We start from the raw sequence: 53710 nt of genomic DNA on the forward strand, positions 1-53710 counted from the left end.
TGAAGGGGGTGTCACTCGCGCCGCGCGCTCCCGGGCAGCCCACGCGCGCTCCCGGGCAGCCCACGCGCGCTCCCGGGCAGCCCACGCGCTCTCCCGCTCCGCGTTCCCGCTGACGCGATGCCGCGCGCCTCCGGACTCTCTCCCCCCTCGCGGGGCTGATCCGGCTTCTTCCCCCCCGCGGGCGGAGCTGGGCCGGGCCGGGCCGGGCCGGGCCCTGGGCGATGGGTGAAGCTGCCGCCGAGGAGGAGGAGCGGGGGGCGGCGGTCGGGCCGCCAGGCGAGGCCGGGGACTGGGCCTGGTCCGGGGCCGAGTACCGGCTGCTGGTGTGGACGGCGGCGGCGGTGCTGCTGCCGGTGTTGCTGACCTGTTGGTGCAGCGTGAGGCGGGCCCGGCGGGAGGAGGCCCTGAGGCGAGGCCCAGGCCTCGGGCCGGGGTTAGGCCCAGGCCCGGGGGGCAGCGCTCACACCTGGCGCTACACCGACCTCTTCACCCGGCCCACTTACTGCAGCGTGTGCGGCCAGGCCTCTCTCCGCGGCTCCTACTGCCCGTGCTGCGGCCGCTGTGTCCATGACTCGTGCCTGGCCCGGGCCGAGCGCCGCCTCCGCTGCAAGGAGCCGCTCCAGGCCCCAGGCCCCGGCTCAAGCCCCGGGCTCGGGTCACCGCCCCGGCCGCAGCCCCATCACTGGGTCCGGGGGAACCTGCCGATCTGTAACTCGTGCTGGGTGTGCGGCCTGCAGTGCGGGTCCCGGCCCCGGCTCTGCGATTACCGCTGTGTCTGGTGCCAGCGGGTGGCCCACGACTCCTGCCTCCCCCGGGTCCCCGCCGCCTGTGACCTGGGCCCCCTCCGCCGGGCCATCATCCCCCCGCAGTATCTCTACCTGGTCACCCGGCGGCGCCAGGAGGGCGTGGCCTCCTTCAGCCAGGTACAGGGGACAGACCGGGACCGGGACCAACACACATCACCCACCCCCCCCATTCCACCCCCCCCCCCATTTCCCCACCCCTCCCATTCTACCCCCACCCCCCCATTCTACCCCCACCCCCCCATTCTACCCCCACCCCCCCATTCTACCCCCACCCCCCCATTCTACCCCCACCCCCCCATTCTACCCCCACCCCCCCTCCCATTCTACCCCCACCCCCCCATTCTACCCCCACCCCCCCATTCTACCCCCACCCCCCCATTCTACCCCCACCCCCCCATTCTACCCCCACCCCCCCTCCCATTCTACCCCCACCCCCCCATTCTACCCCCACCCCCCCATTCTACCCCCACCCCCCCATTCTACCCCCACCCCCCCATTCTACCCCCACCCCCCCATTCTACCCCCACCCCCCATTCTACCCCCACCCCCCCCATTCTACCCCCACCCCCCCATTCTACCCCCACCCCCCCATTCTACCCCCACCCCCCCATTCTACCCCCACAACCCCCCCGTCTCCCAAACCCCCCCAACCCCCGTCTCCCAAACCCCCCCAACCCCCGTCTCCCAAACCCCCCAACCCCCGTCTCCCAAACCCCCCCAACCCCCGTCTCCCAAACCCCCCCAACCCCCGTCTCCCAAACCCCCCCAACCCCCGTCTCCCAAACCCCCCAACCCCCGTCTCCCAAACCCCCCCAACCCCCGTCTCCCAAACCCCCCCAACCCCCGTCTCCCAAACCCCCCCAACCCCCGTCTCCCAAACCCCCCCAACCCCCGTCTCCCAAACCCCCCCCCCCCCCAGGTCTCCCAAACCCCCCCCCCCCCCCCCCGTCTCCCAAACCCCCCCCCCCCCCCGTCTCCCAAACCCCCCCCCCCCCCCGTCTCCCAAACCCCCCCCCCCCGTCTCCCAAACCCCCCCCCCCCCCGTCTCCCAAACCCCCCCCCCCGTCTCCCAAACCCCCCCCCCCGTCTCCCAAACCCCCCCCCCCGTCTCCCAAACTCCCCCCCCCGTCTCCCAAACTCCCCCCCCCGTCTCCCAAACTCCCCCCCCCCCGTCTCCCAAACTCCCCCCCCCCGTCTCCCAAACCCCCCCCGTCTCCCAAACCCCCCCCCCGTCTCCCAAACCCCCCCCCCCCGTCTCCCAAACCCCCCCCCCGTCTCCCAAACCCCCCCCCCGTCTCCCAAACCCCCCCCCCGTCTCCCAAACCCCCCCCCCCCGTCTCCCAAACCCCCCCCCCGTCTCCCAAACCCCCCCCCCGTCTCCCAAACCCCCCCCCCGTCTCCCAAACCCCCCCCCGTCTCCCAACCCCCCCCCCCCCCGTCTCCCAAACCCCCCCCCGTCTCCCAAACCCCCCCCCCGTCTCCCAAACCCCCCCCCCGTCTCCCAAACCCCCCCCCGTCTCCCAAACCCCCCCCCCGTCTCCCAAACACCCCCCCCCGTCTCCCAAACCCCCCCCGTCTCCCAAACCCCCCCCCGTCTCCCAAACCCCCCCCCGTCTCCCAAACCCCCCCGCCGTCTCCCAAACCCCCCCCCGCCTCCAACCCCCACCCCGTCTCCCAAACCCCCCCCCCGTCTCCCAAACCCCCCCCCCGTCTCCCAAACTCCCCCCCCCCCCCGTCTCCCAAACTCCCCCCCCCGTCTCCCAAACTCCCCCCCCCGTCTCCCAAACTCCCCCATGTCTCCCAAACCCCCCCCCATGTCTCCCAAACCTCCCCCCAAATCACCCAAACCCCCCCCCAAATCACCCAAACCCCCCCCCAATCTCCCAAATCCCCCCCCAATCTCCCAAATCCCCCCCCCAATCTCCCAAATCCCCCCCCCAATCTCCCAAATCCCCCCCCCAATCTCCCAAATCCTCCCCCCAATCTCCCAAATCCCCCCCCCAATCTCCCAAATCCCCCCCCCAATCTCCCAAATCCCCCCCCCAATCTCCCAAATCCCCCCCCCAATCTCCCAAATCCCCCCCCCAATCTCCCAAATCCCCTCCCAAATCCCCCCCCCAATCTCCCAAATCCCCCCCCAATCTCCCCAACCCCCCCAATCTCCCCAAACCCCAACCCCCCCCAATCTCCCCAAACCCCACCCCCCCATCTCCCCAAACCCCACCCCCCCCAATCTCCCCAAACCCCACCCCCCCCCAATCTCCCCAAACCCCACCCCCCCCAAATCTCCCCAAACCCCACCCCCCCCAAATCTCCCCAAACCCCACCCCCCCCAAATCTCCCCAAACCCCACCCCCCCCAAACCCCACCCCCCCCAAATCTCCCCAAACCACCCCCCCAAATCTCCCCAAACCACCCCCCCAAATCTCCCCAAACCACCCCCCCAAATCTCCCCAAACCCCCCCCCCAATCTCCCCAAACCCCCCCCCAATCTCCCAAACCCCCCCCCCCAATCTCCCAAACCCCCCCCCCCCCAATCTCCCAAACCCCCCCCCCAATCTCCCAAACCCCCCCCCCCCCAATCTCCCAAACCCCCCCCCCCAATCTCCCAACACCCCGTTCGTGCATTGCGCGTCCTGCACTTGGTTGGCGGGTTTGTGTGTTGCGCGTCCTGCACTGGTTGGCGGTTTGTGTGTTGCGCGTCCTGCACTGGTTGGCGGGTTCGTGTGTTGCGCGTCCTGCACTGGTTGGCGGGTTCGTGTGTTGCGCGTCCTGCACTGGTTGGCGGGTTCGTGTATTGCGTGTTCACTGGTTGGTGGGTTTGTGTATTGTGTGCGCTGCACTGGGTGGTGGGTTTGTGTATGGTGTGCTCTGCACTGGTTGGTGGGTTTGTGGTTTGTGTATGGTATGCTCTGCACTGGTTGGTGGGTTTGTGTATGGTGTGCTCTGCACTGGTTGGTGGGTTTGTGGTTTGTGTATGGTGTGCTCTGCACTGGTTGGTGGGTTTGTGGTTTGTGTATGGTATGCTCTGCACTGGTTGGTGGGTTTGTGTATGGTGTGCTGTGCACTGGTTGGTGGGTTTGTGTATGGTGTGCTGTGCACTGGTTGGTGGGTTTGTGTATGGTGTGCTCTGCACTGGTTGGTGGGTTTGTGTATGGTGTGCTCTGCACTGGTTGGTGGGTTTGTGTATGGTGTGCTCTGCACTGGTTGGTGGTTATACATGTTACAAGCTCTGTGCTGGCTGCAGTTTGGTGTACTGTGATCTCTGTGCTGGCCCTGCCTGTAACTTCTTCCTTTTTGCAGTTTTCCTACATGTGGCCGGAAAACTGGACCCCAATTCTGGTCCTGGCAAATGCTCGGAGCGGGAATAACATGGCCCAGCATCTGATGGGAGAATTCCGAACCATCCTTAATCCCATTCAGGTAACATTCCGGACACATGTGAGTTTCTTCATCAATAAGTTCATGAAAGGAAAGTCTATGTTCACACAGCACCTGGTCTGACCTCTGAACTTCACACATGATCAAGTTTGAAGTTTTGAATCACAGCAATGAAGGTGTAACTACAACAAAACAAAAACAGAATTACCTGGAAAAACTCAGCAGGTCTGGCAGCATCGGCAGAGAAGAAAAGAGTTGACGTTTCGAGTCCTCATGAGTAAATCATAGAGAAAGCTCCCCTGCTGCTCTTCCAATAGTAGCCCTGGGATTTATCGCTATCCTTTTAAGATACTCCTTAAACCTGAATCTTGGATCAAACCTTTGATCATCTGATCTAATATCTCCTTATGTGGTTTGGTGTTATTCTTGTTGCTGTTCAGGTAATGAGGAGGATTGATGAGGCTACCTGGATTTTAGCAATGCTTTTGACCAGGTCTCACATGGCAGACTGGTCAGAAAATTAAAATCTCATGGGATCCAAGGGAGAGTGGAAAGTCGGATCCATAAATTGTTTCAGTGACAGGAAACAGAGGGTAATGGTTGATGGGTGTTTTTGTGACTGGAAGGCTGTTTCCGTTTGGGTGTCAGGGAGCTCAGTACTGGGTCTCTTGCTGTTTGTGGTATATCAATGATTTAGACTTAAATGTTGGGGCATGATTAAGAAGTTTGCAGATGATACAATAATTGGTCATGTGTTTAATAATGAGGAAGAAAGCTGTAGACTGCAGGAAGACATCATGGACTGGTCAGGTGAGCAGATAAGAGACAAATAGAATTCAATCCAGAGAAGTGTGAGGTGATCGATTGGGGAGGATAAATAAGGCAAGGGAATGCACAATAAATGGAAGGATACTTGAAAGTGTTGAGGAAGAGAGAAACCTTTGAGTGCATGTCTACAGATACCTAAGGATACAGAAGGTACATAAGGTGGTTAAGCTGCATTACAGTCATTTCCTTTATTAGGTAAGGTGTAGAATATAAGAGCAGGGAGGTTATGTTGCAACTGTATAAAACACTAACTAGATCACAGCTTGTGTGTCGTGTACAGTTCTGGTCACTGAATTACAGGAAGGAGATGATTGCACTAGAGAGGATACAGAGGATGTTGCCAGGAAAGGAGAATTTTACCTATGAGGAAAGATTGACGCATAGACATTTACAGCACAGAAGGCGGCCATTCAGCCCATCGTGTCTGAACCAGACTATCCCTGATTAATCCGCGTTTCTCCAAGTGCAGATGTATTCTGTCCCTCAGAATTCTTTCTAGTAACTTCCGCACCGCCAAGGTTAGACTGACTGGCCTGTGATTTCCTGGTCTATCCTTTCCTCCCTTTTTTAATAATGGGACAATGTGAGCAGTCCTCTCGCACCTCACCTGTGGCCAGAGAGGATTTGAAAATTACTACCAGGGCCCCTGATATCTCTTCCCTTGCCTCCCTCAACAGCCTGGGATACATCTCATCCGGGCCTGAGGATTTATCCACTTTTAAGGCCGCTAAACCTTCAGCTAATACCTCCTCTCTCTCTCTCTGTTAATTTCCTCTAATATTTCACAGTCCTCCACCCTGATGTCTATACCTGCATTGTCCTTTTCCATTGTGAAGGCCGACCCAAAGTATTCATTGAGGACTGTACCCACATCTTCCGGGTCTTCACACAGATTACCCCTATGGTCCCTAATTGGCCCTTCTCTTTCCCTAGTTATTCTCTTGCTCTTTATATATTTTTTAAAAACCCTTTAGGTTTTCCTTTATTCTACCCACCAATGCTTTCTCATGCACTCTCTTAGCTTTCCTAGTTACCTTTTTAAGTTCCCCCCTGCGCTTTTTATACTCCTCTAGGGACTCTGCCATATTGAGCCCTCGGTATCTGCCATAAGCTTCTCTTTTTTTCTTAATCCTAACCTTTATGTCCCTTGACATCCAGGGTTCTCCAGACTTGGTTCCCCCCTCCGCCCTCTATGTCTTTACGGGAACATATTTGCCCTGTACTCTCGCTGTTTCCTCCTTGAATGCCTCCCACTGCTCTGACACAGTTTTATCTGCAAGTAGCTGCTCCCAGTCAATTTGGGCCAAATCGTATCTCATCTTCGTAAAATTAGCCTTTCCCTAGTTTAGAACTTTTATTCCCGGCCCAACCTTATCCTTTTCCATAGCTATCCTAAATCTAACTGAGTTATGGTCACTATCTCCAAAATGCTCCCCTACTGATACCACCTGCCTGGGCTCATTTTGAATATTAGGCACAGAACTTCCCCCTCCCTTGTTGGGCTTTCTATGTACTGGCTAAAAAAGTTCTCCTGGATGCAAATTAAAAATTTTGCTCCCTCCCTACCTTGCACACTAAAATTATCCCAGTTAATATTTGGGTAGTTAAAATCCCCTATTGTTACTGCCTCATCATTCTTACACTTCTCTGAAATTTGATTCCATATATGATCCTCTATCTCTCCCACCTAACAGTGTGGTTGCCCCTTTTGTGTTTTTTTACTTCTACCCATATGGCCTCATTTGATGATCCTTCCAGGATATCATCCCGCCTCACTGCTTTAATTGATCCCTTGATCAATATTGCAACCCCCCCACCATCCTCTTCTATTCCACTCACTGTCTCATCTGAATACCCTATAAGCAGGAATATTGAATGTCCCAGGGTCCTCCTCTCACACTCTCCTCTAGGTGCTGCTGACTGCCTGTCCCAGAGTCCTCCTCTCAAACTCTCCTCTAGGTGCTGCTGACCGCCTGTCCCAGGGCCCTCCTCTCACACTCTCCTCTAGGTGCTGCTGACCGCCTGTCCCAGGGCCCTCCTCTCACACTCTCCTCTAGATGCTGCTGACTGCCTGTCCCAGGGTCCTCCTCTCACACTCTCCTCTAGGTGCTGCTGCCGCCTGTCCCAGGGTCCTCCTCTCGCACTCTCCTCTAGGTGCTGCTGACTGCCTGTCCCAGTTGCCCCCAGTTGGCCTTGTCTGTGATGCCCACATCCCATGAAAGGATTAAAAAAAAAGTAGAAGATCCCAAGGTGTTTGAGGAGTGTTATCAAAAAGAAAACTCCGAATCAAATGAGATATTAGGGCAGCTGACCAAATATTTGGATAGACTGGGGTTGTTTTCTTTGGAACAGAAGAGGCAGAGTGAAGATTTGATTGAGGTGTATAAAATTAAGAGGGTTAGAGATAGGATAGGAAGGACCTAATACCCTTAGTAGAGAGGTGATAACTGGGGGCAGATATTTAAGGTAATTGGTAGAAAGATTAAGGGGGAGTTGAGGTGAATTTTTTTCACCCAGAGGGTGGTGAGATCTGGAATTCACTACCTGGAAGGTTGGTAGATGCAGAAACCCTCAGCAAACTTAAAAAACTACTTGAATATGCACTAGAGGTGCCGTCAACTACAGAGCTATGGATCAGGAGCTGGGAAGTGGGATTAGTAAGAGTCGCAGGTTCTTGTCTTGCACAGAGAAAATGGGCTGAAAGGCCACCTTCCAAGCAGCAAACTTACTACTTTTTTAACTGAGAGGGTTGATGGGCCCCAGTTTAATACCTCATCTGAAAGACTGCTCCCCCAAGAGTGCCCCACCTCCTCAGTACTGCACCTCAGACCACGCCACCTCCCCTCGGGCTAGGCCTGCCCCACACACACCCCCATCCCCCCAACCTCAGTTCTGACCCTCGGGTTGGACTGTGCCGTGCCTCCCACCCTCGGTTCTGACCCTAGGGCCGCGCTGCACCCCCTCGGTACTACACTGTGCGACTCAGCCTGGTTTGTAGGCTTGAGGGCCTGGAGTGTAACCTGAACACAACCTTGCGAGAGTGTTACCACTGAGCCACAGCTAACCCCTGCACAAACACCTACATTAGCAGCAGTGTCAGCACTGGCAACTGGAGCTGTGACAGCTGTGCAAGGCTGTGTGTACGTGAGAGATTGCAGAAAGGTCTGTAGCCTCAGTCCTGAACGATTATTGTTTCTCTTGGCAGGTTGTTGATCTTGACTCCTCGACTCCATACAAAGCTCTGCAGCTGTGCACACTTCTGCCAAACCACGCAGCCAGAGTGCTGGTGTGTGGTGGTGATGGGACAGTGGGCTGGGTGCTGGATGCCATTGATGAAATGAAATATAAGGTACTACAGAGTAAAGCTCCCACTACACTGTCCCCATCAAACACTCCCAGGACAGGTACAGCACGGGGATAGATACAGAGTAAAGCTCCCTCTACACTGTCCCCATCAAACATCCCAGGACAGGTACAGCACGGGGTTAGATACAGAGTAAAGCTCCCTCTACACTGTCCCCATCAAACACTCCCAGGGCAGGTACAGCACGGGGTTAGATACAGAGTAAAGCTCCCTCTAGGCTGTCCCCATCAAACACTCCCAGGACAGGTACAGCACGGGGTTAGATACAGAGTAAAGCTCCCACTACACCGTCCCCATCAAACACTCCCAGGACAGGTACAGCACGGGGTTAGATACAGAGTAAAGCTCCCTCTACACCGTCCCCATCAAACACTCCCAGGACAGGTACAGCACGGGGTTAGATACAGAGTAAAGCTCCCTCTACACTGTCCCCATCAAACACTCCTAGGACAAGTACAGCACGGGGTTAGATACAGAGTAAAGCTCCCGCTACACTGTCCCCATCAGACACTCCCAGGACAGGTACAGCACGGGGTTAGATACAGAGTAAAGCTCCCTCTACACTGTCCCCATCAAATACTCCCAGGACAGGTACAGCACGGGGTTAGATACAGAGTAAAGCTCCCTCTACACTGTCTCCATCAAACACTCCCAGGACAGGTACAGCACGGGGTTAGGTGCAGAGTAAAGCTCCATCTACATAGTCCCCATCAAACACTCCCAGGACAGGTACAGCATGGGGTTAGATACAGAGTAAAGCTCCCTCTACACTGTCTCCATCAAACACTCCCAGGACAGGTACAGCACGGGGTTAGGTGCAGAGTAAAGCTCCATCTACACAGTCCCCATCAAACACTCCCTGGACAGGTACAGCACGGGGTTAGATACAGAGTAAAGCTCCCGCTACACTGTCCCCATCAAACACTCCCAGGACAGGTACAGCACAGGGTTAGATATAGAGTAAAGCTCCCTCTACACTGTCCCCATCAAACACTCCCAGGACAGGTACAGCACGGGGTTAGATACAGAGTAAAGCTCCCTCTACACTGTCCCCATCAAACACTCCCAGGACAGGTACAACACGGGGTTAGATACAGAGTAAAGCTCCCTCTACACTGTCCCCATCAAACGCTCCCAGGACAGGTACAGCACGGGGTTAGATACAGAGTAAAGCTCCCTCAACACTGTCCCCATCAAACACTCCCAGGACAGGTACAGCACGGGGTTAGATACAGAGTAAAGCTCCCTCTACACCGTCCCCATCAAACACTCCCAGGACAGGTACAGCACGGGGTTAGATACAGAGTAAAGCTCCCTCTACACTGTCCCCATCAAACACTCCCAGGACAGGTACAGCACGGGGTTAGATACAGAGTAAAGCTCCCTCTACACCGTCCCCATCAAACACTCCCAGGACAGGTACAGCACGGGGTTAGATACAGAGTAAAGCTCCCTCTACACCGTCCCCATCAAACACTCCCAGGACAGGTACAGCACGGGGTTACATACAGATTAAAGTTCCCTCTACACTGTCCCCATCAAACACTCCCAGGACAGGTACAGCACAGGGCTACAAATTCAGTCTTGGCTAAATTAGTGATTAGTTTGCCACAGGCCATTGCTGAAACTCTGATTGGTGTCTTGTTATTGGCAACACCTGTTTCAGTCTATCACTAGCGGTTAAAGCTGATGTTCTCTTTGTTCAGGGACAGGACCAGTACATTCCACATGTGGCTATTCTCCCCCTTGGAACTGGGAATGACTTGTCCAACACTCTGGGCTGGGGAGCTGGATACGCTGGCGATGTTGCAGCAGAAGTGATTTTACAGAACGTTCTAGACGGTGACCCGATGCAGTTAGATCGGTGAGTTATGGTGAAGTATTGTGGTTAGATTGGCGAGTCAGAGCAGCAATGAGCATTTCTATTAAACCTTTAAATAAAGAGACCCCAAAATGCTTCTTTGGTCTAACCAGACAAAAGTGAACACTGCCAAGGGAAGGCATCTGGGGAGCAGTCACCAGCACTTTAGTCTCAGTTGGTCTTAAAGAGGGTCTGAAATGAACAGGTACGATGGAGGGATTTCGGAAGGGGCCTGAGTGAATTAAGAGATGGCTGCCAATCGATGGGTGAAGGAATGGGATGCACCAGAGGTCAGTGTTGGAGGAATAGAGTGTTCAGTAGGGTAAGTGGGCGTTGTGGGGAGGGGGGCAGGGTGGTCGGATGGGCAGTTTTGTAGGAATACAGCTGATTACAGAGGTGGGAGGGAGCAAGGCCAGGGAGGGATTTCAACCATGGGAGTGAGAAGCTGGGAGATCGACAGCAACAAAGTGGGGATGGGTGAAAGGGACTTAGTGCAAGATTGTGTTCGGGCAACAGAGTTTTGGATGAACTGAAACTTCTGAGGAATGAGAGATTGGCTTTGGGAGCAGCTAGTTTAATAGTAGATGAGAGGCAGAAGTGGAGATGGACAAGTAAATGAATTGGGGTGTAGGAGAGAGACAGCGCTCTTGATACTTCACATGCGTAGGGCACTGTGTGCAAGCCTGTGCTGTTCATCTACAATGGGGTGAGTGTTTCTCAGGCGTAATGCAGCTGTGTTTTCAGAACTGTCACCCTGTATATGTATCTGCTCGTGAATGAACTCTCTGAACACTGGAATCATTTCAGCTCCCATGTCCACTCCTCACACAATGCTCCTTGAACACATCTCATAGTGACTTGTGTTTGGGATCAGCCTTTTGTTCTATTGAGACCACAGGCCAGCATGTGCATCTGGGTTGAAAGGAACGGGACAAAAAGGTGGATTAAATCAGGAAAGTTGAGTTTTAAAAGTTGAGGAGGGATGGAAGACAAAGAAACGAGGAGTTCATTGGCTTTGAGTTCTTGGGCAAGATGGAACTGGAGTATGTGTGAGGTGAAACTCTATGTAGGATTGGGGAGAGTGTGCTATTAGGAGGTAGGAGAGAGAATCAGAGGGACCCATGTCTAGTAGTGTGAGGCTGGGTATTACATACCAATCAGGCTAGTGACACCCACGTCCCAAGAGTGAATATTAAAAAAGGAAAGAAGGTTATTTACCCCAATCAGACAGTTTTTCTAGTAATAGGGCAATGCTGGAAATATTCAGCCAGTTAGGCAAGATCTGAGAGAGAGAGAGTTAACATTTCAGCTCGATGGCTTTTATCAGTATTTATGGTCACTCTGTGGGTGCAGGTTGCAAGGACTGAGATGTGATTTCAACCTGTGACCTCGAAGTTGAAAGTCAAGTTCCTCAGCCTCTGGGGAGCACCCGGTAGCTCTGGGATCTATGAATAAGGTCACAGTGAAATTCACAGCTTTGAGAAGGTGCAAATTCACAGAGTTAAAATCCAAGGGTGAGGAAATATTGCGGGATAAAGACTGAGTGTATTTACAATATGGATTGAATTTTCCCAATATCCCCACAGGTGGAGAGTGCGAGTGACAAAAGGATTTTACAGTTTCCACAGGCCCAAGGTAATGTTTGTCAACCCCAAGCTCACTGTCACACACAGTGCCCACCCACCCTGCACCTCTCCAACTTCAACCCCTGACCCCATATCCACCCCCCAGCTTCAACCCACCCCCTTGCTCCCATCCTCCCCTGATGGTGCTGACTGTCCCTTCCCCTCCACACACTGAGTGCCTCTGAGCTGCAGCACTGGCTTGGCATGCGGTGCAGAATGGGCTGTGGCTGCCTCTTGGTGTAAATGCTGTATTGCGCTGTCTATGATTATGTTCATGTTCTGTGTTCCCAATCTGGTCTTTTTCTTCCTTCCCAGATTTTCTCAATGAACAATTATTTCTCGGTTGGCCCAGATGCTCTTATGGCTTTAAACTTCCACGAATGCAGGCAGCATAGTCCATTTCTCTTCTCCAATCGGATTATTAATAAGGTGAGTGTGAACATTCAGTTGTCTGAATCAGGAGCCTGACGATGAGACTGAATCACAGTGTGAGCCTCTTCACTGTTTGGTAAGAGTTACCAGCAATGTGCCAGTGCCTGTGCCTTCTCAAAGCCGACTGTGGCTATAGAAACCCTTGGAGAGGGCTGTTCAGTGTAGAGGGAGCATTACTCTGTATCTAACCTCGTGCTGTACCTGTCCTGGGAGTGTTTGATGGGGACAGTGTAGCGGGAGCTTTACTCTGTATCTAACCCCGTGCTGTACCTGTCCTGAGAGGGTTTGATTGGGACAGTGTAGAGGGAGCTTTACTCTGTATCTAACCCCGTGCTGTACCTGTCCTGGGAGTATTTGATGGTGACAGTGTAGAGGGAGATTTACTCTGTATCTAACCCTGTGCTGTACCTGTCCTGAGAGGGTTTGATGGGGACAGTGTAGAGGGAGCTTTACTCTGTATCTAACCCCGTGCTGTACCTGTCCTGGGAGTGTTTGATGGGGACAGTGTAGAGCGAGGTTTACTCTGTATCTAACCCCGTGCTGTACCTGTCCTGGGAGTGTTTGATGGGGACAGTGTCGAGGGAGCTTTACTCTATATCTAACCCTGTGCTGTACCTGTCCTGGGAGTGTTTGATGGGGACAGTGTAGAGGGAGCTTTACTCTGTATCTAATCCTGTGCTGTACCTGTCCTGGGAGTGTTTGATGGAGACAGTGTAGAGGGAGCTTTACTCTGTATCTAACCCCGTGCTGTACCTGCCCTGGGAGTGTTTGATGGGGACAGTGTAGAGGCAGCTTTGCTCTGTATCTAACCCCGTGCTGTACCTGTCCTGGGAGTGTTTGATGGGGACAGTGTCGAGGGAGCTTTACTCTGTATCTAACCCCGTGCTGTACCTGCCCTGGGAGTGTTTGATGGGTCAGTGTAGAGGGAGCTTTACTCTGTATCTAACCCCGTGCTGTACCTGTCCTGGGAGTGTTTGATGGGCACGGTGTAGAGGGAGCTTTACTCTGTATCTAATCCCGTGCTGTACCTGTCCTGGGAGTGTTTGATGGGGACAGTGTAGAGGGAGCTTTACTCTGTATCCAACTCCGTGCTGTACCTGCCCTGGGAGTGTTTGATGGGGACGGTGTAGAGGGAGCTTTACTCTATATCTAACCCCGTGCTGTACCTGTCCTGGGAGTGTTTGATGGGGACAGTGTAGATGGAGCTTTACTCTGTATCTAACCCCGTGCTGTACCTGTCCTGGGAGTGTTTGATGGGGACAGTGTAGAGGGAGCTTTACTCTGTATCTAACCCTGTGCTGTACCTGTCCTGGGAGTGTTTGATGGGGACAGTGTAGAGGGAGATTTACTCTGTATCTAACCCTGTGCTGTACCTGTCCTGAGAGGGTTTGATGGGGGTAGTGTAGAGGGAGCTTTACTCTGTATCTAACCCCGTGCTGTACCTGTCCTGGGAGTGTTTGATGGGGACAGTGTAGAGGGAGCTTTACTCTGTATCTAACCCCGTGCTGTACCTGCCCTGGGAGTGTTTGATGGGGACAGTGTAGAGGGAGCTTTACTCTATATCTAACCCCGTGCTGTACCTGCCCTGGGAGTGTTTGATGGGGACAGTGTAGAGGGAGCTTTACTCTGTATCTAACCCCGTGCTGTACCTGTCCTGGGAGTGTTTGATGGGGACAGTGTAAAGGGAGCTTTACTCTGTATCTAACCCTGTGCTGTACCTGTCCTGTGAGTGTTTGATGGGGACAGTGTAGAGGGAGCTTTACTCTGTATCTAACCCCGTGCTGTACCTGTCCTGGGAGTGTTTAATGGGGACGGTGTAGAGGGAGCTTTACTCTGTATCTAACCCCGTGCTGTACCTGTCCTGGGAGTGTTTGATGAGGACAATGTAGAGGGAGCTTTACTCTGTATCTAACCCCGTGCTGTACCTGTCCTGGGAGTGTTTGATGGGGACGGTGTAGAGGGTGCTTTACTCTGTATCTAACCCCGTGCTGTACCTGTCCTGGGAGTGTTTGATGGGGACAGTGTAGAGGGAGCTTTACTCTATATCTAACCCTGTGCTGTTCCTGTCTTGAGAACAACTGTCTAGCAGCAATGTCAGGACGGAATATTGGAAGAGGACTGTGGTAAAGGTGATGTTATGTGCTGCAAGCTGTGTGATCTGATCAGTGTCTGTGTAACATGTGAACTGCTCATTAAAACACTCCATGAACACCCTGTATTTTAGCAGCAGAGCAGAGAGGGAATGTGTTACTCCGGACTCCACAGTTCTCGGAAGGCTGGAGGCTGATTGACATATATTTCTGCACTGATCCCAAACCTGGGAGTCTCCTATAAAAACAGAAAATGCTGGAAAAACTCAGCGGGTCTAGCAGCAGCAGTGGCGAGAGAAACAGAGTTAGCGTTTTGATTCCATATGTCTCCTCTTGAGAAGAAGAAAAGTCTGAAGAAGAGCCATATGGAATCAAAACGTCAACTCTGTTTCTCTCTCCACAGATGTTGCCAGGCCTGAGTTTTTCCAGCATTTTCTATTTTCATTTCCGATTTGCAGCATCTGCAGGATTTTGCTTTTACCTGGGGGTCTCATGTTGCTTTTCTCTGTTTTGAAAAGGCTGTTTATTTCTTCTATGGGACCAGAGACTGTTTAGTTCAAGCCTGCAAGGACCTGGATCAGAAGATTGAGGTGAGTCCCGCTGCCTGGCTCCATCTGCACTGTGATTTCACCAGGCTCTCATTGCCCAACGGACCCTTATCGCAAAGCTTGTATTAACCAAAAGGGTAGATTTGGTCACGATGGGGTGGGGGCAGGTTCAGTGATGTTCTTGGGAGGGCTGGTTCAGTGTTGACGGGTGCAAAGCGAGGGTATTTTGGGCATTAAATTGAGGCCTATTGAATGTGAAAGGTTCCATGTCCATATTGGAAGAAATGCCAGGGAATTCCACCCAGCCTCCTGGCCAATCTTTATCGAACCAACATCACTAAAACAGATGATCTGCTCTCTATCACAGTGCTGTTTCTGGGAGCTTGTTTGTAAATTGGCTGCTGCTGTTCCTGCAACAATGACCACACTGAAATAAACACTTCATTGGCTGGTAAGAGCTCTTGGACATCCTAAGAGTGCAAGTCGATTTCTAGAAATGTGAATTGATTTGTTTTATCGAAGAGACGAGGCAGAGGGTCCCTGAATCTTTTCAGTTAGTGCGCTCACTCCATGGCTACCCCACCCCACCCCCCCAGTAATTCCTCCTTCCTGTCACTGTCACTGTGTGGTTAACATTACCTCTGTCTCTCTCGATCCTTCATTCTTTGCTCTTCCCCCCACACAGTTGGAGCTGGATGGGGAACAGATCTCTCTGCCGAAGCTGGAGGGGATTATCGTTCTGAACATTGCTTACTGGGGAGGGGGCTGTCGGCTTTGGGAAGGCACAGGGGACAAACCTTACCCCCTCGCCAGGTAAGATCCACTTTAACCAGCTTAAGCAGATACTGTGAAGAGCACATAGATCAAAAATTCCCCAGATCAGGAGCTGGGATCCTGCTGTTTGGGGGTGTGGAAGGAAACCCTGAGTACACATGTAAAGATAACTTCAAGAGTCAGCACCTTCAGGGGAGGGGAAGGGAGAGAGTCAGTGCCTTCAGGGGAGGGGGAGGGAGAGAGTCAGCACCTTCAGGGGAGGGGGGAGAGAGAGAGTCAGCACCTTCAGGGGAGGGGGAGGGAGAGTCAGCACCTTCAGGGGAGGGGGAGGGAGAGAGTCAGCACCTTCAGGGGAGGGGGAGGGAGAGAGTCAGCACCTTCAGGGGAGGGGGAGGGAGAGAGTCAGCACCTTCAGGGGAGGGGGAGAGAAGAGAATCAGCACCTTCAGGGGAGGGGGGAGGGAGAGAGTCAGCACCTTCAGGGGAGGGGGAGAGAGAGAGTCAGCACCTTCAGGGGAGGGGGAGAGAGAGTCAGCACCTTCAGGGGAGGGGGAGAGAAGAGAATCAGCACCTTCAGGGGAGGGGGGAGGGAGAGAGTCAGCACCTTCAGGGGAGGGGGAGAGAGAGAGTCAGCACCTTCAGGGGAGGGAGAGAGAGAGTCAGCACCTTCAGGGGAGGGGGGAGGGAGAGAGTCAGCACCTTCAGGGGAGGGGGAGAGAGAGAGTCAGCACCTTCAGGGGAGGGAGAGAGAGAGTCAGCACCTTCAGGGGAGGGGGAGGGAGAGAGTCAGCACCTTCAGGGGAGGGGGAGAGAGAGTCAGCACCTTTAGGGGAGGGGGAGGGAGAGAGTCAGCACCTTCAGGGGTGGGGGAGGGAGAGAGTCAGCACCTTCAGGGGAGGGGGAGGGAGAGAGTCAGCACCTTCAGGGGTGGGGGAGGGAGAGAGTCAGCACCTTTAGGGGAGTGGGGGGAGAGAGTCAGCACCTTTAGGGGAGTGGGGGGAGAGAGTCAGCACCTTCAGGGGAGGGGGAGAGAGAGAGTCACCCTGAGTCAGTTCCTGGAATATGGGGTGAATCGGTATTGAGGGAACGGAGTCAGGGTTGCGGTTAGAGGTGATGGATTCTGTCTTGTTTGATCAAAGTTGCTGGCTGCTCAGGATTGGGCATTGGGCAAATAACTGGTCGCAAAGAGCAAATCTGGGCATTAAATTTGTATGTTTAATATCTCTAAGAAAAGCTGTGCTACAAATGGTGCAGCATTGAAATGGGAGAGAGAACTGGATCGAGCAGGGCACTGAGTCGGAATAACAAAATGATGCTACTTGGAGACTAATTCCCCCCAGTCATTGATTAGGACAGGCAAAGAATAAACAGATGAAGGGAATTGGATTGTGTAAACTATGTACAGAACTCTGGAATTAATCAGCATGTTAATCGACCACAAGGGGAGAGGTAAATACATTGAAAAGTTTTGTTGCAGCACAATGGATCAAGTAGAGAAATTAAATATGGTTAAGGATGTCGGGAATAGTGACCATAATATGATGAGATTCAAGATCTAATTAAAAGCAGCAAAATGTTTGTGCAAAAACGTACACGGATTGGAAATAGACTTTTCAAAAGTTAAAGATTGAGTTAAATACCAGGAAATGGAAAGAGGATCTATCAATGTGATTTTAAAAGGTTCTAAAGGTGCAGAATATCCACTTTATTTTAAAAAACTTCAATTTCAGTAATGTGTGGGTAAATGAAGGGGTTAGGAATAAATTAAAATCACAGGTGCAGCAATAGGAATGATATAAATATGAGTGAGAGAAATAAACAGCATGGTTAGAAATACAATAAAGACAGCATGAAGGGAATATGAAGAGAGAATCATTGTTAGCTGTATTCTACAGTAAAAAGGAGAATTTGTAATGTGATATGGGAGCTGGGGGAGTGGGTTAGCAGCAGAGTCAGTTGAAATAAATTGTGAGAATTCATTAAGCTGAAATCTGGCTGACAATGTCATTGGAGTTCAGCAGAGGGTACCTCTGGATAGCGTGATACCCTTCCATGTTCCGGGGTTTTGAGGTCAGAGTCTGGGTCACATTAATCGCAGGTCTTTAATTCAGTTGCAAAATGTTGGTTTAATGACATCTCGACAATGAATTTCTTCACTCTGGGAAAAACCCAGCAGCATTATGGTATAGTTAAAGCTGATCCAGCGGCTAACGTTACCCCTTACCTGGACTCTCTTAACCCTATCAATTCTGCTAATGTATTTACTCCCTGGTGGTTCCTAATTTCTGGCCCCGAGCAGGGGAGGGGTTGAGTGACCGTTCCCCCGAAGTGGGAGGGGCTGAGTGACCAGCCCCGGAAGCGGGTGGGGTTGAGTGACTGGCCCTGAAGTGGGAAGGGCTGAATGACCAGCCCCTGAAGGGGGTGGGGTTGAGTGACCGGCCCCCGAAGAGGGAGGGGCTGAATGATCAGCCCCTGAAGGGGGTGGGGTTGAGTGACCGGCCCCCGAAGAGGGAGGGGCTGAATGACCAGCCCCTGAAGGGGGTGGGGTTGAGTGACCGGCCCCCGAAGAGGGAGGGGCTGAGTGACCAGCCCCGGAAGGGGGTGGGGTTGAGTGACTGGCCCTGAAGTGGGAGGGGCTGAGTGACCAGCCCCGAAGGGGGTGGGGTTGAGTGACTGGCCCTGAAGTGGGAGGGGCTGAGTGACCAGCCCCGAAGGGGGTGGGGTTGAGTGACCGGCCCTTGAAGTGGGAGGGGCTGAGTGACCAGCCCCGGAAGGGGGTGGGGTTGAGTGACTGGCCCTGGGATGGGTGGGAGAATGACGGTGGGGATTGTATGATCCTAGACCAGACCCCTAAGTTTTTGTTAAGATCCGGTTAGGGACCGTCAATGTTTTGTTTTAAGTGGACAGCGTTTGAGATTCCAGACACTCGCTCAGTGAATAAAGCCGCAAGATTCCACGGGTTTTGAACAAATAAAAATAATCTTTACTTTGCAAGTTCAGAAAGATAAAACAATTCACAATATCTATCTTATACTCTAACATTCAGGGTTAATATAAGGTACATGTGAATTCACAGGCAAACTGTGGCCAAACACACCACATTACACAATAAAAAACATGCCACCAAGAAAGTTTCCATGGATTTCTCAACAACCCACCCAGATGTAAGTAACACTGTGAGTCAACCAATCTCACAAACTCTGTCTCTCTCACGGGAGATTCCAGTCTTTACCTTTGAAGATCTCGCCTTGGAATTCTCTCCAAAAGTCACTCCAGCTCGGGCAACCCAAGTGACTGTCCACCTCGCAGGGTTTCAATCTCGTCTCCCACCACTCCATTCCTGTGGATTTCCAAATCTGTACTCGGCACCAACTCACAAGCACAATGTCATCTCTTCGGCCACACCAAGTGGAATGCACCTGCTTCAAAGGGTTACCTTTGGCCCAGTGGCCTGCAGCATGAAATCACCAACTTTCTGCTGTCTCCTTCGATTGCCAGGGCTTCTCCTGAGCCCTCACCGCTTAGCCTGCCAACTGCAGCCCATTTTTTGCCTGGAGCCACTTTCTCTGCTCCTCCCTCCTCTTAACTGGGACATTTCCCTGCCCTTACTTGGACTCTTTCTGATTATGGCACTCTGCTCCTGGGTCACATGACTGGGGTTTTTTTGCTATCTCTTTTTCTCCGCTTCACACAGGTTCCCTGAGAATTCAAACGCTGTGCTGTGTATGCGCAGCTCCCTCCTGGAGCAGGCACCTTGATCAAACGCTGTGTAGTGTATGTGCCTCCCACTCCGGGTCTGTGCAGGTGCCCTGATCAAACGCACTGCTGCATACGCGCAGCCCGCTCCCGGTCTGTGGAGGTGTGGAAACTTGCTAGGAGTTGTAGTTCCCAATCTTCTGATGCCGACGTAAAATCTGGATCTCACAACAGGGTTCAGGTGAGGCGCTGATTTTCAGTCAATTTCATAAACCTGCTGCCAAATCGGACAAGGGACTGGGAGCAGGAAAGGAAAGAATTGAAAATGGGGTCCTGGCTCTCCCTGGAGCAGCTGTATTGGGGAGTACTGTGTTCAGTCCTGGACACATACCTCAGGAGGGATAAGAACATAAGTAGAAGCAGGAGTAGGCCATTCGGCCCCTTGAGCCTGCTCTGCCATTCTGTACATTTCCTTGATGTGAACTGCACTTTCCCACTTGATCTTCATATTCCTTATTTTGGTCTTGGAGAGGGTGCAGCACAGATTCATCATAGTGATACTGGGGCCAAAGGGATTAAACTCTTAACAACATTACATAGACAGCACTTGTCTGCCAGATTATAGAAGATTAAGGGGTAATCTAATTGAGGCGTTTAAGCTGATTAAAGGATTTGATAAGGTTGATAGGAACTAATTGCTCTGGGTTTTGGGTGGTGAGTTGGGTAGTCTAGAACAAGGGGGTAGAACCTTCAAATTCAAGTCAGGCCGTTCAGGGGTGATCTCAGGAAGCACTTCCTCACACAAAGGGGAGGAGAAATCATTAAAAGGTGGTTGAGACTGGAAGGGGTCAATTGAAAATTTCAGAAGTGACATTGAAGAAGTTTTGTGAAAGTTAAAATAGTGGGACAGCAATCACATTGTGACACGAAGGATGAGATTTCAACTCATTCAAAACCCACCCACCCATACAGTTCAGTTCAGCCCTAAGCATCGTCCAGTGATGCGGATTCGTGTACATCAGGCCTTGGACTCCACTGGGACCTCACCAGATAGTGATGAGGAAGTGTATGGACCGTAGTGGTATCTGCAGTCCAGGCAATTCAGAGGCTCGGTGTGGTGAGGCTTTGCCTCTTTTTATATATATTCATTTATGGGATGTGGGCTTTGCTGGCTGGGACAGCATTTATTGCCCATCCCTAGTTGCCCTTGAGAAGGTGGTGGTGAGCTGCCTTCTTGAGCCGCTGCAGTCCATGTGGTGTAGGTACACCCACAGTGCTGTTAGGGAGGGAGTTCCAGGATTTTGACCCAGCGACGGTGAAGGAACGGCCGATATATTTCCAAGTCAGAATGGTGAGTGACTTGGAGGGGAACTTCCAGGTGGTGGTGTTCCCATGTGCCTGCTGCCCTTGTCCTTCTAGATGGGTTTGGAAGGTGCTGTCTAAGGAGCCTTGGTGAATTCCTGCAGTGCATCTTGTAGATGGTACACACGCTGCTGCTACTGTGTGTCGGTGGTGGAGGGAGTGAATGTTTGTGCATAGGGTGCCAATCAAGCGGGCTGCTTTGTCCTGGATGGTGTCAAGCTTCTTGAATGTTGTGGGAACTGCACTCATCAGGGAAGTGGGGAGTATTCCATCACATTCCTGACTTGTGCCTTGTAGATGGTGGACAGGCTTTGGGGAGTCAGGAAGTGAGTTACTCATCGTGCTACATGGCTAGTCCAGTTCACTTTCTGGTCAATGGTAATCCCCAGGATGTTGATAGTGGGGGATTCAGTGATGGTAATGCCATTGAACATCAAGGGGCGATGGTTAAATTCTCTCTTGTTGGAGATGGTCATTGCCTGGCACTTGTGTGGCGTAAATGTTATTTACCACTTCTCAGCCCAAGCCTGGATATTGTCCAGGTCTTGCTGCATTTGGACATGGACTGCTTCAGTATCTGAGGAGTCACAAATGGTGAACATCCCCACTTCTGACCTTATGATGGAAGGAAGGTCATTGATGAAGCAGCTGAAGGTGGTTGGGCTGAGGACACTACCCTGAGGAACTCCTGCAGTGATGTCCTGGAACTGAGGTGACTGACCTCCAACAACCACAACCATCTTCCTTTGTGCTGGGTATGACTCCAACCAGCAGAGAGTTTTCCCCCTGATTCCCATTGACTCCAGTTTTGCTGGGGCTCCTTGATGCCACACTCGGTCAAATGCTGCCTTGATGTCAAGGGCAGTCACTCTCACCTCACCTCGCGAGTTCAGCTCTTTTGTCCATGTTTGAACCAGAACAGGAAATTAGGATTTGGAAGAATGACTCTCTTTCTTTCTATTTCTCTCTTTGCTTCTCTATCCCTTTTTTTCTCTCTCTTTTTCTCCCTCTCTCCTACCCACCCTCTCCCTTTTGCTCTCGCTCTTCCTTTACCTCTTTCACTCGTTCTCTCCCACTCTCTTTTTCACTCGTTCTCTCCCTCTCTTTCTTCGTTCTCTCCCTCTCTTTCTTCGTTCTCTCCCTCTCTCTTTCGCTTGTTCTCTCCCTCTCTCTCTTACGCTCGTTCTCTCCCTCTCTCTCTTTCGCTCGTTCTCTCCCTCTCTCTCTTTCGCTCGTTCTCTCCCTCTCTCTCTTTCGCTCGTTCTCTCCCTCTCTCTCTTTCGCTCGTTCTCTCCCTCTCTCTCTTTCGCTCGTTCTCTCCCTCTCTCTCTTTCGCTCGTTCTCTCCCTCTCTCTCTTTCGCTCGTTCTCTCCCTCTCTCTCTTTCGCTCGTTCTCTCCCTCTCTCTCTTTCGCTCGTTCTCTCCCTCTCTCTCTTTCGCTCGTTCTCTCTCTTTTGTCCATTCTCAACAAGTAGTTGAAATCTCATTTTCTTGCCTTGTTTGCTGACTCTTCAACCCTTTTCCTTTATCCACCTCTCCAATCTAATCTTCAACATTGCTGTTGATTGGCTAGCTTAGTATGATCTTGGACGATGTTAGAACAGAAACAATTTATTTTCTAAAGTGCCATGAGAGTGAGCCGATGATGGGAAATGCTGATTGCACAAGGGTTACTGATGACTTTCAGTGGTCACATAGTGACAGACGAGGACACACGTCAAGAGACTATCTCAGATGTGTCGTCATCCTTGATTTCCACACTCACCAGTCAAAACAGGTTATGAGGAGACTGACTGCTGACACTTTTAGAGCAACAACACAGCAGCGAGGTCAGGATAGCATGGAATATTCCAGAATGAGGAAGACCCCCAGATTTAATAAAGGACGGACTGGACAGGAAGAATCATTGGGACCGCCAGGGGTTTTTATGTCTTTTATATTCCAGTCCTTTGCATTCAGAATCAGAACAAGCACAGGTTTAGGCCAAGGGTGGGTTTAATTGGACCAGCCATTCATCAGCCTCCATCATCATTACAAAAGCAAAATACAGCAAATGCTGGAAATGCTCATCAGGTGAGGCAGCACCTGTGGAGAGAAACACCGATTTGCGGACCTTTCATTGGAACAGGCCTGCATTCTGTCCTTTAATGCTCATTTTGATCAAACTATTTATAATTAAACAGCAACAACTTAGGGTACTTTTGGGAAGCAGGTTTTTAGTGGTTCACAGTTGGGAGTTTTCCAGCTGCTGGAGACAGTGTCAGTGCCCCGGGTGACAGATTTCCATCAGAATTAGAATGGCTGCTACTGAGATTTCAAAATCAAAAAGTTGACACAAGTCTATGGACAGTTCACAAATACTTCCCTTGAACTCTGAAATGTTAATGTTAGGAGGATATCCTCTTATTTAGTGGTACCTGTATTTTTGACTGCTTCAATGTATTCAGGTCAGTTTATTCTCTGCCCCTTAAACTGAATCTATTTCCCTTGCAGTCACAGTGATGGTCTGTTGGAAGTGGTTGGTGTTTATGGCTCATTCCATTGTGCACAAATCCATGTGAAACTGGCTAACCCGGTGCGTCTGGGCCAGGCACACACAGTCAGAGTAAGTGCACCACCCTCAGATGGGAAAAAACATCATCCAAAGTTCCTTCTCCTGATAACTGACTCCTTACTGGAAGTGGCTTGTGGTGGGGAGGGGGTGTTCCTGGTGTGTCTCTGGGGGGGTTACAGGGTGAGGCAGTTTTTTGGGGGGGGGGTACGGGTAGGGGCAGTTTTTTGGGGGGTAATGGGGTGGGGCAGTTTTTTGGGGGTAATGGGGTGGGGCTGTTTTTTGGGGGTAATGGGGTGGGGCAGTTTATTGGGGGTAGGGCAGTGTTTTGAGGGGTAATGGGGTGGGGCAGTGTTTTTTGGGGGTGGGTACAGGGTGGGGCAGTTTTTGGGAGGTAATGGGGTGGGGCGGTGTTTTTTGGGGGTGGGTACAGGGTGGAGCAGTTTTTGGGGGGTAATGGGGCGGGGCAGTTTATTGGGGGTAATGGGGTGGGGCGGTGTTTTTTGGGGGTGGGTACAGGGTGGGGCAGTTTTTGGGGGGTAATGGTGCTGGCGTGTTGTTTGCCCGAGGGGTCATCACTGTTTGCCCTCTTTCTCCCAGCTGATCCTGAAGAACTCAGCCATGCCTATGCAGGTGGATGGTGAGCCCTGGGTTCAGGGGCCCTGTACAGTTGTGATCACTCACAAAACCCACGCACTGATGATTTCACCACCAAGCGAGCAACTGGAGGATGATGTCCCGAGAGTGACTGAGCCAGAGCAGGACCGAGAGGAAAATTAACGATCCGGATATTGGGATCTGAGATCCGGATATTGGGATCTGAGGATACCATGCAGGCTGCTTTGCTGGTGGGGCCTCTCTCAGAACTGAGGAAGATTCTCTTCACCAGGGTGACTTGCTCATCTCGGCTTGACGGCTGATTGTCGTGAAGAGACTACAGCTGGGAGCTATCAGACTCTTCAATCCTGGGGAGGAACCCACTCCCTGTGACATGATGGAGCGACATTGGAGACTCCGATTGGGTGCACTGCTGAAGTCATCTGCTCAGCTCTTTCTGTAGCTGCTCAATGGTTCAATTCAGCACATTCCCCCAGCCTCCAGTGCATTTCCCTGTGACAGATGCCATACTCCCTTTCACCCTTTCAAATGACTGAGAAGAGGAACAAACAGGCTGAGAATCCAGAACAGACTGGCTCATACATGGGTCATTATTGAGAATCTGGGCTCTGGGCGGGTCCGTACTGATAGGGGGAAATCACCATTTGCTGCTCCAACAGTCCAAAATCAATCTCAGCCCAATTCTTCATCAGCATCTGCTGCAGATATAACCAGCACCCTCCCAGTGTCCCCAATTACATCACTAACCACACACCGGCAGATATAACCAGCACCCTCCCAGTGTCCCCAATTACATCACTAACCACACACCGGCAGATATAACCAGCACCCTCCCAGTGTCCCCAATTACATCACTAACCACACACCGGCAGATATAACCAGCACCCTCCCAGTGTCCCCAATTACCTCACTAACCACACACCGGCAGATATAACCAGCACCCTCCCAGTGTCCCCAATCACCTCACTAACCACACACTGGCAGATATAACCAGCACCCCCTCAGTTTCCCCGATTACCTCACTAACCACACACTGGCAGGTATAACCAGCACCCTCCCAGTGTCCCCAATTACCTCACTAACCACACACTGGCAGATATAACCAGCACCCTCCCACGTGCTGTACCTGTCCTGGGAGTGTTTGATGGGGACAGTGTAGAGGGAGCTTTACTCTGTATCTAACCCCGTGCTGTACCTGTCCTGGGAGTGTTTGATGGGGACAGTGTAGAGGGAGCTTTACTCTGTATCTAACCCCGTGCTGTACCTGCCCTGGGAGTGTTTGATGGGGACAGTGTAGAGAGAGCTTTACTCTGTATCTAACCCCGTGCTGTACCTGTCCTGGGAGTGTTTGATGGGGACGGTGTAGAGGGAGCTTTACTCTGTATCTAACCCCGTGCTGTACCTGCCCTGGGAGTGTTTGATGGGGACAGTGTAGAGGGAGCTTTACTCTGTATCCAACCCCGTGCTGTACCTGTCCTGGGAGTGTTTGATGGGGACAGTGTAGAGAGAGCTTTACTCTGTATCTAACCCCGTGCTGTACCTGTCCTGGGAGTGTTTGATGGGGACAGTGTAGAGGGAGCTTTACTCTGTATCTAACCCCGTGCTGTACCTGTCCTGGGAGTGTTTGATGGGGACAGTGTAGAGGGAGCTTTACTCTGTATCTAACCCCGTGCTGTACCTGTCCTGGGAGTGTTTGATGGGGACAGTGTAGAGGGAGCTTTACTCTGTATCTAACCCCGTGCTGTACCTGTCCTGGGAGTGTTTGATGGGGACAGTGTAGAGGGAGCTTTACTCTGTATCTAACCCCGTGCTGTACCTGTCCTGGGAGTGTTTGATGGGGACAGTGTAGAGGGAGCTTTACTCTGTATCTAACCCCGTGCTGTACCTGTCCTGGGAGTGTTTGATGGGGACAGTGTAGAGGGAGCTTTACTCTGTATCTAACCCCGTGCTGTACCTGTCCTGGGAGTGTTTGATGGGGACAGTGTAGAAGGAGCTTTACTCTGTATCTAACCCCGTGCTGTACCTGTCCTGGGAGTGTTTGATGGGGACAGTGTAGAAGGAGCTTTACTCTGTATCTAACCCCGTGCTGTACCTGTCCTGGGAGTGTTTGATGGGGACAGTGTAGAAGGAGCTTTACTCTGTATCTAACCCCGTGCTGTACCTGCCCTGGGAGTGTTTGATGGGGACAGTGTAGAGGGAGCTTTACTCTGTATCTAACCCCGTGCTGTACCTGCCCTGGGAGTGTTTTTATTGGGTATTGCTGCTGTCACTATTGAGGTATATTATCTCGGCGTATGGAATTTACCATAAGCAGAGTGAAGTTCCCATCCCCTCTCCCCTACTGTCCAGCTTAGTTGATCTAGTTGATGGGTTCCTCCTGCTTCCCTCACATTGGTTATTCTCCAGCTGAGCAGAGGCTGCCTTGATTTTAAGTTGCCTCTTCCCCTGACTCCCATTCTGGTTTTGAAGTTATTGTTTTGTGGTTTATTGTTTATTTCTGCTCTTGCTGTATTTGCACTGGTTTTGGACCTTGTCGAGTCTTTGCACTGTGGCTGTTTACTGTGACCCTTGTTACTGGTTAATCCAGTGTCTTTTATTTAAGGAATCTGTATTGCACTGGTGATCGGGAGTGTCAGAGTTGCAGGTCAACACTGACTGGCTGGCTGAAGGGGAGCAACAATTTGCTTTTATATAGCGCCTTTAACCTAGTAAAATGTCCCAAGCCGCTTTACATGAGCGTTTGTCAAACAATATTTGATCCTGATCACGTGAGGAGATAGGGGTACAGGTGAACTGAAGCTTGGCCAAAGCAACGTGTCTTTGGAATCTGAAGCTGAGCTTTCAGTTTGTGCCTTTTGTGGAAAAGCAGAACTGAGAGTTGGGGCCTCGTTTATATCCTGTACCATCCCAGGAGGGAGAGAGGGAGCAGGGCTACGCCCCAATCCCTGATGCACTGAGCTTACTTCTCCCTGAGGGGGGAGATGGTGTTTACATGTGTGTCACATTGTTATCTTCCCCTGCTCCTGGAACCTGTCATACTGAGTGTTTTTATTGTGTGGGTTCTCATCTGTGTAAATGGGGAGGGAAGTTTAGCATTGCTTATTGTGGTCAAACTTTGTGACATAATGTGGAATAAATTTAGGGAAAGCTCCCTGATGGAGTGTTTATATTTTTATGTCCTGGATAATTCACATGGCTTTACCCACCCCCACCTCAATTTAATCTGGTCCCTCTGTTGCCTGTCTGCTGCTGTTAGCCTGAGCTGTACCAAGGGTTTCTCATGGACCATTCTGCCCATTGGGCCATCAGCAAAAACAGATCCTTTATTCAGTGAGGAACCTCCATCGTGAGTCCCTTTGACAGATTTAACTGATGCTGAACAGAGACACTGACTTTAATGAAAATCAGTTATTTGTGTGAAAAGAGGTCATCGTAGACCCTTGATGAGCTGCACTGTGGGAGACTCCATCCATCAGCTTGATATTACCTGAAGGTCTTCGAGATGATAAAACCTGCAGTTTCTGCTGGGTCAAAATCCAGTGATGCTTTCTGTAGGCTGCTCAGGCAACCAGAGCTCAGAGCAGCAACCAGCCAGAGGAATAAGGAATTATTTCCCCAGATAAACTATTGTGGTAGAAATACTTTGGAAAGTAACTAGAAAAATATTCACAATAATGATGTGGGGTTGTCCACAAACCCCAGTCAGAGAATCATTGAGACACATGGAAATGCACACACTCAGCATCCAGGCACACGGACGCTGTGGTTCATTCAATAAACTTTCTTGATGGTTCCAGCTGGAGGGAGAGAACAGGGGGGGAGACCATGATGATGGAGGGGCTAAAGAGACAGATGGACAGAGACTGAAAGATAGCAGTACAGGAGGAGATACTGGGGTGTAGTTGGAGGGACAGTGATTTCCATTGTCTGATTTTAAACATTGCAGAACATTTGCTAAAACATTTTTATCAAGCGTAGCTCCTCTCAATGGAAACCTGTGACCGATGGAGAACTGGCTCTTTGAAGACCTTGTTTGTGATTGGAATATTTTGATGTCCCTTTGCTGAGTGGATTGAGAGAAGGGGTTGGGAGTGAATATGAGAAATCTGGGAGGAGCTTTAAAGGGATCTGGCCCTGATCTACTCTGGGTTTTTGCTGATCAGAGTGAGCGGCTTCAGCACCTTGGACAGAGTGATTCCGGCTACTGAACCAGGATCCTGATCCCAGTTCCGATGAGCTCTAGGCTGGTGTCTCTGACTTTTGCCAAGCCGAAACGGCAGTGGATCAATGTAACTGGAGAGAGGTGAGCAATCCCAGGAAATTGCGGAGAATCTGATGAGATCTGGTTTGTATCTCGGGAAGTGCTGTAAGGTAAGTGTGTTTGAGATTGTGACAGAGTAGGAATGTGCAGGAAGGGAAACGTATAGAAATGGAATGCCTCTATTTATAAAGCCCAGGTTCCTGTATGCCTTTTTAACCACTTTCTCAACCTCCCTGCCACCTTCAATAATTTGTACACATCTACCCCAGGTCTCTCTGTTCTCACACCTCCCTTTAGAATTGTCTCTCCTTGTTTTCATACCAAAACAAATCACTTCATACTTCTCTGCATTAAATTTAATCTGCCGCCTGTCTATGTCCTCTTAAATTCTATACTCCTCTCAGGTCATAATACTTCCAAGTTTTATGTCATTGCAAATTTTGAAATTGTGCCCTGTGTACCCGTCTTGGTCATTACTATGGATCAAGAGCAGCAGGGGTCCTAGCACCAGCCCCTGGATAACCCCACTGAATACCTTCCTCCAGTCAGAAGAACAATTGTCCGTCAGCCAGCTTTGTAGCTATGCTGCCATATGGGCTTCAATTTTGCTGACAAGTGTTTTCTGGTACTTTATCAAAAACCTTTTGGAAATCCATGTACAACACATCAACCACATTACCCTCAACTCTCTCATCTCATCGACAAACTCCAGCAAGTTAATTACGTACAAAATAGGAGGAGGCCATTCAGCCCCTCGAGCCTGCTCCGCCATTCAATAAGATCATGGCTGATCTTGTGTTTTGAATTCCACATTCCCGTCTATTCCCGATAACCTTTGATTCCTTTGCCTAACAAGAATCTCTCTACCTCTGCTTTAAATATATTCAGTGACCCCACCTCCACCCCTTTCTGACGCAGAGTGTTCCAGAGTCGCACAACTGAGAAAAAAATTGACATACGAACAAAGATCCGGAGTAGGCCATTCAGCCCCTCAAGCCTGCTCCGCCATTTAATAAGATCATGGCTGATCTGATATTAACCTAAAATCTACATCCCACCTACCCCCGATAACCTATCACCCCCTTGTTTACCAAGAATCTCTCCACCTCTGCCTTAAAAATATTCAAAGTCTCTTTTCCTGAGAAGGTGATGGAAGCAGAGTTCCAAAGACTCAGCCCTCAAGTGAAAAAAATTCATCTCCTCTCTGTCCTAAAAGGGCACCCACAAGAGGAAACATCCTTTCCACGTCCACCTTCTCAAGGCCATTCAGGATCTTGTACACTTCAACCAAATCACCCCTCACTCTTCTAAACTCCAGTGGAAACAAGCCCAGTCTGTCCAACCTTTCCTCATAAGACAACCCACTCATTCCAGGTATCAATCTAGTAAATCTTATATCCAGGCTAATACATTACCTCATGCACTATGAGCTTTTATTTTCCATAATAACCTTTGAAGTGGCACCTTATCAATTACCTTCTGGAAATCCAAGTACAGCACGTCTACAGGTTCCCCTTTATCCACAGCATGTTACTCCTTCAAAGAACTCCAATAAATTGGTTAAACATGACTTCCCTTTCACAAACCATGCTGACTCTTCCTGATTACCCTTGAGTTTCTCTAAGTGCCCAGCTATAACCTCCTTAATGACCAATTCTAACATCATTCCCCATGACAGACGTCAAGCTAACTGGCCTGTAATTCCCTGTTTTCTGCCTCCCTCCCTTCTTGAATAGAGGAGTTATATTTGCTACTTTCCCATCTGATGGAACCTTTTCAAAATCCAGGGAATTTTGGAAAATTAACACCATTTGCAAATATGCTTTGCCCTTTAACTAATCTGTGCTTCACTTTCTTTAATTAATCTACATTCATCCAAGTGACTATTTAATTTTATTCCTGATCATTCCTAAAATCTTCCCCGACCACCTTTGGTCCTTTCATTCCAGTTTCTCCCGTCTCACCTCAGCTACAGAACTACAGTCAACATCTCTTGTCCCTCATTTGTATTCTGCTACCCTTCCCCTCCCCCTGAAGGTGCTGACTCTCTCTCTCTCCATTGATTTTCTAGGCTCCACATTTGCCTCTCCCTCATTCAATTATTTCTGAGAGTTTTTTAAGGGTTGGACATTTATTTGGCTAAGGACCTTCCCCTTGATATTTTTCTGTTTAGATAATTATCCAATTCTCATTTGAAAGCCTCAATGAACCTGCCTCCACCAAACTCTCTTCAGTGTTCCTTCAACTGTCTTCCCCGTTGTAACCTAAAACCCAGATCATCTCTCTGAACCAACAGCAAATATGGGGGGGGAAAGCAATGGCATCATGGTAATGTCACTAGACCAGTAATCCTGAGATGGAGGCTAACGCTTTTGGGGAAATACGGGCTCAAATCCCACCATGGCAACTGGGGGAGGGGGGAAAGAGATTTAACTTCAATTAATAAAAAAAAACATGCAATTAAAAACCATCTGCAATTGAAAGCCAGCCAGCAGTGGTGCTACATTAGCAATTGTCATTTAAAAAACCCATCTAGTTCACCGATGGCCTTCAGGAAGAAAAGCTGTTGCCCTCACCGAGTCTGGCCCACACTAGATTGTACTAAACCACAACAGAATGCAGCAGTTCTGGAAGGTATCTTACCATCACCTTGCCAATGACACCCGCATCCAATAAAGAATAAAAAACATCCCCACCCTCAGTCACCAAGTCAAACAAAATCCATGGAGTCCAGAACCTGTCCCCCAGTGAGAGTCAGTGTGTGTGGAACCTGTACCCCAGTGAGAGTCAGTGTGTGTGGAACTGTCCCCCAGTGAGAGTCAGTGTGTGGGGGACTGTACCCCAGTGAGAGTCAGTGTGTGTGGAACTGTACCCCAGTGAGAGTCAGCGTGTGTGGAACTGTACCGCAGTGAGAGTCAGCGTGTGTGGAACTGTACCCCAGTGAGAGTCAGCGTGTGTGGAACTGTATCCCAGTGAGAGTCAGCGTGTGTGGAACTGTACCCCAGTGAGAGTCAGTGTGTGTGGAACTGTACCCCAGTGTGAGTCAGTGTGTGTGGAACTGTACCGCAGTGAGAGTCAGTGTGTGTGGAACTGTACCGCAGTGAGAGTGGGTGCTTGGGGAGCTATATCAGTTCTGAGGAAACAGGTGGGGAAAGAATTGTTCTCCCGCTGCTGCAATCCTCTAGAATGAACAGTGAAGTGAGGAAGCAGACACAATGGTCTGACTGATGACTGAACCAGTATATTAGCCCACAATGTTGCTGACAGATGTGCTGCTGTTCCTGGTCTGGTGCATTATCTTTGCCAGATCATAATGAACTTTCCCATCTTCTTCCAGTTCACTGTCATGCTCACAAATTGCTGTCATGCCCTTTATGACAGTTGAATGATAAATGGAAACGTAATGAAAGGGGCCTTGACTGTCTGTCCAGCACACCCCAGACCCCCCCTCCCCCACTGCCCTGTGGCACACAAAGGAGTAGCACAGAGTTTGCAAAGGGAGCTTTACGGTTTAATGAGTTTTATACAATGAGATACAAATACATGGAAGTAGTCCCTTGATTGAATTATCAGAATCTGCATCTCCAAAAGCAGTAAACAACTATCATTAATCAGAAATCAAGAGAGGCCCCAGCATCTCTCCCCCTTCTCCATAAACATAACACAGCAACATCCCAATAAACACATCTTGACCAGTCACTCACTTTACCACAGCTGTAAATATCCTGTTTCACCACAGGTTAAAGCTCCCAACGTTAAACCTGGTTCTGGTTAACAGAGACTAGGCTGCCCCAGTTGAGGGGCTCAGTCAGGCACCAGCTCAGACCAAGAATAGATTCTGCAGCTTTCCCTCTGCTTCGTGCTGTCAGATTAGTGCACTCCCGAGTCAGGGCCCTCCCTGGGTTCCTGAGGTCAATATTTAACCTTCAATTAACATCTCTGAAAAGCAAGATTTTCTAATCATTATCACATTGCTGATTGTGGGATCGCCCTGTGCTCTAACTGGCTTCTGTATTTCCTCAGTTACACCAGTAACTACACCTCAAAGTGCCTATATAGGCTATAAAGTGCTTTGGGGCTTTGAGGTTCCAGAAACAAGCTATAAGAAATGCTCTCATTATGAAGAAGTTAAGCTGTGCAAACTGAAGCCAAAATGAATCTTTAATATTTCAATCTCTCCCATTTTGTCCCACCCTTTCCAAAATACATAAATAGAACATATTTTCCAAAACCGATCTGAAAAGCATTGCAATGAGAATAGAACGCCTGAGAAATAAGCATAAGCAGAATATATTTTTTAGAAGATTACAAGTTCCGAAATGATCTCCTGTATTATTAACATGCTGCTGTGATAATCTGATCCGAGTGTTGGTGTAACTCTGCCCTGGAACCACTGAGTGGGCTCAACACCATCAACAAGCAGAGTTCAGAGCAGTGATAGATTCACAAATGGCCCCTCAAACCATACAAAATTTCACTGCTGCAGGCAAGACAACCAGCAACATCAAACAGCTACTGGTCTAACTAGCAATGGGGATTGTCATAACTGGCATCAGGTACTAGTATAGTTACATAGGATACACTGCCCAGAAGCAGGCCATTCAGCCCAACTAGTCTATGCTGGTGTTTCTGCTCCACTTAATCCTCCTGCCATCTTTCCTCATCTAAATTTACCACCGTAACCCTCTGTTCCCTTCGCCCTCAAATGCTTGTCCAACTTCCCCTTAAATGTATCTATACCATTTGCCTCAACCACTCCCTGTGGTAGTGAGTTCCACATTCTCACCACTCTTTGGGTAAAGAAATGTCTCCTGAATTGTCTATTGGATCTCTTGGTGACTATCTTATATTGATGACCTCTAGTTTTGCTCTTCTCCATAAGAGGAAACATTCTCTATCGACTGTCAAAACCGTCATAATTTTAAATGTGTCTACTGGGTCACCCCTCAGTCACCTTTTTTCGAAAAGGACAGTGAGCCTGTCAATCCTCTCCTGACAGGTATGCCCCACCTTTTGGTATCTCCTTGTAAATCTTCCTCACACTCTCGCCACTCCATAGCAGTCCGAATGGCACCTGATACTGTGGGATGTGATCTGATAAAGGTTTGTTACAAGTTTAACACAACTTCCCTACTTTTCAATTCTACTCTAGAAATAAGCTGAGTGCTTGGTTTACATTTTTTATGACCTGATGAACCTGTGTTGCTATTTTTAGTGACTGGTGTATATGATCTCCCAAGATTTCCTTTTGTTCCTTTACCCCATTTCGATTCCTATTTTCAAAGCAATATACAACCAACTTTGTCAAAATGTACAACCTCACATTTACCTGTTGAACTTTTTTGGTCCATTTTGTATTACTAATGCCCTCCACTAACTTGGTCCATACTTCCTCAGTAATGACGGTCCCACCAATCTGATGTCATCTGCAAATTTAAGATTCCAAAATCTAAATTTTAATATAAATTACAATTACAACTAGCACAAGGCACTAGCATAATGAGGGCTGGCACTGACATAGCTACCAAGCAATGACATAACACTAGTATAACTAGCACCAGGAAATGGCACAACTAGTAACAGGCAACAGCCTAACTAGAATCAGGTACCAGTATAACTAGCACTGGGAATCAGCTGACCCATCACCAGAGTTGTAACTAACAATGTGCAACCAAGCTGGAGTAACTAGGCACTGCAATAACTAGGTACTGACTAACCAGCCCTGCACCTGATCAGGCCCAGTAATAGCTGCAGAGTGTGGAGAATTGTCATGGGGGTTAAATCCTGGGTATCGTACTGATGAACACAGCCTGGATAGTTAGCAAATTGCAGTCTCAGGAAGGGTGAGGAGTAACCTGTGGACTTCTGAAACTGGTTTGCAATCGAGTGGTGACCTGTTTCAAATATCCATCCTTAAAACTCTCAAGGGTTTAATAGAAAAATATGAATGGTTTCCTATTCTAACATTCAATGTCATTTAAAGGCAGCAATTCCTTCAATACCACAATTCCCTTTTCTCCCTCATCCTGCCAGTTACAGCTTTTCTCTGATCATTTGATAACATGCGAGAGGGAGACAGATTTAGCCCTGGAGCCCAGCCCACTCCCTCCAGACAACAGTTCTGTACTTGTTGGTAGCTCAGTGTTTGTGGAGACAATTTCCAGGTACCTGTCTCCCAGATCTGCCAACTTCCACCCCACACTCTCATCAACTAAGCTTGGAGTTGTTCCTGCATATCAACCCCAAAGCCTGGATACTATCCAGCTCTTGCTGCATTTGGACATGGACTGCATCCGTATTGAAGTAGCTGAACATGGTTGGGCTGAGGACACTACCTTGAGGAACTTCCACAGAGGCACTGTCACCTAGTGGGGAGAGGATAGGGGTATTTTACCCCCACCCCAGGAAGGGCACAAACAATTCTGCCATAATAGATGATGCTTCTGTCCTGATTGCCACCCTGCGGTGGGTGCAGTGAAGGGTCTCAAGCCCAGGGCAATTCCAACCATCTTCCCATTCCCATCATTAGCATTGAAATAAAATCAAAATACTGCAGATTCTGGGAATCTGAAATTAAAACAGAAAATGCTGTAAATACTCAGCAGGTCTGGCAGCATCTCTGGTTAGAGAAACAGAGTTAACATTGAGTCATATTATTCAAAAGAAGTCATATTGGACTGGAAACATTAATTCTTTCTCTCTCCACAGATGCCGCCAGACCTTTAACACTGAATTTTATTTATAAATTTTCCTGAAAATATTTTTGAAGTTGAAAAATAAATGAAAAACCTGCCAGTGGGTGATCCAGGGCCAGACCGTGCAAAAATCTTTTAGATTACTGAACAAGAGTCAGTTTGGTACCACTGGAACTCAGCCAGAAAGCAGGGTGAACCCGGCCCTGAAACACTGTTCTGAAGCCAAATAGCAGCACTACGGCATTAGTGACTGAATAAAAGGCCACAATTCCTGTCTCGAAGTCCAGGAACACCCCTACCACCCGGGGTCGCTGAACACTCAGGACAGTTTCCTGGTCTCCATGCCAGAATGACAGCTTCTGGCCAAAGCTCTCCACACACCAGCTCAGCAGGTTCCTTCCCAGGCGACTCCTGGACCCTCTCCTATCCATCCCACTATATGCAATCCCAATTGCCCAGAAACTGCTACCATCATTGTTCACTTCCCAGTAATGCCGGCCGTTTGTGAAACTCTGCAGGCCCAGCGCCTGGGAACAGTTGAAGAATCTCTCGGGTAGGTCAGCGTAGGACTGTGGCTGGTCAGCCAGACTCAGGGTGGTGTAGCGATCGCTTATAACCAGCTTCTTGTGGGCAGTCCGGTGGTCGAAGGTGATCCTAGAGTTGTCTGCAGAACACAGAATAAATCATTAATCAATGCAAGGAGTACCCAGCATCTAGGGCTCCAGGACTGATCCAGTTACTCACCTGGATCACACTGAATCTGGCAAAGGGGCAGACACCTAGTTATCAAATCACAAATCAGTACTCAAACCAACCCTCACAGCCAAACGCTGCTGTTTGCACTGATTTAGTCACTGGATGTGGGTTTACTGTACAAATGCAGTCTTTCCAACATTACCAGGCAAGTGGGGAGTATCCCATCACACTCCTGACTTGTGCCTTGTAGATGGTGGACAGGCTTTGGGGAGTCAGGAGGTGAGTTACTCACCGCAGGATTCCTAGCCTCTGACCTGCTCCTGTAGCCACAGTATTTATATGGCTAGTCCAGTTCAGTTTCTAGTCAATGGTAATAGCTTTGAATGTCAAGGGGAGATGGTTAGTGTTCTCTTGTTGATGATAATTGTCTGGCATTGTGGCATGAACACTGTATAGAATTACATAGCACATATGGCACAGACAATCCATTTGCACAAACTGCTCAGTGATGTTTAGACTCCACTCAAGCCTCTATTCCCTTCTGCCCTTTATGCTTATGAAATTTCCCCTTTAAATCACCAATATCCAAACACTGGGTCGCAATCCCAACGGAGGTCACAGAAATAGCAAAAGTGACTGTGAGAAATAAAATCAGGTTAATCTCAGTGTAGTATCATACAGAGCGTTAAATATCACTGTAGATACATGGGGACAGCTCAGGAACAGGACAAGTCAAAACAATGTCAGATGATACCCCTCAGCTGCAAATTTATATTGGGAGCCACAGCCTCTCCAGAGCTCTGGATCTTTCTACTTCGATTCTTTCCTGGTCCTGCACCCTCACCCCAACCCTCCAATCATAGCTTCACTTCCCAGTCCTGTGGGCTCACTGCTCTTCCAATCACACTTCCCGCCCCCAACTTTCCCATGGACTGCCTCATTATTTGAGGAACTGCAACTGAACTGAACATTGTGCACTCATCGGCGAACATCCCCACTTCTAACCGTGTGGTGGAGGGAAGGTCATTGATGAAACAGCTGTAGATGGTTGGGCCAAGGGAGAAGTGGTGGGGAGGAAGGGAGCAAGGAAGAGGGAGACTGCTTCTGGTCATACTCACATTGCATCAACTCCTGCCGGGTCTGTGAGATGGCGTTAATGTTTGGTGGTATTCCTGTGGGATAAACACAGACAAATTATAAACAAAAACAGAAATACCTGGAAAAACTCAGCGGAGAAGAACAAAGTTGATGTTTCGAGTCCTCATGACCCTTCAACAGAACTAAGTAAAAATAGGAAAGGGGTGAAATATAAGCTGGTTTAAGGTGGGGGAGTGGTTGTAGGGACAAATTATACTCAGTCTCTTTGTTGTGGCAACTCAGAAAAGTGGATTGGTTTAAACAGGTTTCTGGAACTTAGAAACCGCAGAGGGGGACAGAATGCATTTGTTATTTTTATTGTATTTCCTAAAAACCCACTGAGCTTCCTAAGCGGTGAGCATGACATCAGTAAATGTGAATTAACTTGGACATAGTAACATCGCACAAACAGCCAGGAGGGAAATGGCAAATTAATCTGCCATTAATTAACCAAGTGCTGGTAAACGGGATTAGATAGGTAGGTCAGGTGTTTCTCATGTCGGTGCAGACTCGATGGGCCGAAGGGCCTCTTCTCCACTGTGAGATTCTGTAATAGTGCTCTTTGAAGAAAGACTTCAACAGAAAAACCAAGGCTGACACGCCAGGGCAGTACTGAGGAAGTGCAGCACTGTCAGAGGTACTGTCTTTCAAAGAGGTGTTAAACGGAGGCCCCCATTTGCCTGCTCGTGTGCAAGGAAAAAAATCCCATGACGCTATTTTGAAGAGGAGCAGGGGAGTTCTCCCTAGTGACCTGACCAATATTCATCCCTCAACACCACAACACAGATTATCTGATCATGAGCACATGACTGTTTGGACTGTTTTGCTGAGGTAGATACATTTCCTAAATTACAACACTTGATAACATTTCAAAAATACTTTATTGGCTGTAAAGTACTTTGAGATGTCTGGCAGTTGTGAAAAGTGCTAAATAGATGCAAGTCTTTTTTCTTCATTAAGGAATGTTGGCCAGACAGAAATTGCAGTTCCTTAACAGCCACAGGAACTTACACATCCAACTTACAGGACAGAGCTTTGGCTGAATGTCTCTTGACAGAGGGGCAGTCTAACAGTATGGTGCCCCCACAGTGATGCCCCTCAACGGGGTGGGGGTGGGTGGCATACTGTTAGACTGCCCCTCTGTCAGAGTGTTACAGTGAGGGGTGTAGGGTATATGAGAGTGTTACAGTGAGGGGTGTGGGGTATATCAGAGTGTTACAGTGAGGGGTGTGGGGTATATCAGAGTGTTACAGTGAGGGCTGTGGGATATATCAGAGTGCTGCAGTGAGGGGTGTGGGGTATATCAGAGTGTTGCAGTGAGGGGTGTGGGGTATATCAGAGTGTTACTGTGAGGGGTGTGGGGTATATGAGAGTGTTACAGTGAGGGGTGTGGGGTATATCAGTGTGTTACAGTGAGGGCTGTGGGATATATCAGAGTGTTACAGTGAGGGGTGTGGAGTATATCAGAGTGTTACAGTGAGGGCTGTGGGATATATCAGATTGCTGCAGTGAGGGCTGTGGGATATATCAGAGTGCTGCAGTGAGGGGTGTGGGGTATATCAGAGTGTTACAGTGAGGGGTGTGGGGTATATCAGTGTTACAGTGAGGGGTGTGGGGTATATCAGAGTGTTACAGTGAGGGGTGTGGGGTATATCAGAGTGTTACAGAGAGGGGTGTGGGGTATATCAGAGTGTTACAGTGAGGGGTGTGGGGTATATCAGAGTGTCACAGTGAGAGGTGTGGGGTATATCAGAGTGTTACAGTGAGGGGTGTGGGGTATATCAGAGTGTTACAGTGAGGGGTGTGGGGTATATCAGAGTGTTACAGAGAGGGGTGTGGGGTATATCAGAGTGTTACAGTGAGGGGTGTGGGGTATATCAGAGTGTTACAGTGAGGGGTGTGGGGTATATCAGAGTGTTACAGAGAGGGGTGTGGGGTATATCAGAGTGTTACAGTGAGGGGTGTGGGGTATATCAGAGTGTTACAGTGAGGGGTGTGGGGTATATCAGAATGTTACAGTGAGGGGTGTGGGGTATATCAGAGTGTTACAGTGAGGGGTGTGGGGTATATCAGTGTGTTACAGTGAGGGGTGTGGGGTATATCAGTGTTACAGTGAGGGGTGTGGGGTATATCAGATTGTTACAGTGAGGGGTGTGGGGTATATCAGAGTGTTACAGAGAGGGGTGTGGGGTATATCAGAGTGTTACAGTGAGGGGTGTGGGGTATATCAGAGTGTTACAGTGAGGGGTGTGGGGTATATCAGAGTGTTACAGTGAGGGGTGTGGGGTATATCAGAGTGTTACAGAAAGGGGTGTGGGGTATATCAGAGTGTTACAGTGAGGGGTGTGGGGTATATCAGAGTGTTACAGAGAGGGGTGTGGGGTATATCAGAGTGTTACAGTGAGGGGTGTGGGGTATATCAGAGTGTTACAGTGAGGGGTGTGGGTATGTCACTTACTTGGGTCCTCTGCCTTTTGTGGAGCTGGTGCTTTGTTTTGATTGGGTGGCAATTTAGGTTTGGGTTTCTCTGTGGGAGGGAGGAGAAAGTATCAATATTGCTGAAGAGAGACATGTTGCTGAATCTTTACATCTTGCACTCATCAGGACAAACGCTGAAATGCCATCTTTCAAACAACCACAACAATTTATACCACAGGAGAAAAAGGTGCTATTTGATTAACAGGCTGAGGCATTGCCATGGCAAGAGCCATAGGGAACTACAGGCTCCCTAAGCTCCTGGGTAATTTCTAAAAGGTGCAAGGTTTTGACATATTCCTTTTGTTCACAGAGAACGGGTCCCTGTGAATGAATGGATGCCGCTTCCAACAAGTGTAAATGAGCTACATTACAAGCTTGACTGATTATCTTCAATTGGTTGTTAGTGTAGATATTAGCAGACTCAGGATTGTTGAAGTGCTGCTCATTCAAGGGATCACAACTAACATGTTTTTGTTTCGGGTTCTGCAATGCAGGTTGGCTGTGTGGCCTCTACTCTGCCTATTATGAACAACTGAGGGAGCATTCTGTTTGATTTGATCAGCCAATTGTTGGGACATATGCCTGGCATTGCATTGGCACTGAAATTTATACATGTTGATCAGTTATGTGACAGACAGAACATCTGAAACATCCTGTCATAGAACCGACAAATCCCTGTGGACATGAGGGCCACTGTCAGCCTTTCCCTTCCAGTGGGTGTCTCCCCCTGCTTGTTCCTTCAGCTGCCTCTCCGCAGGAAGGTGGGTCTCGCTGAGGGCACCGATGTCAATTTGGAGTCTTGGTCGTTCACGTGATACGATCACAGTTCTTCTTCCCGGACGGTCACTCTTGAGATTATCCCTGCGTCTTCTAACATTCCAAGTTGCAAAATTTAAAGTTTTCTTCCTTTGACCACAAAGATGGTAATCCCACAGGGTGTGGTTCCCCAGCCAGGAGAAAGTGGGACAACCCATTTTTACAGCACCTTTTCTGGCCCCCTTCTCATTTGGAGTGAGTAGAGTGTATAGAAATATAGAAAATAGGAGGTGGTCATTCAGCCCTTCGAGTCTGCTCCGCCATTCAAGATGATCATGGCTGATCCTCTATCTCAACACCATACTCCTGCTCTCTCCCTGTACCCTTTCAAGTCTAGAAATCTATTTCCTTCTAAAATATATTCAGTGACTTGGCCTCCACAGCCTCTGTGGTAGAGAATTCCACAGGTTCACCACCCTCTGAGTGAAGAAGTTTCTCCTCATCTCAGTCCTAAATGGTCTACCCCGTATCCTGAGACTGTGACCCCTTGTTCTACACCTCCCCCAGCCAGAGGAAACATCATCCCTGCATCCAGTCTGTCCATCCCTGTCAGAATTTTGTACGTTTCAATGAGATCCCCTCTCATTCTTCTTGCTCCTGTACTCAAGTCCTCTCGCAATGAAGACCAACATACCATTTGCCTTCTTAACTGCTTGCTGCACCTCCATGCTTGCTTTCAGTGATTGATGTAACATGACACCCAGGTCCCTTTGTACATCAACATTTCCCAATCTATCACCATTTAAATAATACTCTGCCATTCTGTTTTTCCTATTGAAATGGATAACTTCACACTTATCCACGTTATACTGCAACTGCCGTGTATTTGCCCACTTACTCAACCTGTCTAAATTGTCTTGAAGCCTCTTAACACCCTCCTCATCACTCACATTCCCACCTAGTTTTGTGTTATCAGCAGAATGTAGGAGGGTCGATCAGTAAGTTCGCGGATGACACAAAAATTGGTGGGGCGGTAAATAGTGAGGAGGGTAGCTTTCGATTATTGGGGATATAGACAGGTTGGTCAGATCAGTGGCAAATGTAATTTAATCCGGATAAGTGTGAGGTGATGCACTTGGGCAGGACAAACAAGGCACGGGAATACACAATGAATGGTAGGACCCTGGGAAGAACTGAGGATCAGAGGGACCTTGGTGTACATGTCCACCAGTCCCTTAAGGTAGTGGGACAGGTAGATAAAGTGGTTAATAAGGCATATGGGATACTTACGTTCTATGCCTCGGCTAATAAAGGCAAGAGCAGGGAGGTTATGCTGGAACTGTAGAAAACACTGGTTAGGCCACAGCTAGAGTATTGCGTGCAGTTCTGGAATCCGCATTATAGGAAGGATGTGATTGCGCTAGAGAGAGTGCAGAGGAGATTTACCAGGATGTTCCCTGGGCTGGAGAGTTTTAGTTATGAGGAGAGATTGGATAGACTGGGGTTATTTTCCCTGGAGCAGAGGAGATTGAGGGGGACATGGTTGAGGTGTATAAAATTATGAGGAGCATAGATAGGGTAGACAGGAAGGAACTTTTCCCCTTGGTGGAGGGATCAATAACCAGGGGGCATAGATTTAAGGTAAGAGGCAGGAGGTTTAGAGGGGATGTGAGGAAGAATTTTTTCACCCAGAGGGTGGTGGGAAGGAACCTGGAGCTCCCTCTGCCTGAAAGGGTGGTAGAGGCAGAAACCCTCAACATTTAAGAAGTATTTGGATGTACGCTTGCAATGCCATGGCATACAAGGCTATGGGCCTAGTGCTGGAAAATGGGGTTAGAATAGTTAGGTACTTCTTTGACCGGCGCAGACTCGATGGGCCGAAGGGCCTTTTTCTATGCTGTAGATGTCTATGACTAACTTGGAAATATTACAAATACTCATCCAAATCATTGATATATATTGTGAATAGCTGGGGCCTAAGCACTGACCCCTGCGATACCCACTGGTCACTGCCTGCCACTCCAAAAAATGACCCATTTATTCCTACTCTGTGTCTGCTGACCAACTCTCAATCCATGGCAATATATTACCCCCAATCCCATGTGTAAAATTAAACCACATTAACCTCTTATGTGGGACTTCATCAAAAGCTTTCTGAAAATCCAAATACACCACCATAAGGTTCTCCCTTAACTCTTCTGCTAGTTACATCCTCAAAAAACCTCCAGTAAAGCTTGTCAAACATTACTTCCCTCTCATAAATCCATGTTGACTTTGTCTAATCCCATTGATATTTTCTAAGTAATTTTCTACTTTCTCATACTCTATTTTTCCCCTCTTAAATCAATCCCTTGGTCCTCCTTTGCTGAATTCTAAGCTGCTCCCAATGTACTTTTTCTAGCAACTTTATATTACTCCTCGCTGGATCTAATACTACCCATAATTTATTTTATTAGCCATGGTTGGGCTGCTTTTCCAGTTGTGTTTTTGTGCCAGAAAGGAATGTATAACTGTTGCAATGCATACATTTGTTCCTTAAATATTAGCCATTGCTATCTTGAAGTATACTGCTCAATCACAGATGCTGCTGTTCAAAGTCACCTCTGTCCCAACACAGGTGGCCGATGACCTTCATGCATCTGTTGCCTATGTGCCGATCCTTGACTAGGGACTCCCAGGTTCAAAGCCCTGACCCTGTCGCCAACTCTCCATCACCACAGGACTTGGCAAATGGACACTGGTAGAAGCCTGTGCGAGACTTTGTTCAACATGGGGATCTTGGGATGCCCTCATTGTCCACATGATCCTGGTGGTCAGATTTCAACCACGTGTCGAGCCAGTGACTGGGACCACCTTGCCGCTGCAGCCTTCTTCTGCCTTTGCAACCGGTGAGACTCAGCTGTCCTTCGCCTGTTCTGCCATTGGCGACCTTTAGGATTACACCTTGTCTGGCATCTCTCCTGACCATGCTGCCATGGATGGCTCTACCAGGAGCAAGGACCTCCTGACGGCATCGTTCAAGGATCATCAGAACTCAAGCCTCACAGCCAAGTCAAGGTGGCAATCCAGTTGAATAGGTGAAAGACTCATGACACTTCACCTGCAGCTCAGCTGTAATCAGTTTGCCACCATCATCAGCGCTTATGGCCCGACCCTTGACTCCGATGAAGATGTTCAGGAAAAGTTCTATTTTGACCTTGATGAAATCTTCACTGCATTCCCAAAAGAAGGAAAGGTCATTTTTCTGGGAAACTTAATGCCAGGGTTGGACGTGACTCTGGGGTGGCACATTGGGAAAAACAGGGTGGGAAAAGCCAATGCAAATGGTGCCCTCTTACGGTCAAAGTGTGCATGGCCTCATTATAACAAACACCTTCTTCCACCAGAAGGACAATTAGAAAATCACATGGTGGCATCCTAGATCAAAGCATTATCACCTCCTGGATTATGTTGTTCTTCCGGTCAAAGATCTAAATGCTGTCTGTATCTTTGATCCATGCGAGGGGCTGATGCCTCATGGACAGATCTTTAACTTCTTCGGCCGGTGATGAACATCCACCTAACACTAAAACATCACAAAATCCAAAAGTCCAAGAGGAAGAAGATCAATGTCTCAGCCTAAAGCAGCCCAACTAAAGAGAGGAATTCCAAGTGCAGCTCACAACTAATCTGGAAAATCTTCACAGATCCAACTCAATTCCAGAACAATGGGATCAAATAAAGTGGGTCGTACTGGACTCCTGTGTCCAGACCATTGGGTTCGAGCATCGTTGTCACCAGGACTGGTTCGATGAAAATGATGCTGAGATAACTGACCTCCTGGAACAAAGCCAAGGCTTCATTGCCTGGCACAACAACCCAAGGTTGCAAGTCAAGAAGACAGTGTTCCAATAGGTCAAGACTGACGCCAAAGACAAATCCGAAAGGTAAAGGACATGTGGTGGGAAGAGAAAGCCCGAGAGTTCCAACAATACGCTGACCATCATGACATGCAAAGCTTCTTTGAAGCCACCAGGACCATCTATAGAACAATGTCAAATGGACAAAATCCCCTTCGCCCGCAGGATGGTGTCTCTCTTCTTAAGGATGACAATACTGTCCATCAACGCTGGGAAGAACACTTTCAACAACTCCTCAATCATAAATCCACAGTGGCAGCTGATAATCTCCAGCCTAGCCCCCAGTACCTGTGGTAGAATCCATGGGTGAACCACCATCGATGGGAGAGCTGCAACAAGCAATCAAACGGGTGAAAGCGAGCAAGCCTGTGGCCCCAATGGTCTTCCAGCTGAGGTCCTCAAATCTGGTGGGTGTGACTGAGGGAATCCTCCCAGAGACACCGTGTGGCTTTAGACCTTCCAGAGGAACCTCTGACATGGCCTTTGTTTCCAGACAAATCCAAGAAAATGTCAAGAACACCATCGGGAACTCTTCATTGCACTCACTGACCTGAGCAAAACATTTGACTCAGTGAATCACGAGGCTCTGTGGATTGTGCTCCAGAGGTTTGGATGTCCAAGAAACTTCAACACACTCCTGAAGCAGCTGTGTGATGATATGATTGCAGCTGACTTGTGTGGGAGATCTGAAACAGACACTTTCAAAATCCAAACCAGGGTCAAGCAAGGCTGTGTGATAACCCCCATACCATTTACCTGACAATGGCTATTCACCTCATCAAAGATCAACAGCTCTCTGATGTGAGTGTTAAATACAGCCTAGATGGAAAACTCTTTAATTTCAGTTACCCTGTGCCAAAACTAAACTGATACTGACATACGTGATCTGCAGTTTGTGGTGACTGCAGAGTCGTTGCCCACTCTGCACCAGATTTGCAAGCCACTCTCGATCTCTTCAATTCTTCATACAAGAGACTTGGCCTGTCCTTGAATGTTGCCAGGACAAAACTCATGTAAACCCACACCTGGTCAGACAAATATTCCATCTCCCATAAATGTTGAAGGAGAGACTCTGGAATATGTTGAGCATTTCCCACACCTTGGCAGCCACCTCTCTCAAAAGGTCACCATTGACGAGGAGATCCAACACCAGAGCAGCCACACCAGCTCAGCTTTGTCCAAACCACAGCAGCAACTGTTTTTTGACAACAAAGACCTCCGCAAGTCAACTAAAGTCCTAGAGTACAGAGCAGTTGTTGTCACCACACTCCTGTACTGCAGTGAGACCTGGACTGGGTATCAGTGACACTTAAGAATGCTAGAGAAATTCCATCAGAAATGCCTCAGCTACATCCTCCAGATTCAATGGGAGGACCATCAAACAAATGCTCATGTCCTTCTTGAATCTAGCCCAAAAAGCATTCAGGCAAAACTCCTGCAAAATCAACTTTGATGGACTGGACAGTGTGTACAGATGGCTGAAAACTGACCCAGCCAGGTCCTGTTTTCTCAGCTCTCAAATAGTCATGGGGTTGTTTTTGCCATCCAGAATAGGATCTTGGGTGCAGAGCCAAAAGTCAGAGGCTCAGGTACCCTCAGTGACCTCTGGGCTAGAAAGCTAGGAATTCAGCCAGAGTTCCTGCCTCTGATTACTGTCCAGTGACCCCTGAATTACAGAGTGGGGGAATCAGCCAGGGCTCCTTCCTTGTCCAGTAACCCCTGGCTTGGAGAGAAGGGGAACCAGCCAGGGTTCCTCAGCTTGATCACTGTCCAGTGGTATTTTCCACTAACAGGGCGCTGCTGTCTGTCCAGCCAATGAAAAGGTTTACGATACTGTGCCACAGACATCTGCACCATGTCAGTATATCATGGCAATCTAGGTGATTTGCCATTTTCCAAATCTGTATTCATTGAATTTATGAGTTGAGTTCAGCTTTAATGACGCTATGTTTGCCCAAATAGATGGTGTTGCCATGGGATCCCCGAGGTCCAGCTCTCACTAACATCTTCATCAGTTTCCATGAGAAAGGTGTTTTTGATAATGACCCTAACCTCCTAGCCCTTACACATTTCCAACATGTAGATGATATGTTTGCTATATTTGAACCTGCAGCTGTGTGTAAGAATTTCCATTCCCACCTTAATGCGCTCCATCCCGCACTCAATTTCACCATTGAAACGGAGCAGTCCAATGAGCTCCCCTTCCTCGACAGGCTAGTTGAGAAATCCACTAATGAGTTCTCGAGGACTGTCGACCTTCACTGGTCAATATACGCATTGTCATTCCTACAGCCCCACTTGCTATAATATTGGCCTTGTCAGTAATCTCGTAAATAGGATCTGATCCATTTGTTCACCGGGCAAGTTAGCCGCTGAAATTGGGCACATCAAAGCTATCCTGCAGGATAATGGCTACCCTGATCCGGCCATTGCTTGCTGCGTCTCACACACGCACACGTGTGGTCCTAAGGCCGCTACTTTTGGACATGAAAAGTGCCCAGTATACCTCCAATTACCCTGGAAGGGTAGCGTATCTCAAAACTGGGGCAACAGAAGAAGCTCGCAGATTCAATAGCAACATGAGTGGTATTTGCCACTAACAGGATGCTGCCATCAAGCCAAACAGATGTTCTGCCTTCTACACAAACGAGTAATGTGGTATATTAATTTCAGTGCCAGTGCAATGCCAGGAGCAAAGGACATACGCCCCCAACAGCCGGCAGATCATATCAAACAGCATGTCCCTTTGACTGTTCATAATCGGCTGGTGTACTCAACCAGCCCGCACTTGTAAAACTTAGAATACCATGTCTAATGTTAGATGTGGTTCTGCGATTGGACAATCCCAAGCGTGCTAAGAATTACATCAACATCCAATTTAAGACAAGTTGGGCTCACAAGGTGGCTCACCTATGCTTTCTAGAAGCTACATATATTCATACACAGGGACCAGCCCTCTGCAGGCAAAAGGAACATGTCCAGGCATTGCACTTTTTTCAGTTAAACAAAAGCACGAGGCCAACAGTCCCCTGTGCATTCTCCATGGCAACACCACGACCACAGTCCACTTGCCAACCAAGCAGCACCCATTTCTCATGAGGTATAAATTTTTGCTCCCTTTGAAATATGGTATTCTTGTATCTGTCCTGATGAGTCCAAAGCATTTAGCTTTAACAGCTTGTCTCTTTTTTTCAGTTCTGTTCTACAAGCAACTATTACAAGATGCACTGCAGGAGCTCACCAGGGCTCTGTCAACATCACCTTCCAAACCCACAACCACTAGCACCCTGGTGGACAAGGGCAGGAGGAAGATGGTGGCATAGTGGTAATATCACTGGACGAGGAATCCAGAGGCCCAGGCAAATACCCAGAGGAGTTGGGTTCAAATCCCACCACAGCAGCTGGTGGAATTTAAATTCAATTAATAAAAAAATCCGGAATGAAAAGCCAGTCACAGTGACAGTGAAACTATCACCGATTGTCACAAAACCCTGTCTGGTTCACTAAAGCTCTTTAGGGAAGGAAAGCTGCTACCTTCACCTGGTCTGACTAACACGTGACTCCAGGCCGACAGCAATGTTGTTGACTCTTACCTGTCCTCTGAAATGGCCTAGCTCAGTTCAAGGGTAATTAGGGATGGACAACAAATGCTGGCCTTGCCAGCGACACCCACAACCATGTGGAGCAAGAGGAGAAAGTATTAAACCGTGGAATGGACTGTGATGGGTCGTGCTACACCAGCTCTCACTCCATCTCTCATTCACCCTTTCCCCCCCTTCTCATACTTTCATATCATCTTCACTCTCGGTAAAGGGTGACTGGACAGTGATCGGGAGCAGGAACCCTGGCTGATTTTCCTCCTCTCTCCAACTCAGGGGTCACTGAGGATAGTGAGCCACAGACTGAACTCAAGCAGAGTCTAAGCTCAGAACCTCCTGCACTGGACACTGACATTGACATGGGGTGGGGGGCTATTCCACAAAGCAAATATGAGGTGAGAAACTGAGAGCCCTTTGGTGTCACTCTCCCTCACTCACTCTTTCTCGCTTGTTTGCCCTCAGGAGAATTGGTTGTTAGAGATAATTCTGGGTCATTGGCAGATGATGGTTCCACTGGATCTGGGGGGTAGCCTGTGGAATGAATCAGAAACAGTACCATCACATGACAGACATTATCACTGAATCCTCCACCATCAACATCCTGGGGATTACCATTGATCAGAAACTGAACTGGACGAGCCATATAAATACTGTGGCTATAACAGCAGGCCAGAGGCTGGGAATCCTGCGGTGAGGAACTCACCTCCTGACTCCCCAAAGCCTGTCCACAAGGCACAAGTCAGGAGTGTGACATAATACTGTCCAATTACCTGGATGAGTACGGCTCCAACAACATTCAAGAAGCTTGACACCGTCCAGGACAAAGTAGCCCAGTTGATTGGCACCCCATCCACCACTTTAACATTCACTCTCTCCACCAATGCACAGTGGCAGCAATGTGTACCATCCATAAGATGCACTGCAACAACTCACCAAAACCTGTCACCTAGAGGACAAGGACAGCAGATGCACGGGAACACCACCACCTGCAAGTCCCCCTCCAAGCGATTAACCATCCTGACTTGGAAATATATCGCTGCTTCAAAATCATACAGACCGTTCTCTGAAAACACTGTGGGTGTACCCACGCCAAGCAGGCGGCTAACCACCACCCTCCGTAAGGTCAATTAAGGATGGACAACAAATGCTGTCCCAACCAGCGACGCCCACATCCATGAACAAAGAAAAAAGTTCTTAGTGAGGGGTGTGGGGTATATCAGATGTTACAGTGAGGGGTGTGGGATATATCAGAGTGTTACAGTGAGGGGTGTGGGATATATCAGAGTGTTACAGTGAGGGGTGTGGGATATATCAGAGTGTTACAGTGAGGGGTGTGTGATATATCAGAGTGTTACACTGAAGGGTGTGGGATATATCAGAGTGTTACAGTGAGGGGTGTGGGGTATATCAGAGTGTTACAGTGAGGGGTGTGGGGTATATCAGAGTGTTACAGTGAGGGGTGTGGGATATATCAGAGTATTACAGTGAGGGGTGTGAGGTATATCAGTGTTACAGTGAGGGGTGTGGGGTATATCAGAGTGATACAATGAGCGGTGTGGGATATATCAGAGTGTTACAGTGAGGGGTGCGAGGTATATCAGAGTGTTACAGTGAGGGGTGCGAGGTATATCAGAGTGTTACAGTGAGGGGTGTGGGATATATCAGAGTATTACAGTGAGGGGTGTGAGGTATATCAGTGTTACAGTGAGGGGTGTGGGGTATATCAGAGTGTTACAGTGAGGGGTGTGGGGTATATCAGTGTTACAGTGAGGGGATATATCAGTGTTACAGTGAGAGGTATATCAGAGTGTTACAGTGAGGGGTGTGGGGTATATCAGTGTGTTACAGTGAGGGGTGTGGGATATATCAGAGTGTTACAGTGAGGGGTATATCAGAGTGTTACAGTGAGGGGTATATCAGAGTGTTACAGTGAGGGGTATATCAGAGTGTTACAGTGAGGGGTGTGGGATATATCAGTGTTACAGTGAGGGGTGTGGGGTATATCAGAGTGTTACAGTGAGGGGTGTGGGGTATATCAGAGTGTTACAGTGAGGGGTGTGGGGTATATCAGAGTGTTACAGTGAGGGGTATATCAGAGTGTTACAGTGAGGGGTATATCAGAGTGTTACAGTGAGGGGTGTGGGATATATCAGTGTTACAGTGAGGGGTGTGGGGTATATCAGAGTGTTACAGTGAGGGGTGTGGGATATATCAGTGTTACAGTGAGGGGTGTGGGGTATATCAGAGTGTTACAGTGAGGGGTGTGGGGTATATCAGAGTGTTACAGTGAGGGGTGTGGGATATATCAGTGTTACAGTGAGAGGTATATCAGAGTGTTACAGTGAGGGGTGTGGGATATATCAGTGTTACAGTGAGGGGATATATCAGTGTTACAGTGAGAGGTATATCAGAGTGTTACAGTGAGGGGTGTGGGGTATATCAGAGTGTTACAGTGAGGGGTGTGGGATATATCAGAGTGTTACAGTGAGGGGTATATCAGAGTGTTACAGTGAGGGGTATATCAGAGTGTTACAGTGAGGGGTGTGGGATATATCAGTGTTACAGTGAGGGGTGTGGGGTATATCAGAGTGTTACAGTGAGGGGTGTGGGGTATATCAGAGTGTTACAGTGAGGGGTATATCAGAGTGTTACAGTGAGGGGTATATCAGAGTGTTACAGTGAGGGGTATATCAGAGTGTTACAGTGAGGGGTATATCAGAGTGTTACAGTGAGGGGTATATCAGAGTGTTACAGTGAGGGGTATATCAGAGTGTTACAGTGAGGGGTGTGGGATATATCAGTGTTACAGTGAGGGGTGTGGGGTATATCAGAGTGTTACAGTGAGGGGTGTGGGATATATCAGTGTTACAGTGAGGGGTGTGGGGTATATCAGAGTGTTACAGTGAGGGGTGTGGGATATATCAGTGTTACAGTGAGAGGTATATCAGAGTGTTACAGTGAGGGGTGTGGGATATATCAGAGTATTACAGTGAGGGGTGTGAGGTATATCAGTGTTACAGTGAGGGGTGTGGGGTATATCAGAGTGATACAGTGAGGGGTATATCAGAGTGTTACAGTGAGGGGTATATCAGAGTGTTACAGTGAGGGGATATATCAGTGTTACAGTGAGAGGTATATCAGAGTGTTACAGTGAGGGGTGTGGGATATATCAGTGTTACAGTGAGGGGATATATCAGTGTTACAGTGAGAGGTATATCAGAGTGTTACAGTGAGGGGTGTGGGATATATCAGAGTATTACAGTGAGGGGTGTGAGGTATATCAGTGTTACAGTGAGGGGTGTGGGGTATATCAGAGTGATACAGTGAGGGGTATATCAGAGTGTTACAGTGAGGGGTATATCAGAGTGTTACAGTGAGGGGTATATCAGAGTGTTACAGTGAGGGGATATATCAGTGTTACAGTGAGAGGTATATCAGAGTGTTACAGTGAGGGGTGTGGGGTATATCAGAGTGTTACAGTGAGGGGTGTGGGGTATATCAGAGTGTTACAGTGAGGTGTGTGGGATATATCAGTGTTACAGTGAGAGGTATATCAGAGTGTTACAGTGAGGGGTGTGGGGTATATCACTTACTTTGGCCCTGTACATTATCTGCAGCCAGTCTTTGGGTTTGATCGGGCGAAGGATTGGACTTGGTTTTCTCTGTGGAGCAAGAGGAGAAAGTATTAAACCGTGGAATGGACTGTGATGGGTCGTGCTACACCAGCTCTCACTCCATCTCTCATTCACCCTTTCCCCCCTTCTCATACTTTAACATCATCTTCACTCTCGGTAAAGGGTGACTGGACAGTGATCGGGAGCAGGAACCCTGGCTGATTTTCCTCCTCTCTCCAACTCAGGGGTCACTGAGGGTAGTGAGCCACAGACTGAACTCAAGCAGAGTCTAAGCTCAGAACCTCCTGCACTGGACACTGACATTGACATGGGGTGGGGGGCTATTCCACAAAGCAAATATGAGGTGAGAAACTGAGAGCCCTTTGGTGTCACTCTCCCTCACTCACTCTTTCTCGCTTGTTTGCCCTCAGGAGAATTGGTTGTTAGAGATAATTCTGGGTCATTGGCAGATGATGGTTCCACTGGATCTGGGGGGTAGCCTGTGGAATGAATCAGAAACAGTACCATCACATGATAGACATTATCACTGAATCCTCCACCATCAACATCCTGGGGGTTACCATTGATCAGAAACTGAACTGGACTAGCCATATAAATACTGTGGCTATAACAGCAGGCCAGAGGCCGGGAATCCTGCGGTGAGGAACTCACCTCCTGACTCCCCAAAGCCTGTCCACAAGGCACAAGTCAGGAGTGTGACATAATACTGTCCAATTACCTGGATGAGTACAGCTCCAACAACATTCAAGAAGCTTGACACCGTCCAGGACAAAGTAGCCCAGTTGATTGGCACCCCATCCACCACTTTAACATTCACTCTCTCCACCAATGCACAGTGGCAGCAATGTGTACCATCCACAAGATGCACTGCAACAACTCACCAAAACCTGTCACCTAGAGGACAAGGACAGCAGATGCACGGGAACACCACCACCTGCAAGTCCCCCTCCAAGCGATTAACCATCCTGACTTGGAAATATATCGCTGCTTCAAAATCGTACAAACCCCTCTCTGAAAACACTGTGGGTGTACCTACGCCAAGCAGGCGGCTCACCACCACCCTCCGTAAGGTCAATTAAGGATGGACAACAAATGCTGTCCCAGCCAGCGACGCGGTGAGGGGTGTGGGGTATGTCACCTCCTTGGCCCTCTTCCTTACCTGCAGCCAGTTTAGGGTTTTGACTGGGTGATGGACGGGACTTGGCTTTCTCTGTGGAGTAAGAGAAGAAAGGATTAAACTCCGTAATGAAGTTTGATGGGTCGTGCTACACCAGCTCTCATTCCATCTCTCATTCACCCTTTGCACCCTCATCATCATCACCCTCAGTAAAGGGTGGCTGGACAGTGATCAGGAGCAGGAACATGGCTGATTTCCCCTCTACCTCCAGCAGTCATTATGAATAGAAACCCGATCACTGTATCACAATCTTTACACACACACAAACATACCTCATATTGAGTGATGTAGTCTTGTCCGAATGTGCGGCAGTGAAGAGCCTTAAACACAGACAAATCCTCCAAACAGCAGTGATAAAGCACCTAGGGAGTTTCCAGCAGAGACAGACTGCAGGTCGGTATTAATAAACGCCTTAGAGGCAGAGAGGGGTTTAGGGAGGGAATTCCGGAGCATGGGGCCCACTCAACTCAAGTCTTGGCTGCCAATGGCGGACTGAACTCGGGGTATCTGAGGATTGGAAGGGTGCAAACAGACAGTGGGCAAGGAAAGGAAGAGTGCATGGAGACCAAAATCAAAGAAAACATAACTCAGGGCACAGCACAGCACAGGCAATTGGATGTTTGCAAGGGGAAACGCGCCTCCGTCGCGCAGGGGAACGCGCCGCCGTCGCGCAGGGGAGCGCGCCGCCGTCGCGCAGGGGAGCGCGCCGCCGTCGCGCAGGGGAACGCGCCGCCGTCGCGCATGGGGAACGCGCCGCCGTCGCGCAGGGGAACGCGCCGCCGTCGCGCAGGGGAACGCGCCGCCGTCGCGCAGGGGAACGCGCTGATTGGTGAGCAGTTGCTGAGATTTTAAAGGAAAGGCTTTAAATGAGATTTTTGATTATTTGCATTAAGTTTAGTCCAATGATTGGAGACGTGGTAAGGAATCTGAGACCCCTGTGAACATCCTCAGTCCACGTGATGAAAGGTCATCAACCTGAAACATTAAGTTTCTCCACACATGATATCAGACAAGCTGATATTCAGCATTTTGTTATTTCAGATTATCTTCAGCATTTTGCTTTTGTACTTCATTTGGAAATTTGATGAGGGTGGGAGGAGGCTGTTCTGGGTCTTTTAATAAACAGGAAGCATGGTGAGCCAGGGAGGGGAAGACCAGGCTCGAGCTGAGGTACAGAGGCATTAATTTTGGTGAGCAGGTAGGCAATTGGTTGGTGAATTTTATTTTTTCCTTCCAGGGCACTATTTTAAACTATGAATAGGGAACTATAAGGACTGCACTGTATTAAACTTATAACTTAGCAAGTTAAAATACCAATGGCAACATGGGGAAAGCCTTTCACACAGGTTCTGGGCTTCACTGCCTGAGTGTGTGGTGGAAGCAGTTTCAATCATGGCTTTCAAAAGGGAATTGGAGAAAGAGCAGGGGTGGGAGAAGGTGAG

The 53710-nt window shown here is 49.1% G+C and overlaps 2 protein-coding genes across 2 annotated transcripts; one reads left to right on the top strand and one right to left on the bottom strand.

Annotated features, from left to right (window-relative positions):
- The first annotated feature begins 210 nt into the window (after nucleotides 1-210).
- dgke (diacylglycerol kinase, epsilon) lies at nucleotides 211-27091 on the top strand. The gene is made up of 10 exons (XM_078537322.1): nucleotides 211-923; nucleotides 4110-4229; nucleotides 8221-8364; nucleotides 10086-10243; nucleotides 11827-11875; nucleotides 12181-12294; nucleotides 14906-14977; nucleotides 15621-15748; nucleotides 23260-23371; nucleotides 23918-27091. The coding sequence occupies exons 1-10, from the start codon at nucleotides 222-224 to the stop codon at nucleotides 24095-24097; spliced, it is 1779 nt and encodes a 592-aa protein (XP_078393448.1). The 5' UTR covers nucleotides 211-221; the 3' UTR covers nucleotides 24098-27091.
- Nucleotides 27092-31696: 4605 nt separating this feature from the next.
- On the bottom strand, nucleotides 31697-53108 carry LOC144677064 (E3 ubiquitin/ISG15 ligase TRIM25-like; the record flags this gene model as incomplete). Its single annotated transcript, XM_078537323.1, has 7 exons — nucleotides 31697-35555; nucleotides 36706-36759; nucleotides 39183-39251; nucleotides 51050-51118; nucleotides 51478-51570; nucleotides 52251-52301; nucleotides 52907-53108. Coding segments are annotated over 7 exons (1062 nt in total), but the record flags the coding sequence as incomplete, so codon positions are not given.
- Between the last annotated feature and the right edge of the window lie 602 nt (nucleotides 53109-53710).

This window comes from Cetorhinus maximus, unplaced genomic scaffold (assembly GCF_964194155.1).
Source record: "Cetorhinus maximus unplaced genomic scaffold, sCetMax3.hap1.1 HAP1_SCAFFOLD_2186, whole genome shotgun sequence".
Classification (NCBI taxonomy): domain Eukaryota; kingdom Metazoa; phylum Chordata; class Chondrichthyes; order Lamniformes; family Cetorhinidae; genus Cetorhinus; species Cetorhinus maximus.

Coding starts and splice junctions, on each gene's coding strand:
- dgke (XM_078537322.1), top strand. CDS start 222: ATGGGTGAAGCTGCCGCCGAGGAGGAGGAGCGGGGGGCGGCGGTCGGG. Junction 12,295..14,905: donor CCAATCGGATTATTAATAAG/GTGAGTGTGAAC, acceptor TGTTTTGAAAAG/GCTGTTTATTTCTTCTATGG. Junction 15,749..23,259: donor AAACCTTACCCCCTCGCCAG/GTAAGATCCACT, acceptor TTTCCCTTGCAG/TCACAGTGATGGTCTGTTGG.